The following is a 60,948-nucleotide window of genomic DNA, read 5'->3' as shown; positions in this document are numbered from 1 at the left end:
AATAAAATGTGGTCAGTTAGGACCCGTCTGCAAATCTGTCAATTGACTGCTGTTATTATGGTCACTTTAGGGTTGCCACACAGTGGCACTTAATTCGTTCTTAACCTGAAACTGTTTCTGTTCTCATCCTGAAGCAAAGTTCTTAACCCGAGGTACTATTTCTGGGTTAGCGGAGTCTGTAACTTGAAGCGTCTGTAACCCGAGGTACCACTGTATATGGAAGAGCAAAATAATTATATATATATATTAAAAAAGAGGACTTTGCGCCGGCTATTCAAAGCGAATAAATGCAATTTGTCTCAATTTGTTACACCCCCCCTTTAAAAAAAAAAAAAGGACACGTAGCAACCTTTAATTATTATTGCAAGTGAGTAGCAGCCCTCGGAGGGGGCTTTTACTCGCGAGCGCGGCACAGGATCGGGTCCGCACGGAAACTGAGTGGGTGGGACACCTCTACCTGCGGGCAATAAATAGCAGTCAGCGCTGGGCGTCCGAGGGGCTCCTGGCTTCGCTTGGCTTCCCAGCGGCGAGGCAACGTCCCTTTGACAAGCGAGGAGGAGAAGGCGGAGAAGAAGGAGGCTTCGGGGCTCCGGCAAGCAAAGGCTCCCCAGTTCCCCCGCGGGTAGCGGGGCCCGGCGCGCTCCGCCCCGGGGAGGCCCGAGCAAGAGGCCGCGAGGAGCCGGTTTGGGGGGGGGGCGGCGGCGGCGGCGGCGGCGGGAGAGGTGGCGAAGGCCTCCGGTAAGAGGGGGAAGCCAACGGCGGGTCCGGCTTCGCCCTCCGCCAGCGACTAGGCCTCTCCCCGGGAGGAGGGTCGGGAGGGATGCTGCTGGGGGACGCCATGCAGCGGAGCGGGGGGCTCGGCAGTCGCCCCCCTTCGAGGCCTGCCCTGGGAGGCGGGGGCGGGCGGGGGAGGGAGGGGGCGAAGCGGCGGCGGGGGGGGGGAATGGGGCTGGATGGACTATGGGGGAGCGCTGGCCGGCCTCTGCCCCCGGGGGTGGGTTTTGCCGCGGAGAAGGTTTCGGGGCTGTAACTGTGGGCTTCGCCGGGAGCACCTGTGGGGCGGGGAAGAAGGGGGAGGTGGGCCGGGGTCGTCGGCGTGGTTGGGGGAGGGAGGCCTGCTGGCCGGAATCATCCCAAGGAAGCCGTGGACGGTCTTGGTCCCCTGCCGCCGCCCGCTGGGGTGGTCTAGGGCTTTAGGAGTTGGGTGGCTTAACTGCATGGTTTGGGGGGTGGTCTAGGGGTGCAGGGCGTGGGTGGCTTGGGGGGTGGTCTAGGGCTTTAGGGGGTAGGTGGCCTGACTGCATGGCTTGGGTTGGTCTAGGGGTGCAGGGGGTGGGTGGCTTGGGGGTGGTCTAGGGCTTTAGGGGGTAGGTGGCCTGACTGCATGGCTTGGGGGTGGTCTAGGGGTGCAGGGGGTAGGTGGCCTGACTGCATGGCTTGGGGGTGGTCTAGGGGTGCAGGGGGTGGGTGGCTTGGGGGGTGGTCTAGGGCTTTAGGGGGTAGGTGGCCTGACTGCATGGCTTGGGGGTGGTCTAGGGGTGCAGGGGGTAGGTGGCTTGGGGGGTGGTCTAGGGCTTTAGGGGGTAGGTGGCCTGACTGCATGGCTTGGGGTGGTCTAGGGGTGCAGGTGGTGGGTGGCTTGGGGGTGGTCTAGGACTTTAGGGGGTAGGTGGCCTGACTGCATGGCTTGGGGGTGGTCTAGGGGTGCAGGGGGTAGGTGGCCTGACTGCATGGCTTGGGGGTGGTCTAGGGCTTTAGGGGGTAGGTGGCCTGACTGCATGGCTTGGGGGGTAGACTAGGGCTTTAGGGGGTAGGTGGCCTGACTGCATGGCTTGGGGTGGTCTAGGGGTGCAGGGCGTGGGTGGCTTGGGGGGTGGTCTAGGGCTTTAGGGGGTAGGTGACCTGACTGCATGGCTTGGGTTGGTCTAGGGGTGCAGGGGGTGGGTGGCTTGGGGGTGGTCTAGGGCTTTAGGGGGTAGGTGGCCTGACTGCATGGCTTGGGGGTGGTCTAGGGGTGCAGGGGATAGGTGGCCTGACTGCATGGCTTGGGGGTGGTCTAGGGGTGCAGGGGGTGGGTGGCTTGGGGGGTGGTCTAGGGCTTTAGGGGGTAGGTGGCCTGACTGCATGGCTTGGGGGTGGTCTAGGGGTGCAGGGGGTAGGTGGCTTGGGGGGTGGTCTAGGGCTTTAGGGGGTAGGTGGCCTGACTGCATGGCTTGGGGTGGTCTAGGGATGCAGGGGGTGGGTGGCTTGGGGGTGGTCAAGGACTTTAGGGGGTAGGTGGCCTGACTGCATGGCTTGGGGGTGGTCTAGGGGTGCAGGGGGTAGGTGGCCTGACTGCATGGCTTGGGGGTGGTCTAGGGCTTTAGGGGGTAGGTGGCCTGACTGCATGGGTTGGGGGTGGTTTAGGGGTGCAGGGGGTAGGTGGCTTGGGGGGTGGTCTAGGGCTTTAGGGGGTAGGTGGCCTGACTGCATGGCTTGGGGGTGTTCTAGGGGTGCAGGGGGTGGGTGGCTTAGGGGTGGTCTAGGGCTTTAGGGGGTAGGTGGCCTGACTTGGGACATTGCTTCGGGGTGGTTTAGGGGTGCAGGGGGTAGGTGGCCTGACTGCATAGCTTGGGGGATGGTCTAGGGGTGCAAGGGGTGGGTGGATTGGGGGTGGTCTAGGGGTGCAGGGGGTGGGTGGCTTAGGGGTGGTCTAGGGGTGCAGGGGGTGGGTGGCTTAGGGGTGGTCTAGGGCTTTAGGGGGTAGGTGGCCTGACTGCATGGCTTGGGTTGGTCTAGGGGTGCAGGGCGTGGGTGGCTTAGGGGTGGTCTAGGGCTTTAGGGGGTAGGTGGCCTGACTGCATGGCTTGGGGGTGGTCTAGGGCTTTAGGGGGTAGGTGGCCTGACTGCATGGCTTGGGGGTGTTTTAGGGGTGCAGGGGGTAGGTGGCTTGGGGGGTGGTCTAGGGCTTTAGGGGGTAGGTGGCCTGACTGCATGGCTTGGGGGTGGTCTAGGGGTGCAGGGGGTGGGTGGCTTAGGGGTGGTCTAGGGCTTTAGGGGGTAGGTGGCCTGACTTGGGACATTGCTTCGGGGTAGTTTAGGTGTGCAGGGGGTAGGTGGCTTGGGGGGTGGTCTAGGGCTTTAGGGGGTAGGTGGCCTGACTGCATGGCTTGGGGGGTAGACTAGGGCTTTAGGGGGTAGGTGGCCTGACTGCATGGCTTGGGGTGGTCTAGGGGTGCAGGGGGTAGGTGGCCTGAATGCATAGCTTGGGGGATGGTCTAGGGGTGCAGGGGGTGGGTGGCTTGGGGGTGGTCTAGGGGTGCAGGGGGTGGGTGGCTTGGGGGTGGTCTAGGGCTTTAGGGGGTAGGTGGCCTGACTGCATGGCTTGGGTTGGTCTAGGGGTGCAGGGGGTGGGTGGCTTAGGGGGTGGTCTAGGGCTTTAGGGGGTAGGTGGCCTGACTGCATGGCTTGGAGGTGGTCTAGGGCTTTAGGGGGTAGGTGGCCTGACTGCATGGCTTGGGGGTGGTCTAGGGGTGCAGGGGGTAGGTGGCTTAGGGGGTGGTCTAGGGCTTTAGGGGGTAGGTGGCCTGACTGCATGGCTTGGGGGTGGTCTAGGGGTGCAGGGGGTGGGTAGCTTGGGGGTGGTCTAGGGCTTTAGGGGGTAGGTGGCCTGACTGCATGGCTTGGGGGTGGTCTAGGGCTTTAGGGGGTAGGTGGCCTGACTGCATGGCTTGGGGGTGGTCTAGGGTGCAGGGGGTAGGTGGCCTGACTGCATAGCTTGGGGGATGGTCTAGGGGTGCAGGGGGTGGGTGGCTTGGGGGTGGTCTAGGGGTGCAGGGGGTGGGTGGCTTAGTGGCGGTCTAGGGCTTTAGGGGGTAGGTGGCCTGACTGCATGGCTTGGGTTGGTCTAGGGGTGCAGGGGGTGGGTGGCTTAGGGGTGGTCTAGGGCTTTAGGGGGTAGGTGGCCTGACTGCATGGCTTGGGGGTGGTCTAGGGCTTTAGGGGGTAGGTGGCCTGACTGCATGGCTTGGGGGTGTTTTAGGGGTGCAGGGGGTAGGTGGCTTGGGGGGTGGTCTAGGGCTTTAGGGGGTAGGTGGCCTGACTGCATGGCTTGGGGGTGGTCTAGGGGTGCAGGGGGTGGGTGGCTTAGGGGTGGTCTAGGGCTTTAGGGGGTAGGTGGCCTGACTTGGGACATTGCTTCGGGGTGGTTTAGGTGTGCAGGGGGTAGGTGGCTTGGGGGGTGGTCTAGGGCTTTAGGGGGTAGGTGGCCTGACTGCATGGCTTGGGGGGTAGACTAGGGCTTTAGGGGGTAGGTGGCCTGACTGCATGGCTTGGGGTGGTCTAGGGGTGCAGGGGGTAGGTGGCCTGACTGCATAGCTTGGGGGATGGTCTAGGGGTGCAGGGGTGGGTGGCTTGGGGGTGGTCTAGGGGTGCAGGGGGTGGGTGGCTTGGGGGTGGTCTAGGGCTTTAGGGGGTAGGTGGCCTGACTGCATGGCTTGGAGGTGGTCTAGGGCTTTAGGGGGTAGGTGGCCTGACTGCATGGCTTGGGGGTGGTTTAGGGGTGCAGGGGGTAGGTGGTTTGGGGGGTGGTCTAGGGCTTTAGGGGGTAGGTGGCCTGACTGCATGGCTTGGGGGTGGTCTAGGGGTGCAGGGGGTGGGTGGCTTAGGGGTGGTCTAGGGCTTTAGGGGGTAGGTGGCCTGACTTGGGACATTGCTTCGGGGTGGTTTAGGGGTGCAGGGGGTAGGTGGCTTGGGGGGTGGTCTAGGGCTTTAGGGGGTAGGTGGCCTGACTGCATGGCTTGGGGGTGGTCTAGGGGTGCAGAGGGTAGGTGGTCTGCATGGCTTGGGGGGTGGTCTAGGGCTTTAGGGGGTAGGTGTCCTGACTGCATGGCTTGGGGTGGTTTAGGGGTGCAGGGGTGGGTAGCTTGGGGGTGGTCTAGGGCTTTAGGGGGTAGGTGGCCTGACTGCATGGCTTGGGGGTGGTCTAGGGCTTTAGGGGGTAGGTGGCCTGACTGCATGGCTTGGGGGGTGGTCTAGGGCTTTAGGGGGTAGGTGGCCTGACTGCATGGCTTGGGGGGTGGTCTAGGGGTGCAGGGGGTGGGTGGCTTGGGGGTGGTCTAGGGGTGCAGGGGGTGGGTGGCTTAGGGGTGGTCTAGGGCTTTAGGGGGTAGGTGGCCTGACTGCATGGCTTGGGGGTCGTCTAGGGGCGCAGGGGGTGGGTGGCTTGGGGGTGGTCTAGGGCTTTAGGGGGTAGGTGGCCTGACTGCATGGCTTAGGGGTGGTCTAGGGCTTTAGGGGGTAGTTGGCCTGACTGCATGGCTTGGGGGTGGTCTAGGGCTTTAGGGGGTAGGTGGCCTGACTGCATGGCTTGGGGGTGGTCTAGGGCTTTAGGGGGTAGGTGGCCTGACTGCATAGCTTGGGGGTGGTTTAGGGGTGCAGGGGGTAGGTGGCTTGGGGGGTGGTCTAGGGCTTTAGGGGGTAGGTGGCTTGGGGTCTAGGGCTTTAGGGGGTAGGTGACTGCATGGCTTGGGGTGGTTTAGGGGTGCAGGGGGTAGGTGGCTTGGGGGTGGTCTAGGGCTTTAGGGGGTAGGTGGCCTGACTGCATGGCTTGGGGGTGGTCTAGGGGTGCAGAGGGTAGGTGGTCTGACTGCATGGCTTGGGGGGTGGTCTAGGGCTTTAAGGGGTAGGTGGCCTGACTGCATGGCTTGGGGGTGGTTTAGGGGTGCAGGGGGTAGGTGGCTTGGGGGGTGGTCTAGGGCTTTAGGGGGTAGGTGGCTTGGGGTCTAGGGCTTTAGGGGGTAGGTGACTGCATGGCTTGGGGGTGGTTTAGGGGTGCAGGGGGTAGGTGGCTTGGGGGTGGTCTAGGGCTTTAGGGGGTAGGTGGCCTGACTGCATGGCTTGGGGGTGGTCTAGGGGTGCAGAGGGTAGGTGGTCTGACTGCATGGCTTGGGGGGTGGTCTAGGGCTTTAGGGGGTAGGTGGCCTGACTGCATGGCTTAGGGGTCGTCTAGGGCTTTAGGGGGTAGGTGGCCTGACTGCATGGCTTGGGGGGTGGTCTAGGGCTTTAGGGGGTAGGTGGCCTGACTGCATGGCTTGGGGGGTGGTCTAGGGCTTTAGGGGCTATGTGGCCTGACTGCATGGCTTGGGGGTGGTCTAGGGCTTTAGGGGGTAGTTGGCCTGACTGCATGGCTTGGGGGTGGTCTAGGGGTGCAGGGGGTGGGTGGCTTAGGGGTGGTCTAGGGCTTTAGGGGGTAGGTGGCCTGACTGCATGGCTTAGGGGTCGTCTAGGGGTGCAGGGGGTGGGTGGCTTGGGGGTGGTTTAGGGCTTTAGGGAGTAGGTGGCCCGACTGCATGGCTTAGGGGTCGTCTAGGGGCGCAGGGGGTGGGTGGCTTGGGGGTGGTCTAGGGGTGCAGGGGGTGGGTGGCTTGGGGGGTGGTCTAGGGCTTTAGGGGGTACGTGGCCTGACTGCATGCTTGGGGGTGGTCTAGGGCTTTAGGGGGTAGGTGGCCTGACTGCATGGCTTGGGGGGTGGTCTAGGGCTTTAGGGGGTAGGTGGCCTGACTGCATGGCTTGGGGGGTGGTCTAGGGCTTTAGGGGCTATGTGGCCTGACTGCATGGCTTGGGGGGTGGTCTAGGGCTTTAGGGGGTAGGTGGCCTGACTGCATGGCTTGGGGGTGGTCTAGGGGTGCAGGGGGTGGGTGGCTTAGGGGTGGTCTAGGGCTTTAGGGGGTAGGTGGCCTGACTGCATAGCTTGGGGGATGGTCTAGGGGTGCAGGGGGTGGGTGGCTTAGGGGTGGTCTAGGGCTTTAGGGGGTAGGTGGCCTGACTGCATGGCTTGGGGGGTAGTCTAGGGCTTTAGGGGGTAGGTGGTCTGACTGCATGGCTTGGGGGTGGTCTAGGGCTTTAGGGGGTAGGTGGCCTGACTCCATGGCTTGGGGTGGTTTAGGGGTGCAGGGGGTGGGTAGCTTGGGGGTGGTCTAGGGCTTTAGGGGGTAGGTGGCCTGACTGTATGGCTTAGGGGTCGTCTAGGGGCGCAGGGGGTGGGTGGCTTGGGGGTGGTCTAGGGGTGCAGGGGGTGGGTGGCTTGGGGGTGGTCTAGGGCTTTAGGGGGTAGGTGGCCTGACTGCATGGCTTGGGGGTGGTCTAGGGCTTTAGGGGGTAGGTGGCCTGACTGCATGGCTTGGGGGGTGGTCTAGGGCTTTAGGGGGTATGTGGCCTGACTGCATGGCTTGGGGGGTGGTCTAGGGCTTTAGGGGGTAGGTGGCCTGACTGCATGGCTTGGGGGTCGTCTAGGGGCGCAGGGGGTGGGTGGCTTGGGGGTGGTCTAGGGGTGCAGGGGGTGGGTGGCTTGGGGGGTGGTCTAGGGCTTTAGGGGGTAGGTGGCCTGACTGCATGGCTTGGGGGTGGTCTAGGGCTTTAGGGGGTAGGTGGCCTGACTGCATGGCTTGGGGGGTGGTCTAGGGCTTTAGGGGGTATGTGGCCTGACTGCATGGCTTGGGGGGTGGTCTAGGGCTTTAGGGGGTAGGTGGCCTGACTGCATGGCTTGGGGGGTGGTCTAGGGCTTTAGGGCAAGGAAAGAAGCATGTTCCTTAGCAGTGGAGAGGATTTGTGGTGGTGTTTGTATGGGTAAAGGAACCCTATGCGATGGAAGAAAGGGGATAGTGGAAAGTATAATGGGGTTAGCACTCTGTGGGGCATAAGCAAGGCTCTGCGTGCGGATAGTTGCCTGACACAGGGGTCTGGTTCGCTTAGTGGGTTTATGTGTGGGGGTCTTTATAGGCTCTGGAAGCCCTTTCTTGTGTAAGAAGGGTCTGCGAGGTACTGTTACTTTGCTCTCTGGACCGTGTGAGGAAAGCTCTGTGTGGGTCTGGGTTGTGGGAGACTATGGCATTTATGGCTCTTCAGCCAACTCACTTGGCTCCAGTTTTATCCCCAAAACAGTTAGACTGGGAGATTATCTCATGACCACCCAGTGAGCTACATGGCTGCGTGGGGATTTGAACTCGGGTCTCCCCAGCCCTAGTCTTCACAATGTACAGCCACTACACCACAACTGCAGCAAAGGCCTTTCCTTAAGGAGATGAGTGGGCCGTGGTAGTAGAGAGGGTTATTTGTTGCCCTAGAGGTGTGAAAGAAGGCTCGATGTGCAAGCCATAGGAGAGTGGAGTGGGCCAGCACTCTGTGGGGTGTGAGACATTATTGGGATTGGGCTGTGGGGATTAGAGGCCTCTGGAATGGACTGTGCTGCTTTCTGAATTGACTCAAGGAGGTGTGGGCAGTGTGGGGATGTGGGGGGAGAAAAGCACGTTGAAAAACTTTGGGGTCTGCCAGCTCTGTGGTGCTGGGGTGCAGGAAGCTGAGGACCTGTGGAGTGGTCTATGGCTACATTACTGTGTATAATTTAAAGAGGGACTTGTTGCTGTATGAAAGAAGAGCAAGAACGCTGTTTGGGCCTAGGGAAATAGTTGAAGCCTGCTCATGACTTGGGCTTGGCCGTGTAGGGTGTGTTTGCCTCTGCATGTGTTATTGGAGCTGTATGTGAGAAGGACCGCATGTGCTGTGTGTGTATGTTTGGGTGCATGTGCTGCAAGATGAGGATGTACTGAGAAGGCCCATATGTGTTTGAGTCACATACCGTATTTTTCGTTCTATAGGACACACATTTTCCCCTCCAAAAATTAAGGGGAAATGTGTGTGCGTCCTATAGAGCGAATGCAGGCTGCGCCGCTAAGCCCAAAGCCAGAACAGGAAGACGGAGCACTGCGGAGGGCTCCGTCTCGCTGCTCTAGCTTGGGGACGGCTGCCCGCACAGCCTCTGTAGGGCAGTGGGGTGCCTTCACCCCGCTGTCCTGCAGAAGCTAGCAAGGCTGTTCCCAAGCCAGAACAGCGAGACGGAGGGCTCCGTCTCACTGCTCTAGCTTGGGGACGGCTGCGCGCAAACCTCTGCAGGGCAGCGGGGCGCTGCGCTCCAAAGGCTTCAGGGATCTTTGAGGCTGGCGGTGGGGGAAAGCAGCGCTTCGCCCCACCGCCAGCCCCACAAGCTCTGGTGAAAGTACCTTGGATGCACCTTGTTTTAGAGGGGGAGAACAAGAAAAAAAATTTTCCCCCCTGTTCTCCCCCTCCTATGGTCCTGTGCGTCCAATGGAGCGAAAAATACGGTATATGTAATGTGGAAATGCTTCAGGGTGGATTGAAGGAAAAAGAGCTCAGCTTTCTATTTTTGTACATAGGACAATACCTGGAGGAAGGTGTTATTTGGGGGTGGGCTTAGGAAGTAGCAGCTTATCTAAGGGGAACATATATGTGGATGAGGAAGAAGAGGTGTTGTGAAGTCCAGTATTGAAAGCTGAGGGTAGTGGAGGTCTCATTTTATGGATGAGAATAGACTCAATTTGTGGGAACTGTGTTTTACAAGTTAGACTCTAGTGCCTTTCTGTGGCATATACACCAGAGGGAGCTATGCCCCCTTTTAGATATGAATTGAAGGATGCAGATGATTGAAGACTGCATATCTAGAGTGAAAGGAAGGATGGATTTATATGCTATGGGAAGCAGGAACTGGTATCTTCAAGTATTGATAGGGTCTAGGAAGAGCCAATGTTAAGCTTGGATTGAGGAGAAGGGTCAAATTTCTGCTTGACTATGCTTGATCACATAATAGTGATCTTGGTTGATCATAAATAGGCATAATTTTGGCCTAACTGCCACGACCCCACAATATTTCCAGTGTGTTAGTCTTTTTTGCCTCACTGAGACCCTGGGGAGATAAAAGGGTAAAAATAAAACCAAATAGCTCCTTGGATAATTTTATTACCCAGAGTTATCAGGGTAACTAACAAAAACACACTAAGAACAGCAAAATTCACAAGAACAGCACTCAAAATTCAGAGTAGATAGGACCAGTAAAAGCCTGGAATAATAAGGTATTTGATGGTCCCAAAATAATTTCAGAATAGGTGAAAGGCAAGCCTTTCCACAGATGGCCTGCCACAAGCAGGGCACAGTTGCTGAGAATACTCTTCCTGCTTGCAGAAGAAAGGGCATCATGTCATCCTATCATATCAGCAAATGTAATGATATTTTGATAGTGATGGGTCCCTGTATAAGGGATGAGAACGGTGGTTAGGAGGAAGAGGAGCATCAGGGTGTTTCTGTCCTGTCTTTTTCTAAGGCTAAAGTAATATAAAGTACGGTTATGTAAAAACAGTATGCCAGCTCTTTCAATACACCTATAAAATTAAAATAGCTCTACGCATGCTTGAAAGCAAGCCCCTCAAAAACATTTTGTAGCCCTCCTTGAAGATGCACAGAGTTGGGTGGACAGATTCTGGAGAAGGGACTGTGAAGATGGAAGCAAAATAGGATGCCTGTGTTTAGGAAGAAGGGGTTGAATTATGTTACAGCCCACACTGCAGCATGACAGTACTAGTGCAAGTCTACTGCTAACCGCTAAAAGGTCAGTTGCGATACCATTCAGTGTGAATATGGTTGCAGCTGGTTGTATATAGCTTTCACTATAATCTTCTGCTCAGCCATAAATTCCTCTCCGGTGTCTACCATCATGCAGTATTATTGAAGATAGGAACAAATTTCTTTTTGATTTGCTTCATAAAACTTCCTCTTCTGTTTGTGGAACGAAAGTCCTAACAGTCCAAGTTTACCAATGGGAACTAAGATACAGGCAGATGAGCCTGCTACTGTAGTTGAGGTTTTTTCCAGCATCATTGGACACTTACCAGGCTATCAAGAAGTTATTTATATGTGCTACACTCCAATTCTCTTCTGTGTGATTTTAATTTTTAAGATAGGATGCTTTCTGGTTATTGTTTTGAAGTATGGCAAAGGACATTATATAGCCCATTTCAGCGTTGTGTTTGAACTTCATTGGGTGTATGTATTTTACTGGGATGTTTATTAAGAAGCAAGATAAGCAGCAGCACATGTGGGTGTACACCTGTGATCAAGGTGTTTTTTTAAAGGATGGGAACAGGTGATGGCTTTGCCAGCAGCTGCATTTTATTATTTGCTCCAGTTTCCCTTGAGTCTTGCAATTTGGACCCTGACATCTCAGAAGAGAGCTGGCAAGGATTTGCCAGTATACTTCCCCTAACACATTAATATAGCAGAAGGCCTAGACTGAGGAGTATTTTGTTATGCTCTGACTTGAATACAAAAAAAATACATAAATCTGTTGAGAACTATGGCATTTTAGGAGAGAATGCAAACTATACAAATCAGAATATCATGATTTCTAGTGCAGAGATTAAAGACAAACTAGAGGACTGAGAAGGGAAACATACTACAGTGTGGAGGAATGGAATTCATGACTTGTATTCTGAAAAGCCAGAAAATCTCAAGATAAAAAAATTGACTGGATTATATTGCCTTTCGAAGTAAACTGCGTTCCAAGGTGTGTAATTAATTATAGCATGGAGTGTGAGGAACAGATTTCCCTAAGTTATGTTAAACTAAACTTGGAGTGTAGACCTCTTATGCACTTGACCTTTGTTATAAATGAAGCAGTAAATACACATATACAGTATTTGTATCTTGCCTTGAAACTTGACATAGTTGTGAGTGAATTGTGGAAGCATTTCTTTGCCATGTTAATGGAAACTAGTTCATCCATGTAACTGCATTGCTTGACTTGACTGTGGGTTGTCTAAGAAGACAGAATGGTTTTTGATTACTGCAGGTGCTCATTAAAAGCAATAGTCATTTTATTTTTAACAGAAAAGAACGTTTGACTTGTGCAGTTTACATGTTCTCATGTATTGGAAATAGCTTACGTAGTTAAGTCTAGAGACTTTTCCTAAAGTACCCATTTGCTAGAATTACTAAGCTGTGTTTATATATATTTGTAGATGTGTAAAGTTTCAGAAAGCAGTTTTTGTGTAGTTTGTTTTAGACTTTGTTAAAATATTTTTATACCATTTCCCCAGCAGTTCAATTTTAATTTTAAAGAGAGCTTGGATACATTAGCTGCAATTCTTTCATGGCTATTAGAGCTTGAAGGGTGTTGTCCTGATTACACTTGCTAGGGAGCAAGACCAGTGGAACTCATTTCTGGGTAAACATAGTTTGCAACGTGCCACGAGTGTGTATTTTATCTTACTTGGTTATCTTACTGGGTTTCTTTCAAATTGGTGGTTGGTTGGCATTCTGTGACATGCTTAGTGATTTATCCAGGAGTGGTGTGTATTTCAGCTGCAAATGCTTTTTTTGTATCTGCATAGTTTTTCATGTGTGTGGGTTTTGCTGGGAGTTTTGATTTAATTTCAGACCCTTTCGTAGTTCAATAAGAGATCCTATTGGGACTGTGTGTTGTATTTAACACTCCTCACAGTGTGTATTATATCTCTTCCCTACCAACACTTTAGGATGATTGTATGCCATTTCTAAGATGACTGTATATCATTTTAAAGATATTTTGTGCTTTTAGAAGATAACCTTTAAAACAGCAAACAAGCAAGGTTGCAATCGCAGTGAGCTCCGTTGAAATAAAAGGCCCTTCATTCAAAGTAAATTTGCAAAGATAGGGTCATTCTGCAAGAGCAAACAGTTTTAGGTCTAAATGTGCCTCTAATTTTAATTCAGAAAATAGTGTACTTGTCAGAAATTTGGAAAACACAGGTCCAGCTTGAAAGAGGCGTGGTATGAATGACAGCTGTGTTTAATGTCACCTTGCACTGTTTGCATGGTGCAAGCAGCTGATCCTAGTAACTATGTAGAATATAAAGGAGCATTCTTTATTTGCTCTTTATCATAACTGCTCCTCTTTAATTGTTTTTCTAAAGGACCTCTGGAAACCATGAACCACACTGTAGTATATGATACCTCAGACACTATGGAGTTCTGTGCTTTTCATCAACTCTATCTTATGCCAGTGGTAAAAATGACAATCTGTATAGTGCTTCCAGAACCCACCGGACCTACCTACATAGTCCCAAAGTGGGAAGTGATTGAAAAGCTGAAGAAATTGGTTTGTCCAGACCGGTTCGCCAGTGTTAAGGTTACCAAGAACACTAAGGGTTTCATTCTGTGTGAGGGAGAGGCAGACACCAATCGTGTGTTTTGTAGGCTGAAGGAGAAGCTTCATGACAAGATGATAAACCTCAGTGGCTTCAAAGATGATTTGCAAGTGGTTGTCATGGAGCCACCTTCCAATCCGCCAGCTCCTCAGGAGTTGGAACCCACTAGAGAATTGCCAGAGGAAGACTTAGCAGAGCAAAGCAAGGATAGTCCTGGTTGCATCTATTTGGAAGGATTGCCATGCAAATGGTTTGCAGTGAAAGGCTCAGGTAGTGAATCACCAAGGGAAGATGTATTGAGAGCAGTGTTTGGAAATTTTGGGAAGATCAAGAACGTAGATATCCCGATGCTTGACCCTTATAGGGAAGATGTGGGAGGACGCATGAATAATTTGACTTTGCGTTCCCTTTTGAACCTGCGGACATTTGAAGCTTTTGTCCAATACCAGGAGTCCTCATCTTGTTCAAAAGCTATGGAGACATTTAAGGGAATGAAGCTGGTGTTTAAAGGGGATGATGGAAAAGCTCTTGCATGTTACATCAAGGTAAGAAGTATTGCTTAGGAGTAGCTATTTTTAGTCTATTGCTGTAAAAACTACCAAGTCTTATGCCACCTGAAAGGCTGGCAGTTTTATTTTGGCATAGGCATTATGAACTATTTTCTACCATAGGTGGAAGTGCCTAGTGATGTGGAATCTAGTCCCATGAAAGGATATGCTGAATTAAATTTTTCATGCATCTGATGGTGGGAGTCATGTTCCACAATTAATCTGCCACCCTTTCAGGTGGCACCAGAGTTTTTGTGTTGTGCCAGGGATGGGGAACCTGTGGCTCTCCAAGGCTGCTGGGCTACAGCTTTTGTCATCCTTGACCATTAGCCATATTGGCTCAAAGTTGATGGGAGCTGCAATTCAACAACCTCTGGAAACCACATGCTTTAGGAAACAGGAGTCCTTCTGTTTGTGGAAGAGTCTTGCAGAAGCCAGCACTAATGGAAGAGGAGGTGAAGAGATGTTTCCCTATCTCTCCTACAACCTCCTATACCCACTTCCATGCTGTTGCAAGGGGTCTCACAACTCACTGGAGCAGAACTGAAGAGCACAATTCACCCCCCCCCCTTGCTGCCATATGGTTTTGACAGGTTTGGTCTTCTTTATATGGGGCATCTGCTTCCATATACAGAAGCTTTGAATGATTACTGAGAGTAAATCACAACTTCCTAAAAAATATGCATTTTCTGGGGCTACCTAACTGGAATATCTTTCAGCATTATTTCCATGTTTGGTCTTTAATGGGTATACAATTGCAGCTTTGAAAATAATTTCACTTTGTTCACCTCTTAGATTACTTGGATTTGATTTTATTAAATGTATGTAGCCTAGTTACACGGACACCTTTTAGTTCTTTTCATTTTCAGCACTGTGGTTTTTAATATGGGAGAGGTTTGAAAGATCCCCGATTCTCATTTTAAAATTGAGGGCAAATAACAGCTGGTTTTCAGAGCCTTAGGGATATCCCATGGGTACCTTCACATGACACCTGTATTCTGTTTACACCCTATCCCAACTGAACCTTTAAACTGCCTTTATAATTCCAACCCCCAGCTCCAAAAATAGAAGCTTGCAGTGTGGCATAGGGACCAGGTGGGAAGTGTTTGTGTTCATGCTGGGTTACAATCACAAGCAGTTATTTCTCAGTAGCACAACTTCCTTTACTTGAGCATGAGTCTCCCTGCCACCCCTATGTCATCTGTGTTGGACTGCATAGCAAAGGCCTTCTTTCTGGTATGGAGATAGTTGAGCCAAAGTGGTTTAGGGAATGTCCCGATGCTGTTAAGGCTCCCTGTGTTCTATTTGAGATCTTGAAATTGGCTCTGGAGACCTTGTAGATTTTGTATGCTTAAGTGAGCGATACTACAATTTGTACCTTTTTGATTTTTAAACAGGTGACATCTGATACTACTGATCATTTCAGCGATGCTGCTGTAAATCAGAGAAACCGGGAAAAAACAACTCTGCAAGAACTAGAGAGAGAGCGAAAGAGGAACGAAAGCAGAAGGGGAAAAGGGACTGAAAGGTGAGGAATCTCTGTGGCTTTTTCTTTTTTCTCTTAAAGACAAGATTGAGCATGCCCTGTTAGTGGGGAAACTGAGATAAGAGGATTGTTTTTTGTGGCTGTGGGGGCTCCATACCTTTTCTTTGCATAATGGCAGCTGACAATGTGTACCAAAATCAGCTGGACCTTGTGACTTACCTAAGTTTATGCAAGGAGAGAAAATCTGCGTACTTTCCCTTTTTTAGCCATTTTATTAGTTATGCATAATTCAGATTTTGTTTAATTATTGGGATATCTATGTGAGATAATGGAAAACTTGCCCCCCCAAGTACTTGAAATCTTTTCCAGACACCTTTCTGCCTCCCGAGATTTCAGCAGGCATTTATACATAATATGCTCTTTGCCATGAGGGCTAGAAACATTTCTTTTAAAACAAATAAATGAAAGTTGAGTCTTGGGAAATTAATTTGTTTACCCGGTACTAAATTGTGTGCTCCTGTAGCATTCACATAACCCTGATTATTTTACTGACTTCCCTAAAGTACATTTCAGTGTAACTGATAAAGCTGAAGGACTTTTAACAGAAGGCTGCAAACATCAAAACACTGTTTCTCACTTCATGTTTTATCTGCAGCTGTTAATAGTGCTAGGTGCCATCCCAATCTCCAATCAGCGTGAGATTCCAGGGGCTCCGGGCTCTTAACCCAGGGCTTGTGTTTTCTTTTGGAAATGAGGCACAGTGGGGACTGTATGTCTTTAGGATATATGGTTTATTTACACATATATGCAGCCTGAACCTACGATGGAGGGGTTCACAGCATTAACACCCCAAGAGGGTTTTGCTTCTACCATAGCCATAGCCTTAGATTTAGTAGACATCAAACATTGTGCTCTGCCTCTCTAGCTTTCCAGTCTGCAGCTAGATCATATCACTCCTAAACTCTGCCTTCCACAGACACCCCCCCTTCCTTTGCTCTCCTTACTAGGAGGCTAGCTTGGTTTGAGTAGTTTTGAACACTTGCTAGTACCTGGGATTTGAAGACTCTGGCATCCACAAACTCAAAACAGTATCTGTAGGTGTAAACTTGATAGTAAAGACATCTAGATTACTGGAGAAAACTAGCAAGATATAAACAGTCCAACTTTTGGCCATAGGATTACTATCTGGTTACTAATTTCATGTCCTGCTATTCAAAACATGCTTCTATCAGATAGTAGTAGTAGTAATAATAATAATAATAATAATAATAATAATAATAATAATAAATAGATCTATACCCCACCCATCTGGCTGGGTTTCCTTTGCAATATGTCCTTTGCTTTACGTTAGTAGATAACAAGTGACGGTTCTGTATGAGGATGAACCTTAGGCGCATAGTTGCATAAGACCTTTTTTTGCAATTTGGTTTGTTTTATCAATTGCTGAAATTCTGTATAACAGCATTACGCCTACACTGAAGTTAGATCAATTTTTGTGAGAGAATATAATGTAATTTGGTTTTTAGGTTTTGCTGCTGAGTTCAAAGATAAATGTGTGTCACCACTTGTTTTCTCAACCTTCCTTGGCTCTCCAGAGGGCTTCTTCAATGCCAGATTACATCTGAGCACATATGTTCTTATTCTGCAGGGAGCCTTGGGCTCCTCCTTCTTTGTTGCATTCAGAACAAAAGTTGTTATGCCAAAAGACTGAAATAGTAACACTAGATTTACGAAACTCTCAACAAATTCAGCTTTTGCAAGACTTTATTTCACCCCTCCCCTTTTTAAAGACTATTTAGCAATTAGGATATAAAATGCAAACCCTCAGGCCCAGGGATTTCCTGTTACAGGTAATTTGCAACGTATGCTCATTAAACTTGTGTGCGTTTAGCTTCATGAGTTAGGCAAAAAAAAAAATTAACAAAGGCAGGGCAGAAAATGGGTGGGTGTCTGGGGAAAAAAAGACTTGGGCAAGCCCAGTTGCAATGTGTTTTGACTACACACAATTTTGGCTTTAGGTGCTATTCCTGGAACATAGCCCCTCCATACATTGAGAGCCACCGGTATGTACAGAAGTCCGAGTTGGCTGCGTACCGAAATTGTTTCCTAGAAAATCAACAAGGATTTTACGAAATATGTTTTCTCATCAGGAATCGTTCAGGTCTATAGAACCCTTACAAAATCCTTTCTGCAATGCTTCTTAGGCTTTATGAGAACTCTGGCACACTTTCTCCGAATTAAATTTGGAGAGACGTGCTTCATTCATGCTCCTGGAAAAGGTCTACTTTTATACTATGTTCGTTACAATTCACCTGCCTTTAGAAGCACCCTCCTAGCTAGAAGACGGCAAAGTCAGAGCAGTGATTCATGCACAGACACAACAGACCTCTCAGACCAGGACGTTCTATGTTACTCCATGAGGAGTGGTAGAATGATCCATTTACATCCAGTGACAGGTTAGGAGGAGGAAAGATCAGAGTAGTGACTCACACAGATACCAGAAGCATCCTCTTCTGTGGCTGGGTACTTTTGAACTCACAGGAGCATTATATATGCTCACGTGACGTACTAGCAGTTTTCACACAGCGCAGAGTTTGAGAATTAGCTGCTCTGTTCAGTCTGCAGTAGGGCTCAGCAACTTACAAGGCCAGAACTGCTTAGAACTGCATTCTGTGCCTTGAGACCATTTTTTCTGGCCTGTGGAGGCATAGAAATGTTGACTGGAGGTTAGGAACAATGATTAAATTGAAAGCAAAGTGGTCTGTAGCTCTGACTGTGAAAAAGAAGAGCGAAGGTCAGCAAATGCACAAGGCCTCCAGACGAGTGTCTTATTTCTTTTCTTGAGCCGGGGAAGGTGAAAGTGTTTGTATATAATCTGTTAGCTTTCGTTGTGCATCTGAGCACTCCCTGAGTAGTAATAATGCCTGTTCAGGAGTGATGGGGAATAATCCTAGCGTTTGGCATCATTATAATGAAGCCAGCGAAGGGCGGAAGAAAGTTGTTATGTTATCAGTATTGCAGGTATGAACACACTAACGGCGCAGCAAGAATGAAGGAACATTAACGACATGTAGAAACTATTCTGTAAGAATTGGGGAGAAAAGTTTAAGATGGGTTTCTTAGCTTTTTTAAAAAGCAAATATAAGTGAACATGCTATACAGTGGTACCTCGTGTTACAGATGCTTCAGGTTACAGACGCTTCAGGTTACAGACTCCGCTAACCCAGAAATAGTACCTCAGGTTAAGAACTTTACTTCAGGATGAGAATAGAAATCGTGTGGCGGTGGTAGTGGGAGTCCCCATTAGCTAAAGTGGTACCTCCGGTTAAGAACAGTTTCGGGTTAACAACGGGCATCCAGAACGAATTAAGTTCTTAACCCGAGGTACCACTGTACTAGATTTTTATTTACTAATCATTTCGTAAAATTTATAGACCGCTTGATTGTAAAAAACAACAATAACAACAACTTCAAAGAGGTTTACCAAAAGATAAAACAAGAAAATAAATAAAAACCACAAGCATGCTTTAAAACCTAAAGTTAAAACACACATCACCTCAACTTTCTAAGCATCTGGGTAGGCTTGCCTAAACAAGATGGTTCTTAGTGTGGTATGCTGTGGCATTCTTGCTGGCTGCATTTTCCAGCTCACATGTGAGGGAAGCTCCATGTAGAGCGCATTGCAGTAGTCCAGTACACTGGTACCTCTGGATCTGTTCCGGAGCCCCATTCGCATCCAGAAGCAAATGCAACCTGCATCCGCGCATGCATGGGTCACGATTCGCCACTTCTGCGCATGTTCGTGACGTCATTTTGACCGCATGCGCGAGCACGAAACCCGGAAGTAACACGCTCCATTACTTCCGGGTCGCCGCAGTGCGCAACCCGAAAATACTTATCCCGAAGCTACTTCAACCCGAGGTATGACTGTATTGATGTAACCAACACATGAACTACTGTGGCAAGGCTTTCCCAGCCCAGGAATGGCCACAGCTGATGAACCAGCTGTAGTTGGTAAAGGGCCTTGCCAGCTGCTGAGGCTACCTGAGCCTCCAGTGATGTAGGTGGATCTGGAAGCACCTCAGTCTGTGAACCTTCTCCTTCAGGGAGAGTGCAACCTCATCCATGGTAGGAACTGACCAATTTCTCAAACAAGGGAGCTGCTCACCCACAGTGCCTCTGTTTTGCCAGGATCCAAGCTCAGCTTGTTTGTCCTCATCTATTTCACTATTTCCCAGGTTCATTGTGTATTGGCATCAGAAATGTATTCAGTGCAAATTATCCTTGCTTTTCAATCAGCCCAGGAGAACCATATCACTAATCTAAAATAGCAAAAGCAGTGGTGGATCTAAGCTTCAGGGACCCTAATCTTGGAGGGTCCCCAGAAAAGACTTTAGCCACACATGTACAGTGGTACATCGAGTTAAGTACTTAATTCGTTCTGGAGGTCTGTTCTTAACCTGAAACTGTTCTTAACCTGAAGCGCCACTTTAGCTAATGGGGCCTCCTGCTGCCGCCGCGCCACTGGAGCACAATTTCTGTTCTTATCCTGAAGCAAAGTTCTTAACCAGAAGCACTATTTCTGGGTTAGCGGAGTCTGTAACCTGAAGCGTATGTAACCCAAGGTAGCACTGTATATAACATCCCTCCCATAACTCAAAAACTATAAGGCATAGGGGTTTTTTTTATTCACACCAGTGATTTTGACATGTGAGATAATCTGTCCAGTACAGCATTTTTAATCAAAATCTGAGATGTAGCAGTTAACTTTTAAAAATACACACCCACCCACCCACATATATATATATATATATATGTGGTGATCTGCCACGGAATACCCCGTTGAGGATAATAGTGGGTACTCAGACCTTGTTGCTGATTGTGTAGGGGCCTGCATAACAGTTCAAACTTCCAAAATGTAGGTCTGCCACTGAGCAAAAGTGCCACACCATTGAAGGACCGGGGGGCGGGGACAGGGTTGTGAGACTAGGTTCATTATTGTCATGATAAACCATGGTTTATGGCAGTGTTTGAAATAGCTCATGTAACTTTAGATGCAGTACTGGGAAATGTTAGGACCAGAAGATGTTGCAAGAGACAGCTGCCCTGAGGTTATCTTCAAACATTTTGCATCTCCTTAGAATGTGTGAAGTATATACGTTTACATTCCAAAACACAAATTTGTAGGAAGTGTTCTCTCTTGTGTCCAAACAGATTTCAAGGGTGGAAGCCCTTCCTGTTACCTCCTTCCCTTCCCTTCTACCTTGCAAGGGTTAAAACTGTAAAATTATTTCCCTCCCGCACCTAAATTGTCCCATATCAATAATTGCCTAGAAAACGACGCGATCATGAAGAAAAGAAAACTGGAGAAGGAAAGAGGAAGCATAAGCACAGGAGACATGGGCGAAGGGAGATAGATTGGGATACAAAACGCCCAAGAAAGCCGCAGAAGGTAACAGATGCGGAAGATTTGTGGACAGAGAAGATGCCCAATTGGGAAGAGAAGAAACACGATATAGCTCAGAAAAGAGAGGAGTCCATGAGGCTGCTTTCCTTGCTCTTAAACAAAGTAAAAGTAAGGATATAATTTTCAAAATATTCTAAGGGTGCTTTTTTAAATGTTTTTTTAAAAAATATATGTAATAAGTTGTGGAGAACTGTAGGCATATATGATAGCAGAGTTCGCCACAAGTGGGCAGCAGGTTTCTCAGTTTCCACATCCAAGGCACACCACATTTTGATGCACTGAACTGGGTGCGCTGGGAGATGCTGACTGAGAATGAAGTGATTTAAGTAAACTCCTCAGCAAGATGTAAGGCTTTTGATAACTTCTCCTTTTCATCCTGTGATAAAGGATCATACAAATGCTTGTTAGTGGAAGTTCTCTTTTCATATAGGAAATTGCTGTGAATTATTGAGGTGGGGCTGAAACTCGCTTTCTTGTGTGGGGTCATTATTTTAGTAGAACGACTCCGAAGTTATCATTAAAAAAGCGAAAGCAAATAAACCGGCAATTTGACTATTGCCCATGGCAAGTGACTTTCATTAATAATTATTTTTCCTCTGAAAACAGCAAAATCAAGCTGGCTTGTATCTTAAAGGCTATGATTTGTGCAGCTTTGTGAGCCTTTTAAGATGTGGTTTGAAGTGAATTGGCATTTAAGAAACAAAAAACACAGGTTTCCTTTCTGGAAAAATTGAACCGCCTCAAACAGCAGAGACAACTCCCACAGTGAATGAAGTCTTAAGTGTGTTTCCCAAGCCGTGTATTTTGGGTCTTGCTAAGACTGGCAGGGAGGGAGGCAGATTTCACCCATGAGGTACAACCCACAGGGAGGTTATGCATAAGTCCCTTTTTATGGGGGTGGGGATGAGCTGTTAAAACACAACAATGCTTTTATGCAGCTTTTGCATTTTAGTAGGATCACTAGGACAAAGTAATCCATCCATGTTGTCCTCCAACTGTTCTTGGACTCCAACTCCTGCAATCCCAGGCCATTTGACATGATGGGAGTCCAAGAGCTTCTGGCCACACACCAGGTGCATTCTGGGTTGTTTGACATGGGTGGATGGATGCCATTAGGATGTCCTGTCTTAGGCACTGAAGAGTCTTTGACTAGCCCAAATTGCACATAAAATCATTTATCATTAGGCTTTGCTGATTTACCGGTATTTGCTTTCTGCTCAAGTCCCTTGTTCTGTTGCGCTATAATTCTTTCTTTTATTCCCCCCCACAGGACGTTGCACAAGCATCCGAGCAAATAGGGGGCCCTCTGCTGAATCGTGAAATCAAAAGGGAGAATTGCTCCTTTGCATCTCAGATACAGAATGCACCAAAGGAACAAGTAAACTGCCTTGGGCAACAAGAGTCGGAGAATAAGAGAGAATCCAAGTCTCAGTCAGCTCAGTTGGCGGATGCTTTTATTGAGGAGGAGAAGCAGCAGCAGCACATTCCATTTAAGTTGCCTGCATTACCTGATCCGTTTTCGAGAAATACTTTGAACAGGCGAATCGCTGAAACCATCACCACCTACGTGACACACAGCCCGCATGACAGCAACTCGTTTGGGTGCTTCCCTAAAGCTTCCAGGGAGAGAGAATTCAGGAGGCCCAAGGTATATGAAACTGATGAATTCACACATTATTTACTCAACTACTATCAAACCCCAGAATATGCACGGGACTTTCCAAGGGTGGATAACCCAGCGAATAAGTCTCAGTGGCAGAGGGTGGTGTATTTCTATAAGGACAGCTTGCAGATTAACCTGCAGAACAAAGATAGGCAGTGCATGACGGATTTGATTTGTGTACCAAATACCCAAGAGAAAAGCTCCAGACGTAGTGATAACTGGGAAGTAATGGATGAGGAACCTGAGGTTATGCGAAAAAGCCAGGCTTGTGCTAGGGAGTTTGCCAAAAACTATCGGGGCAAAGATCTGTCAAATGAGGCTGAAGAAGGAAGGCTGCGTGGTAAATTGAATAGTCGTGTCCTAGTAAGTGCAGCTCATGATAGAAAATCTGAAGCAGAAGACACTGAAATGGTGGCTATGGCATCACACAAGCTAGTTGGCCGTGTGAATAAATTGAAGGATGTATTGGAAGAGATCAGCAGTGATTCTGAATCCTTCAGTGAGGCACTTAATGAGTCACGAAGCAAAAAAGAAAGAAAAAATGGTGGTGGCTGCAAGGTGTCACCCTTTGGTCAGAAAATGGTGAGAGATTTGTCGATTTCTGTCCAAAATGATTGTTGTGGTGCTCAAGGTATTGAAAGCAGCAAACACAGTTTCTTCTCACGCTCTGAGTACTGTGACTCAGCAAGGCACTCCAAGCTAAAGCTTAGGACAACATACAAAAGAACCAGCAGCAAAGTAAGGGGTGAAGAACAAAAAGGCAAATGGACATCTAGTGATGAGGAGAGGGAAGCTGGTAGGAAGAACAGCAGAAAGAGATATTCTGGAAACAATTTGTCTGATGATGAACCGCAGTTCTTTAAAGCAAACCATTGTGAAGAGATAGAGTCTCTTGGCAAGATGTCCCATCACAAAATGAAATGTAAAACTCATCACACCATGCCAGGGGCAGTAAAAGCAAAAGATGCCACCCATTCGGGCGGGTCTCCTTTTCAAGAAGCTCACCCAAAGGCAGATAAGGGGAATGTAGACATTAATAAGACCGGTGAGAATGGGTGCGAAATAAATGAAAAACAGAGAATTTTCAAGGCTAGCGCAAGAAGAGTGGTGCCAGGGCAAAGAGAGGCGAGAGAATCGGTGAAATGGTGAAACAAGCAAGTGGGTGGAATAGGATGGGAGCAGCTTTCAGTTTTTGGAAGCCCTTTTTGGCATTAATGAGCAGCTCCTGCAACTGGGACATTCTTCACTCCAAAAGGTTTTGCTGCAACTCCTGGTTTTCAGGGGACTTGCTGTTAAGAAAATAGATGGAAACAGATTCCTGAAGGATGCCCTTTGTTTCCTTGTTTCCTGTCAAAACAATTCAATCCATTTGCAGAGACAGTCTGTGGAGGGGAACTTGGAAGAGGGTGCTAACTTGGTTGGTCTTGGGGGGTGATGGGGGTGGTTCTTGAAAGCTCAAATTAGGCCCTCTTAAGGACTTAAAAATAAATCATATTTGGTGATTTGGGTGCTCTGCTTGGGCTGCTGTGCATGCTGGCAGAGCACGAGAGGGCAGACACAGCTTGGCAAAAACTGGTCAACAGATTCAACATCTGTACTAATGACCAATTTTTTTTTTATTAAAAAAAGTTACTGCAGTGCATGATTGAAGCCATGTTGAATGGTCTACTCAGAATCTGAGCCAAGTGAAGTGAATGGTCCCTGCCGATTTCGGAGGGAGCCACAGAATATGAAAATGCTCCCTAGTAACTGTACAGTTAAAGGAGTTAGTTGAACAAATTGTTTAATTTATAAGATTAAAAAAAGAAAGTGCCTCCTCAGTGATGTCAGAAAGGGGATGGTGTGAGAGATGAAACATTTATCCAAAAGGCAGAGAAGGAACGTGTTTATAATTTACTGCAGACGTGGCAATTTGAGATACTCAAGCTTTTTTTTTTAATTATTATTATTTATTTTGCAAGAAGCCTTTTATTTATTTAGAAAGATTTATATGCCACTTAATCAGAAAACTCTGCAATTAGCATAGCTTAATCCAGCATTGGGCAGTATATGCTGTGTGCCAGATTCTGCTTCTCAGTCCAGACCCTTTTTGTGGCAGGTCCCTTTGGGTTTATTGGAATGCTTTGAGTAGAATAAGAGGTGCCCTGGTTTGAATGGCTCCTCCCTTTAATTCTGCCTAAATCTTCTGCCCTTTAATATGCAGCCGAGGGCAAAGTTACACAGGACACAGGAGAGCCATTATCAGATTTCCTGCCATTCGTTTTTTTTTTCCTTTTTCCTTTTGAAAGAGCAGTTGCAGGGTGCTCAGATGGCAATCATAGTAGTGGAGTTGGGAGGAAGTGTTTAGCCCTTCCCACCCCAGTCACTTTACTAATAATAAGTAACTCCCTACTAGCGTCAGGGTAAGGTGGAAATGTGGGCATGATAGAGGTAAGGTTGGGCCCATATCTTATGCCCACCTTATATATATATATATTTGGGGTGGTGGTGATGGTAAATACATAAATTGAGAGCGAGGTAAACATTCCATTCCCAGCTGTTTATTTTCCCCCACCTGTGCACCCAGCAATTTTTCCTTGCTTGCCAGGATTTGGGAGGATAGTGGGAAGCTCCCAGAGCCTGGTAAACAGACCTTGCCTTGTATTGGGGGGAGGGACAGTTCTGGGGGTTCCTGACTGCACAACTTTGCTTTTGTGCATGGGCACCTGGAACAGAACTCTCGCTTTAAGTGGCGGGCCAGTTGTATCTGTCCCCCCCCCCCCCCCGCCATGGGACAGAAGTCAATGGCAGGAGGGGACTATAGGTGGGAGGAAACAGCAGGGAAAGGGAGGGCTTAGCACCCCTAGAGCCCAGCATCCCTGCGCCAGTCAAAGCAGGATGCACCAAGGTTGCTTTAAAGTGTCTCTTTCTTTTTTTCTTTTTTTGAAAAACAAACTCATATCAGGAGACCAGGAACTCACACAGAGTTTGGCCCCCAAGTTAATTTATTTTGAAGAATAGGTGGGGCTTGAGAGGGGAGAGCTAAATTAAAATCATGGTTGATGTTGTGTGAGAACCAATGAAATTTCCCCCCAGTCCTCTCCTAAATGTCACAGAATTAATTACTTTCATTTCAAAAGACAGAACTAGAAAGCAAGAAGTCCATATTTTCACATGTACTTCACAGGCTAGGGGTGCTGTACTTTGTATTCGATGGATCTGCTGGACAGGGAATGCTTTGAGCAGTGAAAAAGGGGTATGGAATCTACTTAAGTGCTGGTTGGTATTTTGTTCCTTGAGTAAGTGACCTTCTAAGCATAGCTATGTAGTCTGAGCCCATAGAAATTATTCTGTTCAGTTATTGCTTATAATTTTATGAAACATGGAACGGGCAAAACAAAGACTGTCAAGGACTACAACCTGAAACCATTCTACTGACAAGAATAGGCAGTTCCGAGGGCTGCAAGCTAGGTTGTCGCTTGTTGCACCAGATAGTCACAGCTGTAAGAAGAGGAACAAATTATAGTTTGAGTTCTTGCTTATACTTTCAATATGCTTTATTTATTTCATGTCATGGTAATTTTCATGTGAATAAGCGTTCCCTAGCATTCCATCCATGTTTGTTAACCTCTGCTCCAATAAAGTAGTAATGAAGCAATGTATATTTTCTGTGCTTAGATTCATGTTTTGCGTCAGGCTGATGGGTGGTGGCAATTTCCACAGTCCTCTAAGCTTGTCTTTTCTTTAACGCTAACCTAGTTTGCAAAAATTGAATGGATTTCCCAATGCAGCCAACAAATGTTTATTTAATCTGAAAGTAATATTTTGCACTTGGGTTTTATTTATTCATTTAGATCATTTAGTGCTCTTCGGCCAATGGCTCCCAGAGTGGTTCACATACAATCAAACTAACACAGTGCCACTGTAGGCTTATAATCTAGGGGGGTGGGAGAAAGGGCACACAAGGGGAAAGGGACAGGGAGGGAAGAGGAAAGTAAAAAACCAAAACTCAAGCACCAATTTCTAAACAGGTGTGCTGTAATGACCAGCTGGCACAGTAAAAGGGTCTTCCGCAAAGTCAATGAAATGAACCATGCTTCCTAGCTCTTCCACTGAGGCAACGTGATGGAATGGCTACCCCCAAATGGCAGTTAAGGGGAGAGGACAGTTGAGGGGTTCCATTTCCCCCTCTGGATCTTCACCACCCTGCAGTGAATAACACGTTTTACATGTGTGTGCATGTTTTTAGTACACGGTTTGTACACATTTCATTTTATGACAGCAAGCGTGAGATGCAGTGCTGGGGAAACAGGCCTTCCTGCATGGTAATCAAGAGGGGCTTGTGGTATCATCATAACCCTGCAGCTCATATCATCTGTTGGAGGTTGCTGATCCTCTGCAAAGGGCGAAAAGTGGCAAAGTGCTCTCAGCGTAGGTCCCTTGGAAGCATTGCTGAACGTCTTACTTTACTTTATTCTGCCACAAACCAGCATAACCTAAATAAATAGCATAACAGTATGAATCTAAGCGAACAATTATTGAATAAATGGGAGCAAGAACCAATTGTAGATTAAAACATACATAGAATATTTGATTAAGCATAAATAACAGGCGAATAAATAATAATAATAATAAATTTATTATTTATACCCCGCACATCTGGCTGAGTTTCCCCAAGCACTCTGGGTGGCTCCCAATCAAGTATTAAAAACAGTACAGCGTTACATATTAAAAACTTCCCTAAACAGGGCTGCCTTAAGATGTCTTCTGAATGTCAGGTAGTTGTTTATCTCTTTGACATCTGATGGGAGGGCGTTCCACAGGGCGGGCGCCACTACCGAGAAGGCCCTGTAGCCTCACTTCTCGCAATGAGGGAACCGCCAGAAGGCCCTCGGTGCTGGATCTCAGTGTCCGGGCTGAACAATGGGGGTGGAGACGCTCCTTCAGGTATACAGGACCGAGGCCGTTTAGGGCTTTAAAGGTCAGCACCAACACTTTGAATTGTGCTCAGAAACGTACTGGGAGCCAATGCAGATCTCTTAGAACCGATGCTATGTGGTCCCGGCGGCCACTCCCAGTCACCAGTCTAGCTGCCGCATTCTGGATTAATTGCAGTTTCCGGGTCATCTTCAAAGGTAGCCCCACATAGAGCGTGTTGCAGTAGTCCAAGCGGGAGATAACTAGAGCATGCACCACTCTGGCGAGACAGTCCGCGGGCAGGTAGGGTCTCAGCCTGTGTACCAGGTGGAGTTGGTAGACAGCTGCCCTGGATACAGAATTGACCTGCGCCTCCATGGACAGCTGTGAGTCCAAAATGACTCCCAGGCTGCACACCTGGTCCTTCAGGGGCACAGTTACCCCATTCAGGACCAGGGGGTGCTCCACAGCCGCTCGCCTCCTGTCCCCCCAAAACAGTACTTCTGTCTTGTCAGGATTCAAACTCAATCTGTTAGCCGCCATTCATCCTCCAACCGCCTCCAGGCACTCACACAGGACCTTCACTGCCTTCACTGGTTCTGATTTAAAGGAGAGGTAAAGCTGGGTGTCATCTGCATACTGATGAACACCCACTCCAAACCCCCTGATGATCTCTCCCAGCGGCTTCATATAGATATTAAAAAGCATGGGGGAGAGGACGGAACCCTGAGGCACCCCAGAAGTGAGAGCCCAGGGGTCTGAACACTCATCCCCCCCACCACTTTCTGGACACAGCCCTGGAGAAAGGAGCGGAACCACCGTATAACAGTGCCCCCAGCTCCCAGCCCCTCTAGATGGTCCAGAAGGATGTTATGGTCGATGGTGTCAAAGGCTGCTGAGAGATCCAGCAGAACTAGGAAACAGCTCTCACCTTTGTCCCTAGTCCGCCTTATATCATCAACCAGCGCAACCAAGGCAGTTTCAGTCCCATGGTGAGGCCTGAATCCCGATTGGAAGGGATCCAAATGGTCCGCATCCTCCAGGCATGCTTGGAGTTGTTCGGCAACCACCCGCTCAGTCACCTTGCCCAAGAATGGTAGATTTGAGACTGGGTGATAGTTGGCCAAATTGGCCGGGTCTAAAGATGTTTTTTTAAGAAGTGGTTTAATGACCGCCTCTTTCAGCGGGTCTGGGAAGCCTCCCTCACAGAGGGAAGTATTCACCACCCCGCAGAGCCCATCGCCCAGCCCTTCCTGGCTCGCTTTTATCAGCCAGGATGGGCAAGGATCAAGTAGACAGGTGGTCAGTTTCACTTGTCCAAGCAGCCTGTCCACATCCTCGGAGGTAACAGATTGGAATTGATCCCCCATGTAACAGGACCAGACAGAACTCTAGCACTCTCCCGCCCTGTCCCTGCTCCCACGGTGGAGTCTACCTCCTTCTGAATCTGAGCGACTTTATCTGCAAAAAACTTTGCAAAAGCATTGCAGGAGATCTTGGGGTCCCTACCAGGCCCCGGTGGTACAGGTGGTTCCGATAAATTGCAAACCACCTGAAAAAGTCTCCTGCTGCTGTTTTCTGCAGATGCAATGGAGGCGGCGAAGAAGGCCCTCTTCGCTGTTGCCATTGCCACTTGGTAGGCTCAACGTTGAGCTCTAGCCCATATCCGGTCTGATTCATAATGAGTTTTCCGCCACCGGCGCTCTAGCCGTCTCAATGATTGTTTCATTGCCCTCAGCTCCGGGGGAAACCACAGGGCTGTCCGGGCTCCATGCAATCGGAGAGGGCGCTTTGAAGCCAGACAGTCAATAGGCCTGGTTAACTCCGCATTCCAGCGTGCCACCAGGGAATCAGCTGAAAGGCCATCAACTTGGGATAAAACATCCTCTACCACTCTCTGGAAGCCAATTGGATCCATTAAGTGGCGGGCGTGGACCATCCGAATCGGTCCCACCTCCCTGCAGAGGGGATGGGTCGCAGAGAAGTCCAGTTGCACCAGGAAGTGATCTGACCATGGCACTTCTTTTGTTTCGCTTTTAGTTAGTGTCAGATCACCAACATCCGTAGAGGTAAACACCAAGTCTAAGGCATGTCTGCGGCTATGAGTTGAGCCAAACTTATTCAGAGACAGCCCCATGGAGGCCATGCTTTCCACAAAGTCCCGAGCGGCCCCTTGTAAGGTCATGTCGGCATGAATGTTAAAATTCCCCAGGACAACCAAGCTAAGTGTCTCCAGGAGCATATCCGCCACCACCTGAAGCAGCTCGGGCAGGGAATCCTTGGTGCAGCGGGGAGGTCGGTACACCAATAGGAATCCTGTACTGCCCCTATTGCCCAACTTCCAGAACATGCACTCAGAGAACTGGGTTTTACCAATAGGACGCCTGGTGCAAACTAATGACTTCCTAAAAATCACTGCAACCCCCCCTCCCCGCCCACAAGGCCTGGGTTGCTGTGCGTAAGAGAAACCTGGTGGACAAGCAGCGGCAAGGACAGGCCCATCTGCTTCATCCAACCAGGTCTCTGTCACACATGCCAGGTCAAATCCTCCATCCATAATCAGGTCGTGGATGGCAGTGGTTTTATTCATCATTGACCTGGCATTGCACAGCAACACTTTCAGGTGATGTGGGTTTCCCTTGCTGATTCCAGTATCCTTCTGGTCAGGACCAGACCCGGAGGCAGGGATAGTCCCCAGACAATGACTAAACCTGCCTCCTTGGTAATGACATGGTCTGGTCTTAGCATAGCTCCTCCTGCTGCCCGAGATCACTGAGATTGGGTGTCCCAATACATCCCCCCCTGTGGAACCTGCCCCAGCCATTCTATTGGCTGAGGCCCACTCCCAGGCAGCCCTGACCCTTCCCCTTAAAAAGCAAAATACAAACTATATAATAACTTAACAGAATAATAAAAATAAAAACAAAGCAAGAAACAATAGTGCTCAAATTAAACTACTCCTGGAGGCCTTGCTGGAGGCCCTCAAGCTGTGGGGGTGACTGCAGGCCCCCAAAACTATTAAGAATTAAAAAGACCAGTTAAAACAGCTATATGGGGTGGGGCTTCAATGATACAGATCTAACAATATGGGCCCTCATTTTAGGACTGATTTGTAGCATAGACCATCCTTCGACGAGTATCTATCATGACAGTGCAGAATCTGGCGCCTGAATATATGACTTCTGGGCTTTCGTCCTGTAGTAATAGGGAAATTTTGCGTTGTTCTGAATGCCCTGGGAATTTATATAGGATGGGCTGGATAAACCTGGCTCGAATGTCTATATAATACTGCCAATAAAGAAGGGCATGCCCCATTGTTTCCTGATGCTCAGAGCCCATGGGCATTTCCTCCCCTCGTAAGGTATCTTCCTATAACGGCCTTCCTGGACTGCTGAAGGGAGGGCCTGACAACGGGCCAAGGTGAAAGCCCTTCGCTGTTTTGGTATTTTGAGGTTAGCTATGTATGGCATTTGGGAAGTCAAGTATCTTCTAGTTTCACTAATTAGAAATTTTGGGGACCTGGCTAGGTCTACCTGTTGATTGCTGAACGTCAAATCTCCATGGAAATACGCCACAATTGAAGTTGCGTTTTATAAGAGCCTCCTAAGAGAATGCTGTGTGCTTCTATGCTCCACACAGCTTTTGCTAATGCTCCGATTCGAATAAAGACGTAGCTCTTGCATCTTAAAATGAAATGCCAATACAGTGGTACCTCAGGTTACATGCACTTCAGATTACATACGCTTCAAGTTACAGACTCCACTAACCCAGAAATAGTGCTTCAGGTTAAGAACTTTGCTTCAGGATGAGAACAGAAATCATGCTCCAGCGGCGCAGCAGCAGGAGGAGGCTCCATTAGCTAAAGTGGTACTTCAGGTTAAGAACAGTTTCAGGTTAAGAACGGACCTCCAGAACGAATTAAGTACTTAACCCAAGGTACCACTATATGGCTTTTTCATGGCCCTTAACACCAAATGAAGCCATGGGGCATCTGAGATGTCACCCTTGGATTGAATTTAGGAGCTGGGTTTGTGTTCTCCACATAGAAAGAAAAGATTGAATGGTTCAGGGTAGTATTCCACGTTTCGGTGAATGCAGAAGCTCCTTGGTTCGGTCATTCACTTCTGTGGGGAGGACAAGTAAAATCACCCCACTGGTAAAGGGACCCCTGACCATTAGGTCCAGTCACAGACGACTCTGGGGTTGCAGTGCTCATTTCACTTTATTGGCCGAGGGAGTTGGCGTACAGCTTCCGGATCATGTGGCCAGCATGACTAAGACGCTTCTGGCGAACCAGAGCAGCGCACGGAAATGCCGTTTACCTTCCCGCCAGAGTGGTACCTATTTATCTACTTGCACTTTGACGTGCTTTCAAACTGCTAGGCTGGCAGGAGCAGGGACCGAGCAATGGGAGCTCACCCTGTCGTAGGGATTCGAACCACCGACCTTCTGATCGGCAAGTCCTAGGCTCTGTGGTTTAACCCACAGCGCCACCCGCAGCCTCACCCCACTGATAATCCCAGCCAATTTCCCTCCAGGGATGCTCCCCAAACCTCCAGAGATAAAAAGCAATTACTTCTTCATATGGCACTGCAGAAGATAACTTTAGCTAGCAGCTCCCTTATTTAATCGCTCGGGAGTGTCAGTTTCTACACAAAACTGTGCTGAACTATTTCCCTGCTTTTTCATGTGCTGCCAGAATTTCTATATATATATATAGAAAAAACACTGGTTAGGTTGCCAAAAGATAAGACACGTGCAAAGTAACCTTGCAGATGTTCTCTAGGATGCTTTGTCAAATGTCATTTAAAGCAATTGTGAATACGTGTTCTGATTCAAGCTTGTACTGCTTGGGGGAAATCTGTGTTACGAAAAATAAAAATATTTATGTAAATTTGTTTAAATGCTAGTTCCTGATGATTATTGGCAAGCAACACCAACATAGTGTATTGTTTTGAAATTAAGGTGGTTCTAATGGCCAGGCAGTTGAGAAATGGCAAGAAAAGTGAGAAACCTTTACAAGGAGGGAGAAAGAACATTAAGTTTACCGTCATCTACAGCAGGTTTTTGCTCCTCCTGCTTGCACTCTTATCATCTGGAGGTGCTAAACCAGCCACATAAAATTCGATTGCTACGTTCTAGCTTTGCGTTCATCCCAGGAACTGAGAATTGATTCATAGGCCAGACTTTTCAGCAGCAGAAGGGCTTATAGAAAGGAGGGAAGCTGTTCCACGACAGGCAAAACTAGTGCTAGAATAATTTAATGCTTGGCCTTTGCCCCATCAAGAATGGGCCTTGGGCTCAGCTGCCTGATTTGCTCACAAAAACAGGCTGGGCCTGAGGCAATAGGAAGGTTTGGTTCTCTGTTGCAATTACCATGTTTCAAAACCGTCAGTGTTGAATTTCCAAAAAGAAGTGTCTGGGTTAAAATGTTCCTGTGACCTCTGTGCCTTTTCAGTATGTAATGGAAAGTCTTAGTTTTTATTTCTTTATTAAATTTGTATACCACCCTTCACCCATTGATCTCGGGGCAGTTCATAGCATGTTAACAGGGCTTTTTCATGCTAATCATTTGTTGATGTAAGAAGCTAGTGTAAAAGGTAAAGGGACCCCTGACCATTAGGTCCAGTCATGACCGACTCTGGGATTGCGGCGCTCATCTTGCTTTACTGGCCGAGGGAGCTGGTGTACAGCTTCTGGGTCATGTGGCCAGCATGACTAAGCCACTTCTGGCGAACCAGAGCAGCGCACGGAAACGCTGTTTACCTTCCCGCCGGAGCGGTACCTATTTATCTACTTGCACTTTGACGTGCTTTCAGACTGCTAGGTTGGCAGGAGCAGGGACCGAGCAACAGGAGCTCACCCCGTCGCACTCTGATGCATGTCTACTCAGAAGCAAGTTGTGCTGTTTTCCATGGGGCTTACTCTTACTTAAGTGCATGTAATAATGCAGCCTAGCACCAAATATATATATATACAGAATATCTGCACAGAAGTCCCATTGAATTAAATGGGCCTTACACTTCCGCATTAAGTGCACAGAGGAGATTGCAGTCTTAGTATTGCTGCTGCCTTACTTTATTGTAATAAACATAATATCCAGGCTTTTGAATTTCAGACTTGCACCAATACAAAGACAAGGAGAGGAGACTGGGGGGGTGTGTTCCATTCTGCACAGCAGTTTACCTGATCCTATTTGCCTAAACCATGGGTGGCAAACCCGCAGCTCTCCAAACGTTAATAAGGTAAAGGGACCCCTGACTGTTAAGTCCAGTTGTGGACGACTCTGGGGTTGCAGCGCTCATCTCGCTTTATAGGCTGAGGGAGCCAGTGTTTGTACGCAGACAGCTTCCAGGTCATGTGGTCAGCATGACTAAGCTGCTTCTGGCAAACCAGAGCAGCACATGGAAACACCGTTTATCTTCCCACCACAGCGATACCTATTTATCCACTTGCACTTTTTGGGGTGCTTTCGAACTGCTAGGTAGGCAGGAGCAGGGACCGAGTAACGGGAGCTCACCCCGTGACTAGCTAAACTAAACTAAACTTGGAATCTGGAAAAGGTGCCAGAAATCCCAAATCAGTTTGATGCAAGTACCCTTTGGCCACAAGAGTGACCAGGCAAAGTTTGGGAAGAGCCTGAATTTCAGTGGTGGACAGGTTTTAATTTCCTTCCCTCCTCTACCTTATCCACTCTGGAAGTGGCCTATGCCATAACACTGTGTCTTTTTCCTAAACCCCAGTGTATAGGCTTGCTGTGGCTGTCATGTGGCAATTGGAAAGCCCACTGTACATACTCAGAAACATTCTTTGTCACCTGTTCTAGAAGCAGAGGGAAGGGGTGTAGCTAAGGGGCAGAACACTTGCTCTGCGTTCAGAAAGCAGCAGATTCAACCCTGGGCATCTGCAAGTAGGGCTGAGAAATTCCCCACCTGAAACCTTGGAGACCTGGTGCAGTCAGCATGGATGTTACTATGCGAGGCAAACCAATGTGCTGACTTGATAGGAGGAACGTTCTGAACTAAGCCTTGGCTTTGTGGTTGAAGAACCTAATTAAATTGTGAACATTGCACACAACTTGGTATGACAGAACTTTGCTTGTAAAATGTATTGCAAGTGTCTTTTTTTTTTTTATTCTCCAGCAGCAACATTCTAGCTACTAGCTGGTACTGTGGGATTTTGAGCTCTTCAGTTTGTCACTGCTTACATAAATATGATAGAATCCCTGTCCCAGTGGCATAGAGATTGGTTATGTAATACCTAGTTTCAGACAGTTTAAAAAAGGTGGCTTGAAGACTTCCGGGACAGTGCCATCGGCAATGGCGGAGTTCCTCTGACAGAGAGGAACCCACTCCGTGAAAATCGGGTCTTGCCACCGCGGCGAAGGCGGAGACCCTTTAAAAATCCCAGGCGGAGGAAGCCTGGGAACGTGGGATTCGGCTGACACCAGGAGCGCCTCCCCTACTCGCAGGGAACCCCTTTTTTTGGGGGGGTCCGAAGCGACGTGGGGTGAGTGGCGCGGTGTTTTGAATCAACCACTACTTTTACGGAGTGAAGCCGCATAGCCGTTGCCGGAGAGCGCTGACTTTTTCCTGTGGACAATTGGACTCTAAACAAGTACCCGTGAGTAGAACGGAAAATTGGATTAAGTATTAAGAAATATTTCAATTTGGCACCGAAACGGGAAGGTTCTAAACAGGAAGTCCGCCTCCCATTTTTTGTAAATAGATTGAAGCAAAAACTTTGTAAGCTAAAGTCTGGAAAGTTGTATATAAAGTTCTAAATTTCCTTCATTCATCACCACCAAAACCCCTCTTGGAAGCAGGAGAAAAGAGGGGGACTTTTGACTGTTTAAGCCTGCAGGAGAGAGAGTAAAGAAAGATAAATTTTCCACCGTCTCAAACCTGGGAAAGGGGTGTCAGAGACAGAAATTTATGGGGAAAGTTCATCGACTTTTTTACTATCTTTTGACAGATAGTAAAAAAAAAGAGAAATATATTGATTCCAATGTTGCTTCTTGCAATCAAAAGAAACAAAGTATTTGAAAAGTGAAAGTAATTTTTCCTTGTTGGTCCTGCTTTTAAAAGATGGATACAAATAGAAATTGTCTCCTCTAGAGGGAGCTTGTTAATTTGTTGCCGGAGCTGATCTGGGGACCTCACAGCTGTATGATTAGGATCGTGAGACCAGACTCTAAGCTTGGGGGGAAAAATGTGTTTACAAGAACTCTTGGTGCTTGCTTTTTGCAAGACAAGTGCCTTGCTGGAGCAGATGCATGAGAAGATGGATTTGATGACTGTTGCAGTTAAAAACTTTGGACAAACGGCGAATACCCATATAGAAACCATTCAGGAACCAGCTCAGGAATCTGTTTTGATAGGGCAAGCGCAAGGGCAGAAGAAAATGGAGGAGGTTGTTGTTGAACCTCAAATAACACAAATGGAGAGATCCAAGGCCTTGCAGGAGTATAAGCCGCTGTTCTTGAAGTTCGAATCTGGAGTGGACCGGGGGGGGGGGTCTGGAGCTGGGAGGGCTCTTAATTTTGGAAAGACTTTGAAACATGCTTTTAAATATTTTTTGGATTACAGTGTTGACTGTGGGGAATGGGACTGTGGGGAATGGGCTGATCTGCTGAGGAGAGATGGAGATACTTTTGGATTGGAGTCCTCCCGAGACCTACCCCCAATGAGAAAGGAAAGAAAACAATAAAAAGATCAACAAAAGATAAAGTAAAGGGCAGGTATAAACAAGAAAACTTGCAGAAGGGACATGGAAAAGATTTAAGAGCCTCGGACATAAGAGCACCAGGTTGATGGACTAGATAGACGAGAAAGGACTGACAAAACCCGAGACCAGGAAGAAGAGACAATGGATGAAGATTGGAAGAAAGTTTCAAAATTTATTTAGAAAAGTATTGTAAAATTAATGAGTATTAGAAAAATGTTGGAATGAAATTATTTGGCCTTAGCAGAAATGTCAAAAAGAATTATGAAAGAATGTGTTATGGTTAAAAGAATTTGGTATATATAAGTTTTAAGTTTTAGAGTTTTTTAGGTAAGATAAGGTTAAAATAGATTAAGGTAATTTAAATGACAGAATATTGTGAAAGATGGAAATTATTTGCTGAGATAATTAACAACTAGAATACAAAGAAGGGATGTGTGAGGAGGTCGTTGAAATAAGTTAATGAAAGCTAAGGATTTGGGAATATTAGACTTGTTTTTTAATTGTTTGTTTATTTTTGTTTTTTGATTTAGATGTATTGTGTGTTGTTGTTTTTTTGACTTTGGTTTTTATTGTTTAATTGTTATGTTTATCTACTTCTTTCTCTCTTTTTCTCCTTCTCTTGTCTTTTCTTTCTTCTTTCTTTGTAACTTTAAAATTCTCAATAAACATCATTTAAAAAAAAAAAAGGTGGCTTGAAGTCCCTAGAGATTTATAGAACTTCCTGAGTTGGAAGGCGTGAAGTTACTGGGAGATGCAAGGATAACAGAGCAGTTATTATTATTATTATTATTATTATTATTATTATTATTATTATTATTTGTATATCGCCCTATACCCACAGGTCTCAGGGTGGTTACAACATAAAACCACAATATAAATATAAATAAAAATACATAAGGATAAAAACTCAATAAAACCCCCTCCAAAGCACATTTAAAAAGGGCATTGGAAGTCAATCAGCCAAAGGCCTGATTAAAGAGGAATGTCTTTGCCTGGCGCCTGAAGTTACCATCCTCCAGACTTCTCAAGGAGGAGGCACATGAAGAAGGGCCTCAGATGATGATCTCAGGGTCTGGGTAGGTTCATATGGAAAAAGCCAGTCCTTGAGGGGCATTGTGGTTCTGAGCTGTTTAAGGCTTTATAGGCCAAAAACAGCACTTTTTATTGGGCCTAGAAATTAATTGGTAGCCATTGCAGCCAAACCAGGATCAGTGTAATATGCTCAAACTTGCTCCGGTGAGCAACCTGGAAGGCACTCCAAGCCACTGAGGCCACCTGAGCCTCAAGTGACAGTAAAGGATCCAGAAGAACCCCCAAGCTACTTAGGTAAAGGACTCCTGGATGGGCTCATCTCTGCTTTCAGGCCGAGGGAGCCGGCGTTTGTCCACTGACAGCTTTTCCAGGTCATGCTGCTAGCACAGGGGTAGGCAACCTAAGGGCCGTGGGCCGGATGTGGCCCAATCGTCTTCTCAATCCGGCCCGTGGATGGTCCGGGAATCAGAGTGTTTTCACATGAGTAGAATGTGTCCTTTTATTTAAAATGCATCTCTGGGTTATTTGTGGGGCATAGGAATTTGTTCATATTTCCCCCCCAAAATATAGTTCGGCTCACCACATGGTCTGAGGGACAGTGGACCGGCCCATGGCTGAAAAAGGTTGCTGACCCCTGTGCTAGCATGACTAAGCTGCTTCTGGTGCACGGAACACTGTGACGAATGCCAGAGCGCACAAAAACGCTGTTTACCTTCCCGCCACAGTGGAACCTATTTATCTACTTGCGCTGGTATCTCTTCAAACTGCTAGGTTGGCAGGAGCTGGGACAAAGCAATGGGAGGTCATCCTATTGTGTGGATTTGAATTTCCAACCTCATGATCAGCAAACCCAAGAGGCTCAGTGGTTTAGACCACAGCACCACCAGCAACCCTGCCCCAAGCTACATACCTGCTCCTTCAGACGAAGTGTAAACCCTTCGAGAGCAAGCCACCTCCCACCCATCTGGTCTAGGGAACAATGCCTTAGTCTTATCTGGACTGAGCTTCAGTTTGTTGGATCTCATCCAGTCCATTACAGAGGCAAGACACCATGCAATTCCATGCAACATTATTACAGAAACTACTTTCAACTTGCAGAAATTAAGAGAGAGCACTATATATAGCATGTGCAAATTTCTTTGTGCTGTCTAATTTCCTATCTCTGAACTTTTTAGTAGTTCAAAAGGAGTCTAAAGGTACAAAGCCAAAAAACGTGTGGTCAAATTATTACCCTAAAATAGTTATAAATCTAGTCATAACCTTTGGAATTCTAACTGAAAGCCTACCACCCTACTTGAATGTGCTATGTTGGAGAAAAAGTTGAAGTGCAGTTCAAACTTGATATGAATACATATTTTTTAATTGGGTGAAAACTTCTTAATTTTCAGGGGAGATTTAAAATCATTCCTGCTTTCCTAAGTGTTTTTTTTTTGGGGGGGGGGAATACTGTTGGCTGGAAAGTAGAGTTCTTAAAATACAGTACAGTGGTTTCCCCAGCAATTCTTTTTGTTGGAATGCTATTCTTTTTCCAATAGCTAGCAATCAAAACTTTTGCCGCTGTTGTCACGTACAGTGGTACCTCAGGTTACATACGCTTCAGGTTACAGACTCACTAACCCAGAAATAGTACCTCGGGTTAAGAACTTTGCTTCAGAATGAGAACAGAAATGGTGCGGCAGCAGCAGGAGGCCCCATTAGCTAAAGTGGTGCTTCAGGTTAAGAACAGTTTCAGGTTAAGAACAGACCTCCGGAATGAATTAAGTTCTTAACCCGAGGTACCAGTGTGCTTAAAAGTATTAGCCATGAGTGTATGCAATTACTTCTGTTATTAACCATTTTATCACTGATCTGGTTGCTGCCCTGGGCCAGCCTAAATCTGTGTTGATAGCAGGGGTTAGGCCTCAAAAATATTTCCTTAAATGATGCTTTGCCACTCAATGGTGCCCAAAATCTTCTGCTTAGTGGCTTCAGTTGACTCGTCAATAGAATAAGAATACCTTAGTTGTGTGAACAAACCAGTACATTGGAGAGAGGGCTTGTGTTGTATGTGTTATAGAAAGTTATGTATCTTGCCCTTCCACAGGGCTGTTCTTACCCAATTTCTTATATTGTGTTGAAAAGCTGTGAAGTAGCTTCAGCCTTGCTCTACTGAATGTGTGAAGCCTGAAATAAATATCTGATTAGAAACCCACTGCTTATTTCATGAGGAGCATTGGAAGGCACACAAGTGAGAGATTCCATTATAAACACTTCCATTTCCTGTGACACAGGAGTGCTAATTACTGCTGGTTAGTTTTCAATCAGTCAATGAGGCGCCAACTTTTAAGGAAGATTTTATTTTGCCATTTAGAAAACAAATGCATGCGTCTTGAGTTGGAAACACCCCCCCAAGAGACACAGCGGTACAATTAAACATCATTTAGTGTACTATCAGTTAACCTTCCAGGGGTAGGTCATGATATACTTCACCCAACAAGTGACCAAAAAAATATCTAACAAAATCTTGCATTAGAAACTGAGAATATCCAGCAGCAGCTGAACTTTTGTTCTTTATCATACTGGAAATTCAAAGAGACACCACTTATTGCTTTGTATAAAGAATGCAGGAAAGAAACTTAAGTCATGTAAAAAATAAAACACATTGGTACAATAACCTTAGTCCAATCATTCCCACTGTTGGGGTTATCTAAATGGGTCTGTGTGCTTGTTGTTTCAAGCTATTTACCCATAGTAAGGCCAATCCTAATTTCATTTTTGTTTTGTTTGCAAGGGTTCTGTGGTACAGAGTCAGCTCATACAGGCACAGAAGCTGAAAGCACCCTGCAGCTGTACAGTAATGGTGAGCCAAGCATCTTTGAAGCAATGGTTGTCTAATCCTTAAGCACTGTAATCTAATCCTTAAGAACCTCTCAGCTAAGGATGCTTCACAAAATCAAATTTTAAGCCATACATGAACTATGGCTATCTAATCTAGGCTCCACAACATACACTAACATCAAGGAAGATATTCCTCAGACCTAAACAAGTCTTTCTGCAGGTTTTGAAGCTGTTGTTTTACCATTTGTTTGAGGCTGCATTGGTGGATTTTTTCCAGGTTCCGTGTTCATGGATCCTGCTTGCTCCCAGACCGTTCTAATGAAATCTGATGCAGGGGCTTTCGCCATTGGGTTGACCCAGCAAAGGCAGATGTTTATATATACCCCATATTTGGAGCAATACATCACTAAGGAACCATATAATAGCCCCTAATCCCAAATATTAACAGTATTCAAGATTCTGAGTAAACCATACAGAAAAAACCTGCAGTAGACATAAATTGAGAATATGTGCCCGAATATGGGTTATGGTGGAGTTGTAGTTAATAAACAGAGGTCAGATTTTTTTTAAAAAAATAACAACATTGCTGCTGTGAAGGAATGGAAAGCTTTCTGATCCCCTTCGATTCACCATGAATACAGGAAAGGGAGAAAAACTCTACCTTAACAAATACCTGCCATTCGCTATCTACCAAGCTGGAGGCCTTTTGGGAAGCACCATTAAATGTATGGAAACTGCACAGCATCAAGACTTGGGTGGCTGCCCCCTTTATTTACCAAAGAACTGGGTTCTGTTGTAACCCCATTGCCAGATTTGTATCACATTATCTTTAATTTAAGAAGTTTAGTGCTGACTTGGCAAGGTTATGTAGGAATGTAGATTTAAATGTATTTAATTAAAGATAATTCACATACTATTTCTAAAACCAAAACTGGTGTTTAGACTGAGAGAAAATCGGAATGCAAGATTTTTTAAAAAAACCCATAACAATTTCAAGATCATTCTCCACTAATCATCCTTCCGAGCCTGAGCATCCTTGGGTTTCTCCTCTTCTTGGGCTTTTCCTTCTTCTTGGGGCTTTCCTCCTTCTTGGGCTTTTCCTCCTTCTTGGGCTTTTCCTTCTTCATCATCTGAATATACAGTGTGCTCTTCCCCATCCTTCAGCAGCTTGCCCACGTAGTGGTATTTAACTGAATGAAGACCAAAGAAAAATACTTTAGTAAACATCCACAAACTTTGGGTACTAACACTTTTTGGGGAGGCAGTTGTGGTGTCACTTTAAATGTAAGGTTAGAACATCCTTGATACCAATAGTGAAGTCAACAGAAACCCGTTCTGTTTAGATTCTGCAACAGGAAAATTTGGATTGTGTGTGCTAAGAAGATGACAAGTTTTTATGCAAATACCTGCAGAAAATTTCCATGGTTTTGCATTAAAATAGCTCCTCTGTCTTGCGGCAGCAATCCTAACTGCACTTCCCAAAGAACCAATTCCATTCAACTTCAACCTGTGGCATTCTGGATGATGCAGGACTCACAAACTCCAGTTAGCTTCAGCCAGCAGAACCAAGGGTCAGGAATGAGCGCTGTAGTCCCAACTTCATCCAGAAGGCCAAAAGGTTCCCCAAACCTGTCTTCAGGGATTTGCTTCTGAGTAAAGATGCTTGGAATTGTGCTATGTATGGAATCGTACTAATAGCACTGTTTTTAGTTAATGCTAATGTAAAACAAATTCATCTGGAAAACAATGGCCAACTCGTTTAGGAAAAAAGTGAGATGGGTTCAATCCCCAATCCATAATCAGTTATTGACCAATATGATCTCGTGGGAGGGTGTAAAATATTAAAAGTTTTGGGGCAACAACATTTGAAATACTTACATTCGAACTGTTGTTCCCAGTCGCTCAGGTTCTCTCTCTGGGTGGCATCAAGATCAGAAAGATCATCATGTCCCTCCTTCAGAATCTCTCTATCCAGGCAGAAGGTGGCAAGGCCTCTGGATGCATCCCTTCCACCAAAAATCCCATAAGGACCATCTTCAGAGAAAAAGAGTGAGATATTAGAATGCTGATACCTGCCTGACCATAAGGACTTGATAACAAGGTCAGAGTACACATGACATGCCAAATGCCTGCACTCACATCCCCTCCCATTTGGCCTCTAAACTTTTGACATGAGTACTTAGAACAGGTGTCCGAAGTTACCCAGATACCTGGCTTTTGACCACTTGTGACCAAGTGAAGCCTCCTGGGTGCCTGGATGGCACCAGACATCTCCATCTGGGGATCAATGGATCTGGACTGTTTCTACACATTAACAACACACCCTGTAGAATTCTATCAGCTGTATTTTATCTGCACAGTCAGAATGCATTTCTGGAACCAATATGTTTTTTTTCTGAGCAGGAGCACTTGCCATTAAGAAAAAGAGGTCAGGATAGGCCAATATATATATGTGTGTGTGTTGCTAATATGTAGAAACAGGTTTCCCTCCAGCCAGAATGGCTGATGGTCAGGGACCTGTGGGAGGCCAGTGGTTCCATATTCCTGGTCTGCACCAAAACTTAGAATTAAATGCAGCTCCCCATCTGTCTTCCTAGGGGAAGTCTTGAGTTGGCACAGGCATAATGGGCAAGGTCACCCCCACCCACTGTATATGCAATTCTGGCAGGCTTCTCTATGGACTTTAGACAATAAAAGCGTAAATCAGTAACTTTCCTAGTTCATCACTCCCTGATTTCTCTGAACTGTTGCTGGAACACCATAATTTTATTTTAAAATTTCTGTACAATCAAAATCTGTGGGTTTAAAAAAAAAATTGGGAGGAGGGGGGGAATCCCCCTCAATTTCCCCAACATAGATTCACTTTCATCATGAGGTCTAGAAACATACGTTAAGATTGGATTATAAATTCCAGGCTCTGAAGCTGCCTGGTAGGAATTACTGAGATACTTTCAAGAAGAGTATGATCTATGCTTGGGGAGGGAATGGGATGGGGGGGTGAGAAAGAAGTAAACAACAACAACAGACAACAGGCAGCACATTGTGAAGAAGAAACAAGGAGTAGCAGAAAGAAACTATGCAAAAAGTAGGCCATATGAAACTGTTGCCAAACAATATTTGCCAAACAACATTTAGGGACATAGAAAGTTTTTGCAGGCGAAAGATTAAAGTGCTTGCTGGCCAGGAGCAAAAAGGTATGCGTGGAGATTACTTTGAAGCCATTCCAAGCTTCAGTGGCATGTTGCATCTGAGTTCACTGGAGACTTCAGATCTCCAATCAGCTATGGTTGACATTCTGGCAGTCTAACCTACCTTGCAAGCTTGTTGAGAGGATTAAATAGGAGGAACTCCAAAGTATGCAGCTCTGAGAAAACACCCATGGCTACCTCACTGTAAATCAGCAATAGGAGGGGGACGATTTGTGGTGAAGTGACTGGGGGAGAGGTATGGATGAGGTTAAGAGGGTGCTTCCCACACCTGCTGCTTGTATTGGAACTTTTATTTTGGAAATAAAATCCTTTCTTACTTCCATGCAGCAGCAGCAGCAACAACAAAACAGTTTGTTACCATTTTGTTAACATTCATTTGCCTGCAAAAGTCTAGTTAGGCCCCAGGCTCTTGCAGAAAGAGCGGGCCACAATTAATCATAACCATCCATCTATCTTCCACAGTTGAATAAAAAACGAAAGTTGTGGAAGAGCCATGGTATATGTTTAGCTAGCTATACAAAGGGCTCTGTATAGATCCTGCGACTGCACTCTCTGGCCTTTCGGCTTGCCCAACACCTGGGTTGAGAGAGAATGGAGAAAGTTTGGGGAGAAGCTTCTGGGTCTTGTGCAACCACAGGGATTGCATGCCAAGCAAAGCTCACCCTGAGAGGGGCTAGAAAGACAATAGGCCAGAGTGGTCACCTCCCTCCCTCTTTCAGTGCCTGGGGTATAATCCCCTCTGCAGAACAAGACTGGCTGGTTAGGCAGGGAAACAAGGGGGAGGGGAACTGGGCAGAGTCTCTCCTTACATCTGAAAGGCTGTTTCAGTGTACCTCTTCCCAGTGTTCCCAGTACCTGAGCATTTTAATCTAAAGATGAGGAAGACTTTAGTCTTGTTGGATTTACCACTGAAGAGCCAGGCACACAACACACATAGCATTAATGAAAAAAGCAAGGTGGTGCCTTGAACGGGGTGCCTCCCTAGTGCATTCCAAGCCTAGGAATTTGTTTCCAACACTGGAACTGAATTGAGCACACAATACTTTCACAATAAACGCCTGCTCCTTACCAATAAGGGTCCCCCCCCCATTTCTGCAGCTTAGTTGCAGTCTACAACAACAGGTGGGCAGAAGGTAGATCAGGCTGTATTAACATCTCTGGATGGAATTGCAGATATTCCATACCAATCTGCAAATCGCCCAGAGATATTAATACAGCCTGATCTATCTTCTGCCCACCTCTTGTACCCGACACCAATCCAGATGCTAACCTTTCATATGTGTACCCAACGATTTCCTTCAAATTTCTACCTGCCTCTCACGTTCTGTGTTTCTCTTTCCACTGCCCTGGAAACCCGTTTTGTAGAGTCACACAAATCTTGGTTTTGTGAAACAGCACATCAGTTCTAAGCTTCAGGCACAACTTTAATGTGGGGACCATGGCAAACAAATCTCTGGAGTCCTAAAGGGCTTTGGCTGCTAATTTAAAATGAAACAAAGAAGCAACTGAACATCACCCACTTCACAATCATCTCTCAGTTTCTATTTCCCATCACAACTGGGGCAGAGCTTCACAACTGCTTCCTACCGCAAGTCAGGTGTGCACACCTTCCCTCTCCCAGCCCCCCCCCATGCTTTTTGCACAGAAAGCCCGCTGCAGGTCAAGAATAGACAGTACTGGCCTAGGTGGACAGACAGTATCACAGTTGAATAATGTTCTCCAACCAACAAAAGCACTCAAATGAGGGGATGGAACAAAGAATAGCTTACAGAGAGGCATTTGGCCTCCACGTTCCTTGCCCCTATTGTAAAGCAATGTTTCCCAAACTTGGGTCTCCAACTGTTTAGGGTCTCCAGCTCTCACCATCCCTGGCTACCAAGACCAGTGGTCAGGAATGATGGAGACTGTAGTCCAAAAACAGCTGGAGACCCAGGTTTGGGAAACTGCTCTAAAGTGCCATGTAAATTGATGACAATGTAATAACAGTACATAAATATTCCCTCCATTCCTGTCACAATGGTTTAAATCCCTCTCCCACACAGTTTTAATCAGGATGGCTGATCAATTGGAAAATGGTCAACTATTTAATTCATATTTACACACAGTGAGAAAGTAGATGGCGCAACACATTATAGAGCCCCAACGAAACAGCCGACCCAAAAATTATTATAGAGGTGCCATCAAAGCATGAGATCATCCAACTTTAATCACTATTTACAGGTGCAGCAGTTTTTTACTTAGCAAATGGGTCAGGATTTTAGGCACTGACACCAAACCCAGAATTAAGATAGTGAAAAGAGAAAATAAATTCTTCAAATGCAAACTTGTAGCAGAAGCTTGGATTTAAATTATACATTCTTAGGAGGAAATGAACAAATGCTGCCATTGTACTGGTTATTCCAGATTGATATAAAGTGCTGATCAGCACGGAGGCAAATACCCCGATCCAACGAAAGCTTACTCGAGAGCAAATATTAACTGCTCAGTAAGTCTAGACATAGCCTATGGCAGCCCTGTAGCTTGGCTATTACCCAATTCCCTCTTGAGTAAGCGACTCCGAAATCTGTGGAACTTTCTTCCGTGCAAACACAAGCAGGCTCAAGCCTCGCAAACCTCAACCTAGACCCAACAGCATTCTGCTTCGAAAATATCATCTCAGCTACATATTTTTTTTTAAAAAAAACCGAATTCGACTGCAAAGCGAGACACGCTTCCCCGCGAGCAAAAGCCCCGCCAGGCAACTCCGCCAGAGGCTAGCCTCTAGAGTAGACCTCTCAGCCAACACGTACAGGCAACATTTGGTAGTTTAAGTGTTTTTTCCGGCAATCGACTAATTGCTCTCTTACAATATAATAAATACTGGCTTGTTTGGAAAGACTCTACTGAATCAATTTCCAACGCTAGCCCAAAGTGGCCTTGCCGGGAGATAAAGCAAACTGACTCAACAGGCAGACTGACCCGGAGCGTGCCATGCAAGATTGCACAATTCGCAACCACCACGCCACCACCCTCCTTCCCCCCCCCCCAACGAACTTCTGCCTGCCTGCCCCGCTCCCCCGCCCCCCCCCCGCTGTAACTAGGGACGGAAAGGGCGCAAAAATATCTCCTACCCGGCCCGTAAAACTTCCTGGCGCGGGACACGTCGAAGACCTTCCCGTTAATGGCCATGAGGATACGCTCGTTCTGGACGCCGTCGAAGGGGCGCAGCTCTTCCAGAGTGAAGTCGCGGCGCTTGAGCTTGGGCAGCGGCGGCCCGTCTTCGTCGTCTTTTTTCTGGATGGGCTGGGACCGATCCCCCCGGATTATCTTGTAGAGCAGGTAGCAGCAAAGGCCCAGCAGCATCAGGTTGAGCGGGGAGCTCAGGATCGCCATAAGCAGACCCGGGTCATCGGCCTCTACGTTCTCGCTGCCCGCCGCTGCCGCCGCCGCCGCCGCCGCCTCGTCTTGAGTCATCCTGGCTGGTACTTTTGCGCTCGCCGTGGGTGTCCGGGATCTGTAGACAGTGGTCTCTCGGTGGTCTCTCGGTTAGCTCCTGGGGTAGCTCCTGGCTTAGAAAGATCCAAGGCAAGAATCCAAAGGAACAGGACTCGGAACAGGCCAGGCGAGCGAATATAAAGAGGAAGAGGAGGTGGAGCCGGGGCGGGCGCAGGATGAGCTGGGATCCAATGTACGGAGAGGTGGGAGGTGCGCAGCCGGAGACGGGGTGGAGACTGAAGCGCCGCCGCGCTTCGGAAAAGTGTTCGCAGGTGGGCGGGAGAGGAGAGAGGGACCCGATCCTTATGCAACTCAGGTTGTAGAACAAATTGCTTCGATCAAACAGTGACAAAAAAAAAAACAAAACTTCTCTGGCTTATCCAACAATTACATCAGGCCAAGAGTGCCGACTTGAATTGAATATTTGCACACGCATACACCCCCCCCCGCGTAATTGATCACATGACGCAGTGCACGCACTCCATTGAATGGCAGTGCCCTTTAATTTTGTGGGAGCCTGGGGTCCTCAAATATTTAATTGGGAGGCCAAATACACCTGTGCTCCTAGAAGCTGGCTCCTGTGCATAAGGCATAGGATTACAATTACAATATGCCCTTTCACAGGCAATTCCTATTAAAAGCAGATTAAAGCAAGGATATATATCGGCACCATTCTTACTTAATTTTTATATCAACAATTGCATTCCTGATATAGCATCCCATGTTTTGCAAAGTGTGAAGTGCTCATTCCATTATACAGTATACTGATAACCAGTGCTTTTTTCTGGCAGGACATTGGGGGGGGTATGCATACCCCTAAACATTTTGTAAATCAAAGTTTGGCCTCATTGAGGGGCAGTATTTCAACATGAGTAGGAAAATGTTGTTGTTGTTTAGTCATTTAGTGGTGTCCGACTCTTTGTGACCCCCTGGACCAGAGCACGCCAGGCACTCCTGTCTTCCACTGCCTCCTGCAGCTTGGTCAACCTCATGTTAGTAGCTTCAAGAACACTGTCCCACCATCTCGTCCTCTGTCGTCCCCTTCTCCTTGTGCCCTCCATCTTTCCCAACATCAGGGTCTTTTCCAGGGAGGCTTCTCTTCTCATGAGGTGGCCAAAGTATTGGAGCCTCAGCTTCAGGATCTGTCCTTTCAGTGAGCACAGGGGCGAACGAAGGCATCGTGACACCTGGGGAGGGGCGTCACTACGTAGGCCGCATGTGCAGCCTTGCTATGTACGATGCATGCACTGTATGTAGCGATGCTGCACATGCACTGTACATAGCGGTTTGCCCCCAGCGCCACTCCAGCGCCATACGGACAGTGCTGGGATCCTCTGCTCATGGCTGCAGCTGCGAACGGAGGATCCTCTACATGTGGCTGTAGTGGCGATGGAGGGATCCCACTGCCATCCATACAGACTCAAGCAGCGCCGGCAGCAAAGCACTATGTCCTCTGCTCGCAGCTGCAGCTGCAGCTGCAAATGGGATATCCTCCACATACACCTGCAGCGGCACAATGGTTGCTCGTGATGCCACGGTGGGGCGAGCCCCCACGGGGTGCCTTCTTGTCACCCCCCCCGACATGGCACCCAGGGCGCAGCCGCCCCCGCCACCCCCACCCCATTGCGATGCCACTGAGTGAGCACTCAGGGCTGATTTCCTTCAGAATGGATAGGTTTATTCTTCTTGCAGTCCATGGGACTCTCAAGAGTCTCCTCTAGCACCATAATTCAAAAGCATCAATTCTTCGGCGATCAGCCTTCTTTATGGTCCAGCTCTCATGTCCATACATCACTTTTTAAATACTTTTTAAAATCCTTTTTTTAAAAAATACTTTTTTAATACTTGGGTTTGTTACTGTGTAGATATCCCTTTTAAATAGGAAGAAAGCTTTTAAGTCCTTAAGTGGTGAGGGGAGAGACTCCATCAGGCAAGGCCTCCTTCCACCTGCCTTGCCCCACCCTCCAGTCTCTGCTTCTCAGTTTGTATTGTATTATTTTATGCACTGTGGCTTGCTGTTGTTTTATTGATTGTAGTTTAGAAATTATTTTATTGCAATTGTTAATAGTGTATTTCTGTTTAATTTTTATATGCTAATATTTAATATTATTCTATACTAGTCTAATGGTTGTTGAATGTTACTTTATTTGATGTAGGTTGCTTGTTTTAAAGTTATGTTTTATTATTACATTTTTGTAATGCATTAGATTGTTATTAGGTGTACATTCTTTGTTTCTTCAGCTTGTAAACTGCCTTGGGTATTGTAAGATAGAAAGACGGTATACAAATTAAAAGTGATGATGATGATGACTACTGGGAAAACCATAGCTTTAACTATACAGACCTTTGCTGGCAAGGTGATGTCTCTGCTTTTTAAGATGCTGTCTAGGTTTGTCATTGCTTTTCTCCCAATAAACAGGCATCTTTTAATTTCGTGACTGCTGTCCCTTAAACATGTTTTTTAGGAAAAAAGCACTGCTGATAACCTAGTTTTGCTTTCTTTCAATAAAATTGGACATAGAAGGATGCTAGTTAAATCCAGGCACATGGGTGTAGCTAGGATTTATCTTGGGGGGGGGGGAGAGACAGAGCCTCAGTTAGTTGAGTATGTTTTATTGATTTACTACGCCCGTGTTTGAGGGACGTGGGTGGTGCTGTGGTCTAAACCAAAGAGCCTAGGGCTTGCTGATCAGAAGGTCAGTGGTTCGAATCCCTGCAATGGGGTGAGCTCCCATTGTTCGGTCCCAGCTCCTGTCCATCTAGCAGTTTGAAAGCATGTCAAAGTGCAAGTAGATAAATAGGTACCGCTCCAGCGGGAAGGTAAACGGCATTTCTGTGCACTGCTCTGGTTCGCCAGAAGCGGCTTAGTCATGCTGGCCACATGACCCAGAAGCTGTCTGCAGACAAACACTGGCTCCCTCGGCACAATAAAGCGAGTGCCGCAACCCCAGAGTCACCTGTGACTGGACCTAACACTCAGGGGTACCTTTACCTTTACCTTACACCCATGTTTGGTCAACTGTGTAAAAAGGAACGGCTAAAAGTAAATTATTATAAAACCAAGCTTGTCATATTTGCTAAGAGGGTTCCTAAGTCCAGGTGGCTATTAGATGGTCATATACACGAACAAGTAAAAGGTAAAGGCAAAGGGGACCCCTGACCATTAGGTCCAGTCATGGCCGTCTCTGGGGTTGCGGCGCTCATCTTGCTTTACTGGCCGAGGGAGCCAGCATACAGCTTCCAGGTCATGTGGTCAGCATGACTAGGCCGCTTCTGGCAAACCAGACCAGCGCACGGAAACGCTGTTTACCTTCCTACCAGAGTGGTACCTATTTATCTACTTGCACTTTGACGTGCTTTCAAACTGCTAGGTTGGCAGGAGCTGGGACCGAGCAACGGGAGCTCACCCCGTCATGGGGATTCAAACTGCCGACCTTCTGATCGGCAAGTCCTAGGCTCTGTGGTTTAACCCACAGTGCCACCCGCGTCCCTCATGAACAAGTACATATGTTTAAAAATCTAGGATTACTTATCATTGAAATCCCATTTGTTTGATGGTTTGGTTGGCATCCCTTTGTCTTGGGAGATAATGGAGGAGTGGGCCTTTGGGGGTGAAGTCAAACTATTGGAGAGTTACAGCGACTGCTGCAGTGCATAGCTACGGGGCTGGGGGCAGGGCAGGGGGTTAGCTTGCCAGGTTTCTTGCCCTGGGTGAAGCCTCCATTGAGGCTCCCAGCCTGTGTGTGTGTAGGCAAATGTGCATGGGGTATGTGCCAATACAGGAGAGCAGGAGTTAAACTAGGTTTTATGTCCCTTGGGTCAAAGGCCCATGAACATGCATTTGCGCGCGCGTGCGCACACACACACACACACACACACACACACACACACAGGCTGGGAACCTCAGTGGTGCCAATCTGGAGGTTTCACCCAGGGCAAAGACCCCCGGCTAGGAGCCCCCAACCCCACCCATAGCAATGGCACTGCATGAGAGACTTGTTTTGTTGCAGCTGGAGCAGATGAACGCATCCAGTTGTGCTACTGCAGATGCACCATTGCATTTCTTCTCTCTGCGTTCCTCCCAGCAGTCATTTCTCCCCTGGTCACTGCTGTGGATGCAAGACCTGACTGTCTGTCTCCAGGCACTGTGGTTGTCTTGCAAGGGATCATATCACTTTTGCAGACATCTTTATAGCACAGCATTGAACTGCCAACAGGTCTAGTGCTTGAAGCCAGCTCCCCTGGGGTACCTGCCATCTTCCCTTCTGCAGATACCCAAGGACATAACACAATCCCTGGCAGGCAACCATGGCGCCAGCCAAGACAGAGCACCCCTTATCACTGCTCATTGCTCTGCCTGATACTCTCAAATCAAGGACAACCACTCACGGCCCCCTTATCTGGAGACGCTTCCTTTTCCACAGTTATGCAGGGCTTTTGTTGAACTTAGGTTTCAGCAGATGCCTTCAGCATGCTTGGAGGGGGAGAAACTTTGGAAATAGGACCAGAAATGCACCTATGGATGTAACTAGGTTGAGGACATCATGCACTATTTGTTGATTTGCCCATTATATACAATGACCAGAGTTGTTGTTTTCAGATTAATCCCCTCTCAGATTAATCCCCCAAGGAAGTGATCGTTGAACTCTTAGACAATAAATACATACAAATTACACATGTGGTAGCCAAATTTGCTCTGGCAGCTAAGAAACTTTGCTTCAGTTGTGTTAATGCATTGTGATTTCAAAATTTTATGCTGTGGAATTTTACATATACCGTATTTTTCGCTCTATAACACGCACCAGACCATAACACGCACGTAGTTTTTAGAGGAGGAAAATCCGTAGGCATGCTACCCGTAGGCATTCCCTCCATAACACGCACAGACATTTCCCCTTACTTTTTAGGAGGAAAAAAGTGAGTGTTATGGTGCAAAAAATACGGTATGTTGCCTGATTCTAGATGAGTGTCTTGCTTTTAGCCCTGTGGTGTTGTGAAGACCCATGGCTGTATACAATAAGTTTGACTGACTGATTGATCTACACATGCACACCATCCCCTAGGAGGAAGTCCCATCGAGTTAAACAAGACTCAAAGCATCCTATTAATCCCCCCCACATTCTCCATCCTGGACATAGGCTAACTTCTGCATAAGCTTTGTGTAAGCAAATTGGGATTGAATGCTCAATAAGCAGGTTGGAGGAGCTCTGGAATAATCAATATAGGGGCCCTACAGTGCAATTTTTTTTTTTTTGCTAAGAACCCACTTGCTACAAACATAGCTCCATAAGAAAGTAGTCCATGAAGCCCAAGGCTGGACCACACATGAGACAGACCACACATGGGCCCATCCCTTGGGCAGCAGAATCCCGCAGGAGGAGGGTGGGCCTGCCACCACCATTGGAAAATCACTGGTGGCAGCTACCAGTGAGATCTCTCAGAGCTTGCCTGAGATCTTGCTGTTGGTGCTACTTCTCACTTATCCCATGCAGGGTGAATGTCCTGCTGGTCTCCTGCTACTGCCACTAGAGAAACAAGGAGAAGGAACAATGGCTTCCAAGTTCCAGCGAGATTTTGTGGACTTCTCACGAGATCTCGCCAGCACTTGGACCCTGAAGCCACATGCAACGCCAGATTTAGGGCGGTGTGGGCAGTTCCCCCGCACAAGGCGCAAAGTAATAATAGTAATTTTTTTTTAACCTATATTTATTCTGGTACCTACTGAGAAGATCCAGTAAAAAAGCAACTGTACTAAAATAAATTATTGTGAAAATAAGAATATTGTGGTGTGCGCGCACCATATTTTGTCTTCATTCAGGATGCCATATTACCAACACCCATGCCTGGCCATGCAACCCTGGTCAGTGAAGTTGTAGCAGCAGGAATTCTGCACCTTCCATTCTGCCTCAGGTGATGAAAAGGGATGGGCTGCTACTGAAAAGAGAACAACGAAAGGACAGTTTGTTCATTTAGAGGTACTGCATGCATGGAAGTTTCTTTTGAGTTCTTTCCAGCAGTTGTTGGCATGCATCTGTCATAATAATAATAATAATAATAATAATAATAATAATAATAATAATAATTTATTTCCCCAGCCACTCCGGGCGGCTTCCAACAAAACACTAAAATACAATAACCTATTAAACATTAAAAGCTTCCCTAAACAGGGCTGCCTTCAGATGTCTTCTAAAAGTCTGGTAGTTGTTGTTCTCTTTGACATCTGGTGGGAGGGCGTTCCACAGGGAGGGTGCCACTACCGAGAAGGCCCTCTGCCTGGTTCCCTGTAACTTGGCTTCTCGCAGCAAGGGAACCGCCAGAAAGCCCTCGGCGCTGGACCTCAGTGTCCAGGTAGAAAGATGGAGGTGGAGACGCTCCTTCAGGTATACTGGACCGAGGCCATTTAAAGGCACCAACAATTTGAATTGTGCTCAGAAACGTACTGGGAGTCAGTGTAGGTCTTTCAAGACAGGTGTTATATGGTCTCGGCGGCCGCTCCCAGTCAGCAGTTTTGCTGCCGCATTCGGGGTTAGTTGTAGTTTCCGGGTCACTTTCAAAGGTAGCCCCACATAGAGCGCATTGCAGTAGTCCAAGCGAGAGATAACTAGAGCATGCACCACTCTGGCGAGACAGTCCACGGGCAGATAGGGTCTTGGCCTGTGTACCAGATGGAGCTGATAAACAGCTGCCCTGGACACAGAACTGACCTGCACCTCCATGGACAGCTGTGAGTCCAGAATGACTCCCAGACTGTGCACATGGTCCTTCATGGGCACAGTTACCCCATTCAGGACCAGGGAGTCCTCCACACCTGCCCAACCCCTGTCCCCCCAAAACAGTACTTCTGTTTTGTCAGGATTCAACCTCAATCTGTTAGCCGCCATCCAAGAGACAATGGAGTGTGCTTCTCGGGTGAAGTCAAACCACTGTGCTAGTAACACGGATGTGACCTTCCTGGGGCTCAAGCCTAGGCAGTGTGCATGGATGTCCTAGGTTGCCAAGGTGACAGGACCCCACTTTGGGCCTTGCTGATATTGTCAAAAGGAAAGCAGAGCAATGTTTGGCACCAGATTGGCTGTGGGGTTGCTGGAAAGAGGCATACAAGATGCCATTTAAATACTTTAGGGCAGAAGTTTTCAACTTTTTGTGTCTACAGCTCCCTTGACCAACTACATTCTTTCTTTGCCCCCCCCCTCGTGGGGCTCAGGAGCCCAGTTATGTCACCCCTTGCCTGCAGAGCTGGCAGCCTCTCACCCTCCCTTGTGGAGGGTTCCCTCAGCCTCCTCTCCTCCTCCTCTGCCCTCTCCTTGGGAGACCTTTGGGCAGCAGCTGCTGCTGCCCCTGGTCTCTGAGCTGCCCCCCCTGCCCCAAAGAGAGGTGCTTCCTCACACTGCCCCACAGGGGTATGCAACTTTTCTGTCCATTCCCAACAGCAAGGGCTGGCGGGCTGGCGGGCTGGGCTCCCTTGCCCACTTGCTTGCTTACTCTGAGGCTACCTCAACTCCTAGGAACCAGCACCCCCTGAACAGCCCCAAAGGCACCATTCACATGTGAGCTTGTAGCCAGGGCTTCAACAGCTGTGCTAGAGGCAGAGACCTGAGAGGGCATCAGAGGAAGGGAGGGAAGGAAAGAGGGACAGAGGCCAGTGTTGTCTGCAACACCCATGACCATCATTCAAGGCACCCCAGGCAGCCATGGTACACTGGCTGAAAACCACTGTCTTGGGGACTCCACTCCAGATTTGTGTAGGGTTTACTCTTTTGCCTTTTCTTCTCCCAAATATATTCCACAAGGCAGCAAGTTTTAGGATCATTGTTTTCCTTCTCCTAGATGGGCTACCTTCCCAGGCTGACAAGCCCCATCTGCCACTCACTATAGCACAAGCAGAAACCACCTTCTTGACTATTGGGCCCACTATTGGTCCTAGCCCCTCAGCCCTTCGCATGCAGGGAAGTCCCTAACTTGCCAAGGGTTTGAGACCCATTGACTACCCTTAACTGGTTTAGCTGGCCAGTTGAAGCTGTTTGTGATGGCCTGGGATTCGGACTCAGAGGCTGAACCTGAGGAATCCCAGCCTGCACAGGATTCCCCACCTCCAGAACCAGCTCAGCTGGGGTTGGGGCATGAGCCTGAAGGGTCCTCACCTGTGCTGGATCCTCAGGTGCAGGCATCAGCTGAGTCTGCTCTGGCCCCTGAGGTGATGGAGGACCCATTGCCTGCAGGTGCTCCACTCTCAGCTCTGTCAGGGGAAGAGCAGGTTGCCTCTGGGTCTGATAACCCTCCAGCCTCTCCTGAGCTGCAGAGGCTGAGGGCAGAGAGGTGGAGGGAACTAAGTTCCCACAGGAGGAGCGCTCGCCTCCAGGCCAGGAGAGGCGAGTCACCAGAGGATCGGGGCCACTGTTGTGGCTGCTGTCACATGCTGATAGCTTCTAAGAGCTACAGGTGAATGCTAAGCGCAGGGTGGGGAGTGAGATATTTGCTCTCCAGTCATGAAATGCTTCTTCTCTTCAGCAGCCCCACAACCAGTCAGTGGTGGCCATTGGGGGGGGGGGAGAAGTGCTGTGGGGTAGGTAGGTTTGTTTTCAGCCTTTAAACCCTACACCATTTTGCCAATGGGGGCTTATAAAAACCAATTCCATTATTATTTTATTACTTAATACACTTGAATCCCCTTCCAGGCTTTCTTTCTAGTTGGGATCCAGCTAAGGCAGCCCTTGACCTCTGCCTACAAAGAGATGACGCAAGGAGAAAAGGAGGTTGCAGGAACAGAGATGCAAGCTGAAGCCAGTTGTTATTGTTATGACTAAGTCATCAGTATCAACTGTGGTTCCAGCGGCTTTGTCCAAGGTAAAGAACGGCTATACCCCTGAAAGAGTCTTTGCACACATATTCAAAACCCCCAGAGCAGGCCCAAAAGCAAAGCTGGTGACCATGCTAGGGCCTGGCCTGGAGGGAAAGCACAGATCTCTCCCCTCCCCCCATACATTTTATTAGTTTTACAAATAAAAAATACAAGTAAACACGCATCAATAAAGTCATTCTGTACGTGGAGATTCTCTGAATCTTGCAACTTCCCCCTATCCCGTCCATGGAGTCTTGTTTTAAACATCTGCAATTGTGTATTAGTCCATACTCCAGTTTTTATATCAAACCATATTATCCATAATGTTTTTTACACTACAAGTGAGTCAAAATCCTGCTCTTGTTTCCATCTGCTTGCAGTGGTCTCCTAGATAACTTATAAATTTTTCCCATTCTTTTATAAAGTTTTTATCCTCTTGGTTTCTGAGTTTTCCAGTCAGCTTTACCATCTCAGCATAGTCCCTCAACTTTGGCATTCTTCTCTGGTAGGGACTATCATCTTTCCAACTCTGAGCCAATAACATCCACACAGCTGTTGTTCCATACACGGGGGCAGAGGAAGGGGTATGTGGTAGGAGTGGGCTGCCCCGGGTGTCACAACTGAGAGGGGGTGACAAAATGCCGGGCGGCACTCACCACGGGGCCTGCAGCACACTTGAGCCATGCATATCTCCTGGGAGATATGTGGTGGCTTGGGCGCACGCAGGCTCCCCGCTGCCCAAGCGGTCCGCCTGCTGCCTTCCTCCCAGCTGTAGGGCGGCTGAGTGGGAGGAGGCAGGTAGACTCCTCGGAGGCCCCATGGAGTGTCTTGCCCCAGCTCGCCCCACCCCCGCGGGCAGCTGGCCCCGCCCCTGGGCACGCGTGTCACCCAAGGCGCCCAATAGGCTTGCTCTGTCACTGTCCATACATGAAAAGTCTTTTCTGCTCCTTCAGAATGTCAGTACAGTCATACCTCGGGTCAAATATGCTTCAGGTTGAGCACTTTCAGGTTGTACTTCGCAGCGACCCAGAAGTAACAGAATGCATTACTTCCAGGTTTCGCCACTCGCGCAGGCACAGGCGCTCAAAATGACGTCATGCACATGAACAGAAGCGGCAAATCGCTGCACGCGCAGATGCGGGTTGTGTTCGCTTCAGGATGCGAACGGGGATCCGGAACGTACCAGAGGTACCACTGTACTTGTTGTTGTTGTTTAGTCGTGTCTGACTCTTCGTGACCCCATGGACCAGAACACGCCAGGCACTCCTGTCTTCCGCTGCCTCCCGCAGTTTGGTCAAACTCATGCTGGTAGCTTCAAGAACACTGCCCAACCATCTCGTCCTCTGTCGTCCCCTTCTCCTTGTGCCCTCCATCTTTCTCAACATCGGGGTCTTTTCCAGGGAGTCGTCTCTTCTCATGAGGTGGCCAAAGTATTGAAGCCCCAGCTTCAGGATCTGTCCTTCCAGTGAGCACTCAGGGCCGATTTCCTTAAGAATGGAGAGGTTTGATCTTCTTGCAGTCCATGGGACTCTCAAGAGTCTCCTCCAGCACCATAATTCAAAAGCATCCATTCTTCGGCGATCACCTGTAATTCCTAATAAAAATGCTTCTGGTTTTAAAAGCACAGATCTTAGCCCCAGCTGAGATGGTGTGCCTGTGGCTTAACCCCACCTGGTTCCAGAGACACTGGATGGTGTACCTTTTGGTAGCCTGTCTTGTTGATGCCCCCTCCCAGGCTTAACTATAAGTATCAATAGCTTTCCAAGGGTGGCCATTCTGCTCTGGAGCAGAAGCATACCTAGGTTCCTTTGCACCCTTGGCAAGGAGCTGTACTAGTGCCTCCAACCCAGGAGAGCCACAAAACAGAAACTCTGCTTTTTGTTGCCTTTCGTGTTCCTCCAGTGACTTCTTTCGCGGCCACTGGGTTCGGGTCTGCTCTGCTTTGCCTCCCATCCTCCTCCTCCTCTGCCTCCATTGGTCTGTCTGTCTGCCTGCCTGCCTGCCTTCATCCCTCCCAGCCAACCGCAGCTGGAGTGGAGAACCCCCTAAGCCAGCAACCTTGGCAAGGGCCAACCTGGACAGCTCCTAGGTTGCTCTGGAGCACCCATGCCTCTGGAAGAAACTAGACTTTAGGGATATTAAACTGGAGGCTCACAGACCCAGCTGCCTAGGGTGGATGGTCTCAGGCAGGGGTCAGTGCTGGTGGGAACTGGTGGGATATTGCACTCCTGGCAGTGGGCCTGGGAGGCCAGGTGCTTATGCCAGGCAAGAGAGTGTACTGGTGACAGCCACTTGGCGGATTGATCTAGTGCATGCGGCAGCCATATTTTGCACCGATGCCAGCAGCTGAGAACGCAAGACCAAAGCCTTGTGTTTCCCAATGCATTAGAAATACCAATGATGCAATCACATTGCTGCTGCTTTTTCGTTTGCCTAACCAAGAACAGGTATGACAAGGTGCCTCTTAAAATTAGGATGAAGCAAGTAAACAAGGAGATTTACAAGCACCTTCTTCTTATCAATAAATTTGGATATGGATCTCCTTCCTCCTTTTCCACAACACCGGTTGTTCTAGTTTAGCTAAATGGGTTTCTCTAGTACCAAGAAATTCACCTCTCTTTTTCTCAATTTTTTTTATTGATGTTCCAAATTTATAACAAATATAACACAAAAAAAGAAAAACATTACAATATTAAAAAGAAAAACAAACATATAAACACCTATCCTTTCTAAAAAGCCAATTTAATTTTCATTGTTAAGTGACTTCCTCAAATCCCCCCAACTGAATTTCAATGGATCTCCTTGTAACAGTTTTCCAATATCCACTTTCTCATAAAATTAACTCATTCATATTGCTCTCTTCGTTCCTTTTCATAATATTCTGAATCCAAAATGTTATACAATTAAACATACTTTAATCCTAGGCCAATTTGGTACTTACAAGTAGTTCTACTGATCTTATATTATAATATCTAGCTAAATGATCTTTAAATTTCTTCCAATCTTCTTGGTATACCTCCTCTTTCTGATCGCGGATTCTTCCAGTCAGGTCGGCCAGCTCCAGAAAGTCCTACAACTTCACCTGCCATTCTTCCACTGTTGGTATTTCTTGCAATTTCCAATTTTTGGCTAACAAAATTCTTGCTGCAGTTGTGGCATACAAAAACAAAGAAACTCACCTTTCTTATCTCTTTCGTTTATTTCTTTACTTGCAGATTTATATATTCACCTAAAAGGCTCTCAGGGCAGCTTGCAAAAGCCACTACAAATGCTATCTCTGCCCTCAGGCTTGCAGTCTGAAGAAAAAGGCATGACACACAAGGAAAAAAGTATGGGAAGGAGGCAGGAAAAGCAAGCACAAGTTCACAGAGGTCACAATACAGGTGTGAACTGACATTCAAGCAGTATCTTTTAAAATACTTTATACTGTAAACCACCCTGTGCTCTTCCGATGAAGGGCAGAATATAAATTCCCTCACATTATGGGTGCCAACATTTATTGGGGAGGGGCAGGTAAGCTGTGCCCTGCATAATTGATCACATGATGCGGTGCACACCATTTGAATAGCAATACTCTTCAACTGGGTGGAGCTGTGAGTTAAACCACAGAGCCTAGGACTTGCCGATCAGAAAGTCGGCAGTTCGAATCCCCATGACGGAGTGAGCTTCTGTTGCTTGGTCCCTGCTCCTGCCAACCTAGCAGTTTGAAAGCACGTCAAAGTGCAAGTAGATAAATAGGTACCGCTCCGGGGGGAAGGTAAACGGCATTTCCGTGCGCTGCTCTGGTTCGCCAGAAGCGGCTTAGTCATGCTGGCCACATGACCCGGAAGCTGTACACCGGCTCCCTCGGCCAGTAAAATGAGATGAGCGCCATAACCCCGGAGTCGGTCACGACTGGACCTAATGGTCAGGGGTCCTTTTACCCTTCAATTGGGGGGGGGGGCTGCTGTGAAAGACACAGCAACTCGGGTGCTCTGAGCCCAGCGGCACTCACAAAAGCAGTTTTGGGCTGGCACATGCCTGGTGCATTGTTCTCAGCTGCGCTCCTCCAACAGCTCATGACGCCCTGTGAGCCCAGCACCATTTTTGTGAGTCTTGCAAAGCAACACAGGGCTTGCAGGATGCCGTGAGTGCACCCTTCAAAGCTGGCCGGCCAATGGGGTGGTGATGGTCATAGCGGTGGTGCACCTTGCCCCACAACTGTGCGTACCCAGGCAGACACATGCCAGCCCCAGGCACGGGCAGTGCTTCTCAAGCTTCGCCCACCCTCTGGGCCACACTTTCAGAATAAAAATTTGCTCTCACCAAATTTTTAATTGATAAAGAAATACATGAGAAAACAAAAAGAAACAACTCGTAGCTGTGCTTGATTTATGACACAGGACACAACTACTTTATAATATGATCCTGGGACAGCCAGAAAGCAGATAGCATAAAACAGTGCAGTTACATAAGAACACTCCCAAAGTATAATTAATAAACAAGCCTCTTACATATGTACCTTAAATATGTATGCAAACTCAATGGGAGACGTGAGCTTGCTTTTGCCAGGTAACCTCATTTATACGTATATCAGGTCCAATTTGAGACTAACAAACTCTCATCTCCTCATCAGCACAGTGAAAAGCCTTTCTCTTTTCTGATCTTTCGTATTTGTCAGAGTTGAAAATCCCTCTTCACAACAATATGTCATGGAGAACTGTAGAAGAATAGCCAGTGATCTTGAAGAGACATGTGGATACTGTTTCTGTTTGTATATCCAGTAAAATTAGATTGATACTATACTGTGATACACTTTACTGAACTGCTTAAATGTTTCTTTGATTGTCCTGGAATCTTCCCAGCGCACTTGCCATTCTCTCCTGCCACACATGTAAAAGCCATAATCATGCATTAATGAAACTTAAGCATGCAGGTTATATGAGACTTATCTATTACAATTATTTGCATGTTTTACACAGATTTTACATATGTATATAGTTGTAATTCTATTAATATTTAATTGCTTTTTAATGATAGCTTTTTATATGCTTGAGTTCCATCAGGGGAAAAGGTGGAGTTTAACAAACAAACAAACAAACAAACAAACAAATAAATAAATATAAAAGATAATAAAAACATATAATAATGCCCCCTGTAATGTCCTCTTCACAGGGTATTTTTCCCTGTAATCTCCAAGCTCAACAACTTTACTTCCTAAAAGAAGTTCAACAACTTTGGCTGCCCCCCCCCACAAAAATCCTGGCTATACCCATGTTTCACATAGTGATAGACAGAACCATAAAGGTAAAGGGACCCCTGACCATTAGGTTCAGTCGTGGCTGACTCTGGGGTTGCGGCGCTCATCTCGCTTTATTGGCCGAAGGAGCCGGCGTACGGCTTCCGGGTCATGTGGCCAGCATAGCTAAGCCGCTTCTGGCGAACCAGAGCAGCACATGGAAACGCCGTTCACCTTCCCGCCAGAATGGTACCTATTTAACTACTTGCACTTTGACGTGCTTTCGAACTGCCAGGTTGACAGGAACAGGGAGCGAGCAACGGGAGCTCACCCCGTTGTGGGGCTTTGAACCACCGACCTTCTGATCGGCAAGCCCTAGGCTCTGTGGTTTAACCCACGGCACCACCCGCGTCCCTAATGCCTTATTGAGTGTAGCACCTTAACAGCATTTAGGCCTGTGTAAATGCCATGAAATAGTGTGAAAAATAGTCTGAGTCTTAAAATTATTGTTGCAATTCGAGTTCCATCTTTTACCATAAGGGGAAGAAGTACTTGCACGAAT

The 60,948-nt window shown here is 47.3% G+C and overlaps 2 protein-coding genes and 1 long non-coding RNA gene across 4 annotated transcripts; 1 reads left to right on the top strand and 2 right to left on the bottom strand.

Moving 5' to 3' along the window:
• Positions 1-365: 365 nt before the first annotated feature.
• On the top strand, positions 366-25,816 carry LOC310698765 (A-kinase anchor protein 17B-like). Of its 2 annotated transcripts, none has more exons than XM_083486331.1 (5): positions 366-738; positions 12,777-13,555; positions 14,956-15,086; positions 20,379-20,619; positions 21,782-25,816. In XM_083486331.1, the coding sequence occupies exons 2-5, from the start codon at positions 12,791-12,793 to the stop codon at positions 23,321-23,323; spliced, it is 2,679 nt and encodes an 892-aa protein (XP_083342457.1). In that variant the 5' UTR covers positions 366-738; positions 12,777-12,790; the 3' UTR covers positions 23,324-25,816. The 2 variants fall into 2 exon arrangements, with proteins under 2 accessions (XP_083342457.1, XP_083342456.1); XM_083486330.1 differs by lacking the exon at positions 366-738 and adding an exon at positions 918-994.
• LOC310698938 lies at positions 24,933-31,227 on the bottom strand. The gene is made up of 2 exons (XR_014521841.1): positions 30,604-31,227; positions 24,933-26,649 (listed from the first exon to the last, which is right to left on the bottom strand). It is a non-coding gene; the product is annotated as an uncharacterized lncRNA (long non-coding RNA).
• A 7,922-nt stretch (positions 31,228-39,149) lies between these two features.
• On the bottom strand, positions 39,150-46,789 carry PGRMC1 (progesterone receptor membrane component 1). The gene is made up of 3 exons (XM_083486121.1): positions 45,966-46,789; positions 41,525-41,680; positions 39,150-40,836 (listed from the first exon to the last, which is right to left on the bottom strand). Exons 1-3 carry the CDS (start codon positions 46,306-46,308, stop codon positions 40,655-40,657), a joined length of 681 nt encoding a protein of 226 aa, XP_083342247.1. The 5' UTR covers positions 46,309-46,789; the 3' UTR covers positions 39,150-40,654.
• Positions 46,790-60,948: the final 14,159 nt, after the last annotated feature.

The sequence above is a fragment of the Podarcis liolepis genome (genome assembly GCF_965112155.1).
Source record: "Podarcis liolepis genome assembly, chromosome: Z".
Taxonomy (NCBI): Eukaryota; Metazoa; Chordata; class Lepidosauria; order Squamata; family Lacertidae; genus Podarcis; species Podarcis liolepis.
This window is presented reverse-complemented; position numbering and strand designations above follow the sequence as displayed.

What these genes read in the sequence shown, in the direction of transcription:
- LOC310698765 (XM_083486330.1), top strand. Translation starts at nt 961, where the DNA reads ATGGGGGAGCGCTGGCCGGCCTCTGCCCCCGGGG. An exon ending in GCCGGCCTCTGCCCCCGGGG is followed by an intron (nt 995 to 12,776) that starts GTGGGTTTTGCC and finishes GTTTTTCTAAAG; the next exon opens with GACCTCTGGAAACCATGAAC. An exon ending in CTCTTGCATGTTACATCAAG is followed by an intron (nt 13,556 to 14,955) that starts GTAAGAAGTATT and finishes ATTTTTAAACAG; the next exon opens with GTGACATCTGATACTACTGA.
- PGRMC1 (XM_083486121.1), bottom strand. Translation starts at nt 46,308, where the DNA reads ATGACTCAAGACGAGGCGGCGGCGGCGGCGGCGGCAGCGGCGGGCAGC. An exon ending in CAGGAAGTTTTACGGGCCGG is followed by an intron (nt 41,681 to 45,965) that starts GTAGGAGATATT and finishes TTTTCTCTGAAG; the next exon opens with ATGGTCCTTATGGGATTTTT. An exon ending in CTGGGAACAACAGTTCGAAT is followed by an intron (nt 40,837 to 41,524) that starts GTAAGTATTTCA and finishes GTCTTCATTCAG; the next exon opens with TTAAATACCACTACGTGGGC.